We start from the raw sequence: 67,617 nt of genomic DNA on the forward strand, positions 1-67,617 counted from the left end.
AAAAACGGGCGATTTCGAAAAGAATATATAAATTTACAGTAAAAAAATAAATCAACAAATTAATACCACATTAAAAAATATTAATTTAACGCGTTCGTTGCAATTAAAATAAAAAAACGCGTTTTAATCATTTTTTTTCAAATTGAACTGCATTTTGAATTTTTTATATTTACTCGAAAAGAACTTGAAGTTGTCTCGGTTTTTGCTGCTGTTGTTGTTTATACAATAAAAATAAAATTCGTATTAACAGCGCTGCTGATATTTAATACCCCGCAAACAACGAGACTGCTGATTCAACTTTTTAAGAACTTTGACATAAAGACTGGATTTGATTTCAAATCACAAAAAAAGTTTGAAAACATTTTCCCGCCGCTTGCTTTTGACAATATAATAAAAAAATAATATTATTTTAAAAACCCGGTGTAAAACAGTGATTAAAGCATCAATCATAAACAAAAAATGTTTGTGAAAAAGAAATGGAATTTTGAATTGAGAATCCCTGGTGTTGGAAGCTGACAATGAAATAAATTATTAAATTTTTAGATGGATTTAATAAAATTGAGGTAAGATATTCTAAAAAAATAAAAAAAGGGTTTATGAAAAATATTTCCCTAATAATAAACATCTGCGTTATAATGAATAGCCTTTCGGTAACAATTGAAATTAAAAAAAAAAAATTCATGCTCGGGCAGTCTTTAAAAAAATCAGAGTACAAAAAAGAACTTAATGCGGTCTTAATAGGAGCCCATGAAATCTTTATATACCAGCTGAAGCTCGAAAATCTTTCTAGAGGAGGTAAAGCAGGGAGTCTCTACCAGCGAGCTGAGACGAGCTAAAGGGAGCCTCTATAGATTTGTTGGATGACATATTTTTAATATGAAACATTTTTTGTGGAAGGGTTGTAGCTCAGGCGAGCTGAAGAGAGTCTTCATATTGCAGGATATCTCTGTACCAAAAAAAAAAAATCATCAAGAAGAGAACGGATTTTCCTCCGCGGAAATTTCAGAAGCCCCTAGGTCCTGATTTTTTTTTGTATTCATACATAGATCTGAAGCTCAGGGAGCCTTGAGAGGCGACCTGAAGTTTATGAAGTCTTTATAAACGAACTGATGCGCAAGGAGAAAATATGAAATATGAATTTTTTATAGAAGCTATGGGAGTTTATATACGACTTGAGGTGGGAGAGTCCAAGGCGTAGTGAGGAGTTACTAACCTAAAAATATTAGGTTTTGTTTGGCATAATTTCATTCCGATCGACAAATACAAAATTCGGAATTTTTTATTAAAAAAGATAATGTTTGTTTTTAAAACACATTTTTAAATAGTAGAAAAATGCCTGAAAGTATCTGCATAAAATTTCGAAATTTTATTATCGACATGCTATTTTTAAAATTCGCCCTATTTATCAGAGAATCTGGAAATTAAAATTTTATGAAAAATTGTTGACTCAATGATCCGATCTCAAAATCCCTTATCCTAAAACTATAAATTTTTATTAGATCCTAGTTCCCTGGTTCAGGAACGGACCTATTAACACATTTAATTTCATGAATATTTGAATTTTGATATGACAACTTTTTAAGAGACTGGAAGTTTTAAAACAAAAAATATTGAACCAATAGAGATATCTTCAAAGCATTGCACATGGGGAATGTTGAGGTATTATTCAAAAAATATAAATTTTTGTTAGACCCTAGTTGGTCCAGAGAGGGAGACATAACATTAATCGATAACTTAGCTCAAATTTAACAAGGAGGAATATTTTTATTACCACATTTTTTTCAATTTAATTTTATATGTCAGTCCTTGGACACACTAGGGTCTCACAAAAATTTATATTTTTGCGATAAAACATCAGCAGTAATCACTTTAATTTTTGTGATGATATCTCGAAAATTTCGATAATTGTCCCCATATTTTAGAAAGAGGCCTTTTTTATTCTCAAAAAAATGTATTTAATTTTTTTTTGATTTTATATTTTGTATATTTTAGAGACCTGTCCCTGGACCCACAAGGGTCTCACAAAAAATTATATTTTTTGGATAAAACCTCATTAAAAACCTCGTTAAATTTTGTGGAGATATCTCTAAGCTTTCGATTTTTGTGGAGATATCTCTAAGCTTTCGATTAGTTTCCCTATATTTAAATTTGTTTTATTCTCACAAAAACTTTATTGTAATCTTTATCAATTTATATTTTGTTCATTTTATACTGAGACCCAAGATCAGTAAAAGTTTCATAAAAACTTATCTTTTTAAGAAAAAGCCTCAGCAGTAATCACTTTGAATTTTGTGGAGACAACTCTATGCATTCTACCATTTTCCCCATATTTTAAAAAAGCGATTTATTTTTATTCTCACAAAGGTTTTATTTTAATTTTATATTTTGTAGATTTTATAGTACTGTCCCTGGGTCCACTACGGTCTCACAAAAATTTATATTTTTTAGAAAAAGCCTCAGCAGTAATCACCTAAAATTTTGTGGAGATATCTCAAAGTATTCGACAATTTTCCCTATATTTTTTCCAATGGGAAATTTTTCATTCTCACAAACATTTTATTTAGATCTTTATAAATTTATATTTTGGTTATTTTATAGGTCAATCTCTTGGTCAACTAGGGTCTCATAAAAATTTATATTTTTAGGATAAAGCCTCATCAATAACATTGTTAAATTTTTGGCGAGATATCTCCAAGTATTCGACCATTTTCCCTATATTTTATTAAAGAGGAAATTTTTTATTCTCAGAAAAATTTAATTTTAATTTTTATCAATTTGCATTTTGTTAAATTTATAGGTGAGTTCCAATGTCAACTAGGGTCTCAGAAAAATTTATATTTTTGGGAAAAATCCTCAACAGTTATCACTTTAAATTTTGTGGAGATATCTCTAAGTATTTTAACATTTTCCCCATATTTCACAAAGGGGATTATTTTTTTTTCTCACAAAAGTTGTATTTTATTTTTTTGATTTTATATTTTGAGAATTTTATAGGTGAGTTCCAATGTCAACTAGGGTCTCATAAAAATTTATATTTTTAGGATAAAGCCTCATCAATAACCTTGTTAAATATTGTGGAGATATTTCTAAGTATTCGACCATTTTCCCTATATTTTTTCAAAGAGGACATTTTTTATTTTCAAATTTAAATTTTTAAATTGATATTTTATTTATTTTATAGGTGAATCCCTAGGTCAAATAAGGGCTCAGAAAATTTTATATTTTTGGAATAAAACATTAGCAGTAATCACTTTTAATTTTGTCGAGATAACTCAAATAATTCGATCCTATTCCCCGTATTTTTTAAAAAGGGAAATTTGTTTATTCTTACGAATTTGAATATTTTCAATATTTATTATTGTATTACGAAATTGCTATTTTCTCAATATAAAATTGTGAAATTGATATTTCATTTTATTATTCTACAAATTCTGAAGATTTGTAATTTCCCTCCACCTTACCCCTTTCTCCATTGTGTCATTTATATAGCCCAACTGAAAAGGGTTGTAGCTCAGGCGAGCTGAAGAGAGTCTTCATATTGCAGGATATCTCTGTACCAAAAAAAAAAATCATCAAGAAGAGAACGGATTTTCCTCCGCGGAAATTTCAGAAGCCCCTAGGTCCTGATTTTTTTTTTGTATTCATACATAGATCTGAAGCTCAGGGAGCCTTGAGAGGCGACCTGAAGTTTATGAAGTCTTTATAAACGAACTGATGCGCAAGGAGAAAATATGAAATATGAATTTTTTATAGAAGCTATGGGAGTTTATATACGACTTGAGGTGGGAGAGTCCAAGGCGTAGTGAGGAGTTACTAACCTAAAAATATTAGGTTTTGTTTGGCATAATTTCATTCCGATCGACAAATACAAAATTCGGAATTTTTTATTAAAAAAGATAATGTTTGTTTTTAAAACACATTTTTAAATAGTAGAAAAATGCCTGAAAGTATCTGCATAAAATTTCGAAATTTTATTATCGACATGCTATTTTTAAAATTCGCCCTATTTATCAGAGAATCTGGAAATTAAAATTTTATGAAAAATTGTTGACTCAATGATCCGATCTCAAAATCCCTTATCCTAAAACTATAAATTTTTATTAGATCCTAGTTCCCTGGTTCAGGAACGGACCTATTAACACATTTAATTTCATGAATATTTGAATTTTGATATGACAACTTTTTAAGAGACTGGAAGTTTTAAAACAAAAAATATTGAACCAATAGAGATATCTTCAAAGCATTGCACATGGGGAATGTTGAGGTATTATTCAAAAAATATAAATTTTTGTTAGACCCTAGTTGGTCCAGAGAGGGAGACATAACATTAATCGATAACTTAGCTCAAATTTAACAAGGAGGAATATTTTTATTACCACATTTTTTTCAATTTAATTTTATATGTCAGTCCTTGGACACACTAGGGTCTCACAAAAATTTATATTTTTGCGATAAAACATCAGCAGTAATCACTTTAATTTTTGTGATGATATCTCGAAAATTTCGATAATTGTCCCCATATTTTAGAAAGAGGCCTTTTTTATTCTCAAAAAAATGTATTTAATTTTTTTTTGATTTTATATTTTGTATATTTTAGAGACCTGTCCCTGGACCCACAAGGGTCTCACAAAAAATTATATTTTTTGGATAAAACCTCATTAAAAACCTCGTTAAATTTTGTGGAGATATCTCTAAGCTTTCGATTTTTGTGGAGATATCTCTAAGCTTTCGATTAGTTTCCCTATATTTAAATTTGTTTTATTCTCACAAAAACTTTATTGTAATCTTTATCAATTTATATTTTGTTCATTTTATACTGAGACCCAAGATCAGTAAAAGTTTCATAAAAACTTATCTTTTTAAGAAAAAGCCTCAGCAGTAATCACTTTGAATTTTGTGGAGACAACTCTATGCATTCTACCATTTTCCCCATATTTTAAAAAAGCGATTTATTTTTATTCTCACAAAGGTTTTATTTTAATTTTATATTTTGTAGATTTTATAGTACTGTCCCTGGGTCCACTACGGTCTCACAAAAATTTATATTTTTTAGAAAAAGCCTCAGCAGTAATCACCTAAAATTTTGTGGAGATATCTCAAAGTATTCGACAATTTTCCCTATATTTTTTCCAATGGGAAATTTTTCATTCTCACAAACATTTTATTTAGATCTTTATAAATTTATATTTTGGTTATTTTATAGGTCAATCTCTTGGTCAACTAGGGTCTCATAAAAATTTATATTTTTAGGATAAAGCCTCATCAATAACATTGTTAAATTTTTGGCGAGATATCTCCAAGTATTCGACCATTTTCCCTATATTTTATTAAAGAGGAAATTTTTTATTCTCAGAAAAATTTAATTTTAATTTTTATCAATTTGCATTTTGTTAAATTTATAGGTGAGTTCCAATGTCAACTAGGGTCTCAGAAAAATTTATATTTTTGGGAAAAATCCTCAACAGTTATCACTTTAAATTTTGTGGAGATATCTCTAAGTATTTTAACATTTTCCCCATATTTCACAAAGGGGATTATTTTTTTTTCTCACAAAAGTTGTATTTTATTTTTTTGATTTTATATTTTGAGAATTTTATAGGTGAGTTCCAATGTCAACTAGGGTCTCATAAAAATTTATATTTTTAGGATAAAGCCTCATCAATAACCTTGTTAAATATTGTGGAGATATTTCTAAGTATTCGACCATTTTCCCTATATTTTTTCAAAGAGGACATTTTTTATTTTCAAATTTAAATTTTTAAATTGATATTTTATTTATTTTATAGGTGAATCCCTAGGTCAAATAAGGGCTCAGAAAATTTTATATTTTTGGAATAAAACATTAGCAGTAATCACTTTTAATTTTGTCGAGATAACTCAAATAATTCGATCCTATTCCCCGTATTTTTTAAAAAGGGAAATTTGTTTATTCTTACGAATTTGAATATTTTCAATATTTATTATTGTATTACGAAATTGCTATTTTCTCAATATAAAATTGTGAAATTGATATTTCATTTTATTATTCTACAAATTCTGAAGATTTGTAATTTCCCTCCACCTTACCCCTTTCTCCATTGTGTCATTTATATAGCCCAACTGAAAAGGCCAGGCCGAATGACATGCCATTTTATTGAACCTAACAATTTCTAATTATTATGGCTAAATGGAAATTTTAATTTATTAACTGACTGATAGACAGACAAATAAGCCAAATGGCAGGCAGGCATTAGGTTATAATTTTCCTATTAAAAATTGGCGCTTCGAGAAGGAGGGGGATTTTTTTCAATTTTATTATGAAATCTTTTTTTTCAAACAATGTGTATTAAAACTATTTTCAGAAAGAAAGAAAAAAAAATAAATAATTGAATTCATTGTTAAGTGGAAGTAATGTGTATTTTTTGCAAAACGATTAAAATAAATTAATACACTATATAAATAAATAATAAATTATAAAAAAGAGAGACCAGATATTGTTGGGGTGAATCGATTGTTTCCCCCCAACTTTATTACGATTACATGTCATATATTTTCTTGGAAATAAAGTTTTTGGGAATTTTTCAAAGTGAGTTTACCCCTCATATATATTTTAACAAAAAATTCCCCTCCCTAGACACTTTATTTGAACAAGTGCATCATGATGTGTATGAAACGTTCTGTTGTTGTTGTTGTCATTCGGTTTAATTGTTTACTAGCCCGTTTTTTGTTATCGTCATGTTATCTATTCGAACGATAGAAGTAGATATTTGTATAACCAATTTTTATCGCAATAATGTTGGTTGTTGTTGTTGTTGCTGCAGTGTTTGTCTCTGGTTGTTGATTTCCGCTGCTACATTTGTGATCGATTGTTGTTTGTTTTTGCCATTGCTGTCGTTGTTGGCCTGATTCATACTGATACTAAGGTTCGGTATTTCAGTTTTTTTTGCTGTTGCTCTCTCGTTAACTTGATATTCTGACGTTTCTAATATTTTGACACTTAGACGTCCGTTGCCGCCTTTATGGTGTGTTTGAATTAGAAACGTTTATTTATATGAGTAATGAAACAATAACTTAACTATTATCATTTGTTGTTGCTGTTGTTTGGTTTTTCAAATATTGTTAATTAGACAGGTGTTTTATATTCATATTTAATCACATTTTTGGTTTAATATTTTTCTATTTTATTTTTTGTTGAGAAAAAGGGTTGGGGTTAAGACTTTTGGGTAATACCGGTATATCATATAATAATTTTATTGTTTTTTGTTGCTTAGTGTGAATCTCCATTGGAGGCATATATGCTGACTGAGAACTGGGAGGGCAATTATATCATCCTACATGAATTGGAAAAAAAACAAATTATTATTTGAAAAAACGTGAAAAATTTTAATATCGTGAATTACAGTAGCTAAAATAACACTGAAACCAGAAATTATTTAAGGGGACCCCCCATTCTCGGGGCCAAAAAAATTTGTTGATATAATTGGAATCTACACTAATTAAAGAATGTCCCTACAAATTTGCAAATGAAAATCTCAAGAACTCTTGGAGATATAGCCGATTTATTGCGTCAACATCAAGTGACGACTGAAGGGCTTCTCAAGCTTTAAGCGCGCTTTTCTCTAAACATTTTTTTACGAATGGCGGGCACGATAACTCAAAAACTAATAACCCAACCGATTTTAATTTTTTACACGCTTCTCTGTGAGTGTATAGCTATCGTATGAACTAGGATAAAGCCAATCGATGAAGATCTTCCTTATTTTTTAACTTGGGTTTTGGTAAAAAATCGGCGATTTTCCAAAAATATTTTTTCAGAGGTCCACCAAGGGAATTAAATGAATTAATTAAATTTTACAAAGGGGACATTTTTATTTTCACAAAAATTTTATATTTTGTATATTTTATAGTTCTGTCCCTTGACCCACTAGGGTCTCACAAAATATATATATTTTTTAGGATAAAACCTCATCAATAACCTCGTTCAATTTTGTGGAGATATCTCCAAGTATTCGACAATTTTACCCATATTTTTTAAGGAGGACATTTTTTATTCTCGCAAAAAATTTTATTGTAATCTTTAAAATATTATACTTTGTTAAAACTTCAGGTCAGTCCCTGGGTTATCTAGGGCTTCACAAAAATTTATATTTTTGCAAAAAAGCCTTAGCAGTAATCACTTTGAATTTTGTGGGGATATCTCAAAGTATTCAACCATTTTCCCCATATTTTACAAAAGGGATTATTTTTATTCTCACACAAGCTTTGTTTCAATTTTATGTTTTGTATATTTTATAGTCCTGTACACTAGGGTTTCATAAAAAATATATATTTTTGGACTATACAATCAGCAGTAATCCGTTTAAATTTTGTAGTGATACCTCGAATGATTCGACCATTTTCCCTATATTTTGTTTAAAGAGGACATTTTTTATTTACAATTTTTATTTATAAATTTGTATTTTGTTGATTTTATAGGTCAGTCTCTTGTCCAACTAGGGTCTCACAAAAATGTATATTTTTGGAATACTGAAAGGGCAATTATATCACCATACATGAATTGAAAAAAAACTATTATTTGAAAATGTGAAAAATTGCATATAGTAAATTACAGTAGCTAAAATAATACTAAACACAGAAATTATTTAAATACAGGATTTTTTTAAATTAATATTAAATTTAATTAATTAGCATTATTTTTTATTAATTAATTCAATTACTTATTAATTAATTTTTAAATTATCTTTTGTAATATTACACATAGTTAATTTTGATATATTATTCGAAAAATATAAATGTTTGTGAGACCCTAGTTAATGGAGGTACTGAACAAACCTCATTTAAATTTAATATGTTCCTTACTAAATTATTCCATATTTAAATTTATGCAAAAAAGATTAAACAAATGAGATTATCTCCATGATAGTTTGTGGTCCAAGGGCAGACCTGCCTGCCTTAAATTATTAATTTTAATGAAGGAGGTCCTTGCAAAGTTTGAGAGGAATATTACAAAAGCTAAAGATATATCCATAAAATTTCACAAGGACAATGCTGAGATGTTACTCCAACAATATACATTTTTCTGAGACCCTGGCTGGCTCAGAAAAGTTTTAAAAATTATATACTTTTTTCCGTATCAATTTTACCTCTTTCATAAAAATTCTGAAATATTTTTATTTTTAATTAATAAAAAATAATCGAATCGCTTGGGATATATCTTCAAAATTGTACCTGGTCAATGCTGAGGTAATATATAAAAAACCGGAATTTTTCTGAGAGCCTAGTTGGTCCAGTGACTGAGTTTGTGGCATTTCATTTAGACCCCTGAATTTTGTTCACAATATATTTTGCATTTTTTATTTCTGCATTATTTGTCACATCATTGTTATAATTGCAGTTTTGTTTTGACTTTTGTGTTTGCTGCTACTGTTCCAGTCGGCTATGTAATTGCACAAACACACATATGTGCAGTCTGACTGACTGACAAACTCAAATTCTTACTAAAAATGCATTGTTTGTTTTTGACACACGTTTAAGTTTTATTTCAAATATTTAATTTATAATGCAATTAAAAAATTTAAACACTCACACACACAGCCACACATGTGAAAACTTAAACACACTACATGCAGTAGCAGCAATTTCTCACCTGTAATAACAAAAACCACAACAACAACAACGACAACTAAGAATGACAACAATAACAAAGTAATTTTTATTTTCTAAACTTTTAACACTGACCTGAATGATATTTTTTCATGAAGATAAATTCAACAATAACAACTAAATACATTTTTACATACATACATTTTTGTATGTATATATACACATGTATTTTATGTAATTAAAAGAACAACATATTATATTCTTGATATGCGAAATTTTCGTTAAATTCTTCAATATTCTCAAGTGATAATATTTACAAGAAAATTGAAACAACAATTGTAAATTTGTAGCCACTTTTGTTGTTGTTACTTATTATTGTTATTATTATTACATTGTTGCTGTTGTTGCCATTGTCTTGATGACATTAATTATGATCTATGTTGCATTTTGTTGTTGTTAATTTAATTTTTTTTATTAAATTTAGTAGCTATTTTGTGATGGCCTACAACCTGTTGTTAACATTTTGACTCTTTTGATCTGATCTTCCTCTCTCTCTATTGGGTTAATATTCTCTTAGGAATATTTCTCAATTGTTATTTGCAGTTATTTTTTTTCTTCTTTTTATTACAGATCAAAGTTCAAAAGTTCAGCATGTGTTGAATAATAATATTTCTCTCTAGATGTATACATATGTATATTATGACACCTCATATGTCATTTTCTCTTTGTTTTTGTTAATTACTTTGAAGTGCTGCTCTTACTCACCGGCATTGAAATTGAGTAAGAGAACTCAGTGCATAATAGCTGTTAGACAATTTAATTATTTAATTTGCTATTAAATGGAATTATTTTTTTTTTGTTATAAAATAATAAAAATCAATGACAAAATTTGTTATATACGACAAGTGATAATTATCTTATGTATGGGTCAAGGGACCAGTTGTCAGAGGTAAAAAATGAATAGATAAAAAATGAGGTAGTCTAAAGGGTCTAGGTAACTTTTTATATAGATTCTATATACAATTAAAAATATTAACAAAAGTAAATTTTAAGGGTAATAAAATAAAAGATTAAAACGCGTTATTCAAGGGCCTACTCTAGAGCTTAAACATAATTAGAAAGGAATTAAGTGGTATAAAGAGCCTATGTATTTTTTAAAATTCATGTAAAGAGAAAATGTTTAACAATAGAAGTAGGCACATTAATTGAAATATTGATATAAACGGATTCGATATAAAACGTGGATAGTTATAAATATTCCGGGGTCCAGCCTTCTAAATTCAAATACTCATAAGAGAGTGGATTCGGAGTGCGGTTTATTGTCTGTGATAAATTGTATAAAATAAACGAGGGTTGCAATATGTCTTCTATATGTAAGAGTATGTTTATCCATTTTCTAATAAAAATCCCATTTATTTATAGCTGAGATATTTCCCAAAAAGGACGCTAACTAGTCCAGGGACTACTCTATAAATTCTAAAAGTTCTTGTCTTCCTTAATTAAGTATTTTTTTTTTTTGTAATAGAATTTGTCTTGGAAAATATTGAAAGGATATATATATATCTCAACAAAATTTGACAAGGTAGGAATTGAAGGTCTAAACAAAGTGTGTAAATTTTTGTAAGTCTTCAATCGGTTTAGAAACATGCCTATAAATTCTACAACTTATTGACATTCTTGGATTATTTATTTTTTTTTCTGAGACGACTACTTTTCAATACTTTGCCTAAGATAGAGTGGACCGACATAGCTATTTCAACAATATTTCACAGGATTCATTTTCGGATATAAATCAAAAAAATATAATTTTTTGTAACAGCTTAGTTGGTCCAGGAACTGAGGAAATTATCTTTAAGTTGATTGAATATTTTATACTAAAAGTCCGCCTTTAGAATTCAGCAAAAAATATTGAACGAATGAAAATATCTGTACAAAAATTCTCCTAGTTAAAACTGAGATATTATCCTAAAACAGATATTTTTTGTGGGACCCTAATTGGAACAGAGGCTGACCTCTGAAGAGGTTAATTTCAAATAATTTAAATAAAAATAAGTTGAATATTCAATACTTTTACATAGTCAATTCAGGTCAGGTGGACCCGTTTTGAGACCTTAGTTGGACGAGGTACTATGGGAAATCCCCTTCAAATTTAACGAATATTTTAATTTGGAATAATAATGAGTATTCTGCAAATATTATTGCAAGAATGAAACTAACTTCAAAAAAACAATTAATCCCAGTTATAGCTGAGATATTGCCCTAAATATATAAATTTGTGTGGGACCCCAGTTGATCCAGGGAGTGGCCCATAAATGTCTTAAATCTTAGAATAATTAGAATACAAATATGTTGAAGTGTAGAATAAAATATTCAACATTTTTACAGGGTCAATTCAGGTCAGGCGCTGTCTAAAAATAACATTTTTTGAATTGAATAAATATTTTAATTTGGAAAAATTAAAAAAAACTAGCCTTCTTTAAAATTCTGCAAAAATACTGAAATAATGAAAATATCTCCACAAAATTAATCCCAGTTAGAGCTGAGATATTATGCTAAATATATAATTTTTTGTGGGACTTTAATGGGTCATAAATCTCTTGCCTTCTTTTCACTGAAGGGGTAAATTTCGAATAATTTGTATAAAACTAAGTTGAAGGGTAAAATAAAATACTCAAAATATTTACATGGTCAATTCAGGTCAGGTGTTGTCTAAAAATAAAAATTTTTATGTGACCCTAGTTGAACCAGGTACTGTGGGAAATCCCCTTCAAATTGAATAAATATTTTACTTTGGTAAAATTTAAAAAAAAAAAGACAAAAGCAGACCGATCCCAGTTAGAGCTGGGATATTGTCTTAAAAATATTAATATTTGTGGAGTTGTGGAGATACCCAAGTTGATCCAGAGGCTGACCTAGCTGGTCCAGTGGCTTACCTATAAACTCTAAAATTTGTTACCTACTCTCTATTGATAATGTCAATTAAAGCAGAAATTTTGAGATTTAGACAAATTATACAAGATCATTGTTGAGATATTAGCCCAAAAATATACATTTTCGTAGGACCCGATTTTGTCCACAAATTCTGATAACATAGAAAAAATTAATAAGTCCATAGGTCAGATTTTTTCTATAGAAACAATTTGCAAGACTGATTTTTGATTGTACTCAGGATGGAGTTTTTTAACTATAAAATAAAGAAATCATTGGTCATTAGGACTATTTTTTTTTAATTATTGGTCCATCATAGGTCCATATTTTTTTTAACAAATCATCGTTTGCCAGTACCGATTTTTTTCAGGACTAGTATGGCTGATGATCATGACTGATTTTTCTATAGAAAAACGTGTATGTCCTCTGGATTGATTTTTACCTCCTATCTTTGTTGTCTCCTATAAAAAATCGGTGCAGTGGACTAATGACCTCATCCCATTATTTCCTAAAACATTGTCCAGCCTTTAGATTACATTTTTTTCGGGGAAATACCCTACCCACACGTGTTTTTTTAATTCAATGTTATTATTAATATTATTTTTTCGTTTTCAATCAAAACCAAAAATAAATAAATAAAAAACTCAAAACCTCATTGGGATTTTACCATAGATTATTTTATTAGTGAGATTTTCATATGTCAAAAACCGCAATTTATAAATAATGCGATAAATATGTTTATTATGTTTCGGATACAAAAAAACCAAATTTAATTGTGGTTTTTAATAATTGTTGGGTTTTTGACTTGAATATGCTACAACAACAACTAGAATAATAAATAAACAATTAACATAATTAAATTGTGATTTCACAAACAATTGTTGTAGTTCTGGTTTTTTGTTTTGAGAACAATTTCGATGATGATGAATGAATTTAATTTTGCATTTTTTTATTCTGTCAATTTTCATAATTGTGTTTAGGTTTTTTTTTAATTTCTTACATATATGTTTCTGAGTTTTTTAATTTTATTTTATAATTTATAAATATTATTTTTTCATTATACGTTTTCTATGCGTTATTTTTTTATAAATTGTTATTTGCCATATATTTCACTCTGACATTATTCTGCACTATGGCCTATGACGAACTACTTTTTTGTTGTTGTTGCTGATGTTTTGTTTCAATGACCATCCATAAAGTATGGCTTAAATGATGACTGAGCGACTGGTTGGCTGACCAGCATGGTTGGTTGGCTGACCAGCATGCTAGTTTGTCGTCTAAATGCCTCTTGTCGTCTAGGTTATGCGACTGTGTGGTATGGTTGATTAAATTGTTTTTCATGCATTGCAAAAAAATTAAAACTAACAGCGTGAGGTCATTGAATTAGGACGGCTAGATTTGAAAAGTGGCGGAAATGGCGTCACCAAAGGAAAGAGGTTAAATTAAGTATCAGTAGAGGTGTATAAAATCAAGTTATATGATAATTAAATTTATAATTGTGTTCATTGATTTTATGGTTGAATATTTGAAAGAATATTTTCGATTTTTAAAATTGTTGAATTAAAAATTTTTTTTTTTTTAAAAAATTAAAAAAGTATGTTTTAGTTTTTTTTTTATATTCCATTCCTATTGCAATCAAATTAATATTTACAACTTGTTGTATTTGTATTTTTGTCGATTTATATTTTTTTAATTGTTTTCAAATACCCAGTCCCCAATTGACTTCCATTATTATTGGTATCGTTTTAACAATCAAAAATAATTTAATAATTCACTTTCATATGGACTTGAAATAAAAAAATTCTCACAAAACCTGATTTTTGTATCCGAGGAATATTTATTTTGTTCATGTTTTTTTTCTTTTTTTGAAATCCCAAGTTTCGATTACTTTCATGACGTGCAGAACACACCTGGACAATAAATAAATGTCATTTTGAAATTAATTTTGGTGTTATAAAATAACTGTTCATATAACGTGCATTTAGATAAGGAATACAATACAAAAAGTGATTTGGATTTAAGAATAAAAAAATAAATAAATAAAAATAAAAATAATAATTGTAATTATTTTTTTATAAGAAATTAATAATTTATACAAAAATTGTATCACCATAAATATTTTATATAAATTACATTGTTATAAAAATATTTTTTTAATGTCTATATAATTATTTTTACATATATTTATAAAAGATTTTATTTTATTATATTATTTATTTATAATATTTTTTTATATTTATTTATATTATTTTTTTATATTTATTTATACTATTTATATTATTTATTATAAAATATATACTCTTATAAAATAAATATTTTTATTTTTATATTTTTTGTTATATTTTTATATTATTTATATTTATATATTTTTTATATTTATATATTTTTTAAAAAATAAAAAGTTAATATTGGCGAAAAACAAAAATAAAAATAATTGTAATTATTTTTTTATAAGAAATTATAATTTATATTTTTTTTTTATATTATTTATTATATTTATATATTCTTATAAAATAAATGTTTTTATATTTATATTTTTTTTATATTTTTATATTTATATTTATATATTATTTATATTTATATATATTTTTTATATTTATATATTTTTTAATATTTATATATTTTTTTCAAAAATAAAAAATTAATATTGGCGACTTGATTTTATATTTTTTTTAATTTTTTCTGTTCGCACTTTCGCCCACAATATTGAAATAATTAATATTTGTTATTGTGTCCGATATTTTCCGATGATATATTGTATATACCTATTCCTGTTGTTCGGTGACCAAATTAAAATTTGATAAAGAACATTTTTTCCATTGAAAGACTGCCTCTAAAATCAAGTATTGTAAGATATTTCGGCTCATTTCCAAAAGCTTTCCAAAAAATAACACTAAAGGCATGCAACTAATTTTTTTTTATATAAAAATTTTTGTTGTAATTTTTATTATAAATATTATATTTACGAATATAGTTTATACTGAGAAAATTTAGGAAATTTTGTTCAGAATATTTCTTACCCTGACACCTTACATTCACGATGAAAATTCATGTCATTTTCATGTCTCAACATGAAAGAAGTTTGTATTAAAATTATGAATTATTGAACTAATTAATATTTTCAATTGAGTCCGATATTATCCGGTGATATATTAAATATATCGATTCCTGTTGTGTGGTGACCTATACGGAAATTTGGTGAGGAATATTTTTACCTTTGAAATCAAGCCTTTAAAATGTGGTTTTGTTATATTGCCATTTACGACTTAATTTTATTATTTTTTTAATTTTTTCTGTTCGCAATTTTTCCCCACAATACCTCTTGACATTTATTGACCATTCTACACCGCATAGATTCTCTCCACCCCTGTTGCTGCATTTACATTAATAGCCATCTCAACTGCCCATAACTGTAATTTAAAGCGCATGCGTGCAACTGCATATGATTTTGTAGTTAGCTATTTTTTTAGCCTAACAGCGTACGATGATCATATGTCAGAGAAGACAACGACGACGATATCGTTAATGTCGTTCCAATTGCTGATGTGCCTGGTTTGTTGGCTACATCACCACCTGATTGTGGGGCTTTTTTCCAACAACAACAATAACAACTAACCAACAAATAAATACTACCAACATTTAAAAGAACCATTGAAGCATCAAAGCTAATCATTAAAACGATACGTTTAGTAGATGTGGTGGACAACATAAAATGTGTGTGTTTGAAAAAATTTTAAAAAAATCAGAAAAAAACATTTTTAAATATATTTATACAGAGAGTAGTCAGTGTATTGAGAATGAAGAGAAAATAAAAAATAATTTATGCACCAGTTTAAAAAAGGATTTAGATTAAATTCCTAAAAATTCATTGTTCTAATTGCAAGCTATATTTTTCGTTTAAATATTAAAAATATCGCTTTCTTATGTTCGGAGATATATAGTGAAATTTTATGGAGAATATTTTTTTTTCTTTGAAACCTTGGTCCTACAATGAAGTTTTGTTAGAAATTTTGGCTCATTTTCAAAACCTTCCTAAAATAAACATAACAACAAAATTCAAATAGTTTTTTTTTTTATTTTTAAATAGTTTTTCATACATATACATTATATTAAATTTTCAAATATAGTTTATTCTGAGATATATAGTGAAATTTTGTGTAGAATATTTCTTCCATTAACACCTAACTTCTTTGATGAAAATCCATGCCACTTTTATGCCTCAACTTAAGTGAAGCTTGGGTAGAAAATTAAACATAAGAAATAATTGAAAATTTCAATTATAATCGATATTTTTCGGTTATATATTACATATATCAATTTCTTATGTTCAGTAACCTATAGTAAAATTTTATGAGGAATATTTTTTTCTTTGAAACCATTTTCCAAAAAGAAAATTTTGTGAGAGATGTTGGCCCATTTCCAAAATGCTTCCAAAAGTAACATCAAATGCAGACACCTAAAAATTATTTTTTTTTTATAAAATTTGTTGTTGAAATTTTTATTATAAGTGTTGTATTTATAAACATAGTTTATTCTCAAATATATAGTGAAATTTTGTGCAGAATATTTTTTCCACTGACACCATACTCCTACGATGAGAATTCATTGCACTTGCATGCTTTATCTTGAAAGAAGCTTGGGTTACTACTTTTAAATATGAAATGATGAAAATTTTTTTATTGTTTCGAATATTTTCCGGAGATATATTATATGTACCGATTCCTGTTGTTCGGTGACCTATACTGAAATTTGATGGCGAATATTTTTCCCATTGAAATTCTGCCTCTAAAGTGAAGTATTGTAAGAGATTTCGGCTCTTTTTCAAAAGCTTCTAAAAAATACACTAAAGGCATGTAACTAAAATTTTAATTGTGTATATAGAAATTGTTGTTGTAATTTTTATTATAAATATTATATTTACGAATATAGTTTATTCTGAGGAAACTTGGGAAATTTTGTGCAGAATATTTCTTCCTTTGACTCCTTACCCACACGATGAAAATTGATGGCATTTTCATGCCTCATCTTGAAAAAAAAACTTGGATTAAAAATGTGAATTATTGAAATAATTAATTTTTATTGTTTCCGATATTCCCCTGTGATATATTATATATATATATATATATATATATCGATTCCTGTTGTTCGGTGACCTATACTAAAATTTGGTGGAGAATATTTTTTCCATTGAAAGACTGCCTCTAAAATCAAGTATTGTTAGAGATTTAAGGTCATTTCGAAAACCTTCCTTAATTATATCTTTAAATCATTTTTTTGTTCTTATATAGAAATTGTTTTTGTAATTTTCACAATAAATGTTATATTTACAAATTTAATTTGTTCTGAGAAAAGTTGGGAAATTTTGTGTAGAATATTTCCTCCCTTGGCATCATACTCCTACGACGGAAATTCATGGCACTTTCAGGGCACCTATGAAAACTCTCTCTCTGACTGTGATCTTTCTGCAGATGGTGTATGATGTTGTAGGTATTGGATTTCACATGAATACGAGGGAAGTTGGAAAAGTTACAGAATTTTTGACATGCACATCTATAATATATATGAATCGGATTCGATTTATGGCAATTCTTAATCGATATTTGAAAAAAACCAATATTTTATTTATTTTTTTTTTAAATATTTGTTTATTTCCCACAGAATCTTATTCCCCTTTTTTTAGCTATCTCATATCTTATAACCCTTCTGTCAGCTACGTCCCTGTTCCTTTCACATGTGTTTAATTACTTTTTTTCTTAATTACAAAAAATTTAAAAATATTTTCTAAGCATTTTTTTTTTAATTATTTTTTTGTTGACTTATTTAGTGGCACGAAAACAACCCAGCCCGTGTTAATGACAAAACATAAAATCATTACATGTTGGTAAATAATATTATATGATTATTTAAAATAACAACAACAACAACAAAATTTAATGCTTAAACAACAAAAATAAAAATAACCCCAGGCAATAAACCTTTTTTAAATTAACAATAATTCACACTTGACAAAAAAGACCTGACACTGCATTCTCGTTGCATGCGATGATTGCACACCACAAACAATGAAAACTTGGCGTAGACTTTATGACTTCGAAGTCAGCTTTGTTTATGAGATTGTATGTGTGTAGACAAATTTTCATGCCATAAAAATCCTAATTTATGAACAAACATGTTTGAAAAACAATTAAAATTAATTTAATTTTTATTTCTCTTTTTTTCATTTTATAGCCAATCGATAATGCGACAGCAGCAGCCTCTGTCGGAACATTGGAGGATAGTTGGTGCTGGGAACCGGATAATGTTAAAACAACCGATTCTGAAACCTCTTCCGGTAATGGCAATGAAATTGTCAATATTACACTGGAAGAGGTACCACTGGGCGGCTCAGCCAAGGCGGGGGCAAAGACGAAAATTCATCGCCTCGGCAGCAGTGGAGAATTGCAAAAACGCATCCAACAATTGGAGGAGGAAAATAAACAGTTGAATAATTCTCTGGAAGAATTGGACACGCAACATAATTTGGAAATGCAAAATGTTTTGGAACTCAAAACGGAGCTGCAAGAAAAACTGCATCGAGTTTCGCGGGACTATGAAAATCTCAAACAAAAACATGAAGAGAAATTCATACAAACCGAATTGGAAATGGCGAAAATGAAAAAGTTGCAGGAACAATCCGACTCCGAAAAGCTTAAATTCGCCAACGAAAATGAAAAATTAAAACAAAAGCTTGAAGAAAGCTCCAAGGAAATAAAACGGGTCTTTGAGGAAATGTCGGATTTGCAGAGTCTATTGGAAAAGAAGTCTCAGGATAATCAAGAGTTGATACAGCGCATCAAGGAAGTGTCCGAAGAGGCCCAAAAGGATAAGGAAGACTTGCAAGTGAAATTGGAACACCTCACCCAAGAAATTGAAGAGTTGAAGGTTAGCAAAACCAAAAAGACCTCAGAATCATCGAATAGCAGTTCAAATGGCAAACAAAGTGAAGATGAATTTATTGTGGTCAATGAAAAGGATGCCAACTCCTCATCGTCCGGCACCCCACCCTCCAAGGAGGAGTTAAAAGATCGTGTGGTGGCCTTGGAGAATAGGGTCTCAGAATTAACCCTGGAAAATGGTAGCCTTTCGTTGAAATTACAAGACCGTGAAATGGAAAAGGATTTGTCGCTGCAGGTCCTAAAAGATAACTTGAAGTCGATGCAACAAGAAAATGATGAGCTTAATGAAAAGTTACGCATGGCTCTCATCGACTTGGAAGATCAACAATTTAAGATTGCCGATCTCAAGGAAAAAGCTTCAGAGGCCATTATTGCCCAGGAACAGTTGAAAGCTTTGAATGAAGAGAAATTGAAATTTGCCGCGGAAATAAAGGAGATGAGGGAATATATGAACAACTCCCTGGAATTGGAGAAACGTTTGCTGCTGTCCGAACAGGAAAAGGAAGCTTTGCAATTGGAGCTACAAAGCTCCAAGGGGGCAATGGACAGAATTAATGCCCTGGAACAAAAAATACAAAAGCTCACCTATGAAAATCAACAGCTGCAATTGAATGCCGAGGCAGAAACTGAGACCTTGAATAATAGTGCGGAACTTGAGCAAAAGCTCAAGGAGCTTAATGAGGAAAATAACCAATTAAAAACGGAATTGGAACAGAGGAGCGGAAACAACAACAAAAAACAACAATGTGTTACCGATTTAGATGATGAAGAAGGTGCGGGAGATGATGGTGGTGATGATGGCGATGACGACAGCTTTTCTGTGGAGAAACTTAAAACTCTACTCAAAGCTTTCTCTTCTTCCTCGGCGGATTTAGAAAATTTAAATCTCCAGGAATATGAGCTTTTCTATAAAAATCTCAAAGAGAGGCTGAATAAAATCGACACCCTCCAACGGGATCTGAATCACATGTCCGCCGAAGTTATGGATTTGCAGGATAGCAAATTAATGTGGGATCATGAAAAGAAAACTTTGGAAGCTGATATCTCCCAGTATATTCTGCAATGCGATGAGCTAATGAAAAACAACGAAATACTCTTGAACGAATTGGAGAACTACAAACGAAATAAACTCGAAACGATCCATGAAAATAACGAAGAGAATGTTATGCAGTTGGAGACCCAATTGGATGAGTGCACGAAGCTTAATCGTACCCTGGAACAGGAATATATGGAACTGAATGAGAAAATTGAAGAGCTAGAGAAGGAAAATCAAACCCTAAATGAAAAGCTAAGGGACACCCAGCAGCAATATGAGTCCCTTACCACAAGGGAAAAAGATCTGAATCTCCAGGTGGAGACTTTGGAATTGGAGAAATGTAATTTGTTACTCAAGTTCAATGAATTTGATTCCAAGGCCCAGGACAAGGAGGAGGATAATCAGAAACTACAAGAATTCCAAGAAAAATGCCTCAGTTTGGAACAACAATTATCCAGCCTGGCCAAGGATCATGCGGATTTGGTGAATGCCATGCAAAAACAAAAGGAAAGTTTGCAGGAAAATATCCAAGCCAAGGAGGAGGCTGAGAAACAGCTGAGACTTCAGGAAATTGCCCTGGAAAAGCAAAGAGAAAAAGAAAAATCAACCCTAGAAGAATTACAACAAAAACTCTCCACCTCCCAAACGCAGGCCCAAAACTATCAACAAGAACTGATGGCCAAAAATATTGTCTGCGAAAGTCTACAACAGGAAATAAAAGTTCTACAATCGTATGTCAAAAATGCCGAATCCATTGCCAATGAAAAAGCCTTACTCGAGGAACAACTCAACGAAAAACAACAGGCCATTCAGGAGCTGCAAACCGAACTTAAATCACTACAAGAAAAACAGGATGTCTTAATAAAAGATTTGGAGGAACACGAAAAATCTAAGGCAACTGAGGACAAATCCCTTGAAAATATACAAAAAATAGCTGAGCTCGAAACCAAACTCCTGGCCACGGCGGATTTACAAAAATCCCTGGAAACCCTGCAATTTGAAAAACAGGAACTCATTAAAGCTCTACAACAAAAACATGCCGAAAATATGCAATACTACACGGAAATACAAAGGTTAACCCCTCTCGCGCAGCAGCAACAATCGGAAACTGCGGAGCCACCATCCACTGAAAGCAAAAAACCCTGTTATAAATGTCCTGAATTGGAATCAACAATAGCTGAACTGAAAAAACAACAAGAAAAATTCCAGGATCAAATCAATTTCCTTAAAGAAAAATCCGATATTTTAACTACCAACCTGTTGACGGAACAAACCAATCAAAAATTGATTCAAGAAGAAAAGGCCGATGTTTTGGAACAAAATGCCACTCTACGCAAAGATGTTGAACGTTTAAGGGCCCACTTATTGGAAATTGAGGATATGCATACCCAGGAATCCGTGGAAATGCAAAGGGAGCTGGATGAAACTAAGGCTCGCATGCAGCAGCTGGAAATTGAAGTTTCCAAATCCAGTAATGCCTATACATCGGCAAGGTGAGTTAAAGGGGAGAGAGGAATAATTATCATTATTTAATTTAGAAAAAAATCGAGTTTTTTTTAAATAGATCTTCTTCCCACCCTTGTAGGTCTTCATAGATAAATTTGTATGGATATTTTTAGGTGAACTTCTATAGACCTTCTGTTCTTCAAAGGCGGTCTTTTTAGTATAACTATAAAGATTTTCAAGATGCCTTTTCAGGCGAATTCCAAGTTTTTGTCTTCTGAGAAAATCTTCTTTTCTTCAAATTATCTGATAAGACTTTCAGAGGCCTTCATGAAAGACCTGTAGATCAGCTAAATATTTCTAGAGACTTTCTTAGTATATTTGCCTCTTTAGATGCTTCTAGAGGACTTCATAGGCGACCCTTATAATTTTTTTAATCGACTGAAAATACCTCCAAGACTGTCCCGACCCGAGTCTTACTCGGCCAATGTCTGCACCTCAGTCCATTGTGAAATAGTAAGGATTGCTACAATAACAATAACCATGAAAAAATGAAAATATAGAAGCGTTGGTATACGAACTTCAATAGCTCTTCTGGGAATACATTTTACATTTCTCCATCTAGGTGTTGCTAAAAAATGCTATAAATTCTCTGAAATATTTTCATTAGACCCCTCTACAAAATCAGAAAACACATTCCCTGTGCCATTTGGCTCTCGGTGGAAGACATTAACTTCGATGGATTTCTATTTATGGGCTTCTGAAAAAAAAGAAAAAAAGTTAATGGTATTCTATCGCGATTCGACAATATCCAGAGTTTTTTTCAGAAAATCAGGGTCCACGAAGACAGACTTTATTGTGTTTTGAAGTTCTTATCGATTACGAAGCTCTTTCATAGATATATGATAGTTCTATCGATTGGAAAATATCCTGTTTTTTAAGGCAGACTTTATTGCCTCATGAAGTTCCTATTAATTCCGAAGCTCTCTTACATACGGTAGTTCTATGGGGTTTCAAAGGTCATCTTGGAGTTCTCAAGCCTGAAAATCTCTCTTCTAGAGGGTTATTTCCAATTTAAAGTCATTCTATAGACTATATATAGATCTATCACAGGATTTCATAAAATACATATACCTCCTCGAAGTGTTTTTAGAGCTCATCTGAAAAGCCTTTCACTGCTATTTTATATATCCAATATATTCCCTACCTGTTTTTCAAGGAAGTGTGAAATCAGAGGGCTTTCTTTCTGGATAATTCCATAGATTCCAAGGATTTTATTTACGTGTTATGCTTCAGATATCTTTACAGGATAAGAAGACTTTCTAAGGGCTTATTTCAATAAAATCCCTCTAGGTTTTCAGTAGACATAAAAATTTGCTTCTATAGGTTTTCTGATAACGACTTTATTTCTTTCTTTTGGTTTTCATTAGGTAGAAAATAGTCTTTAGGGTCATTTTGGTCTACAAAATTCCGAGAGATTTTGGTCTCCATGGGGAGACAAATTCAAGCCTCTCTTTTAATACAACAAATAATATCGAAATTCAATTTTAGATGTTTTCAGGTTATATGATTCTACTGGTCTAAAAAATGCCTAAATATAGGTCACTTTTATGCGGGTGTCCATGGGGAGACAAATTCAATACCTCTTTATATAAATAATAGGCATGTGTTCTAACTGATTTACACAAGCTAAAAACCCAAATATAACAAAGATGTACTAATTCTTCTACGGAACCCAATTTCATATTCTTTCGCCATTCAAAAGCAAACCTTTTTTTTATAATTTTATTTCTATATATTTTTTTACAAACAGTATTGAAAAAATTTTCATTCTCCACTCAAAGCCAAAACTTTCCTTTCTTCATAATTTTTTTATTTCTATATTTGTTTTTGCCAAAAAAAAACTGTCATTTTTTTATCAAACATTCTGATGACGAGGTCGTTCGGTATATTTACCACCGTCCCAAAAAAAATTATCTAAAAAAAACACAGAACTCTCTTTATCAGAATATAGATAAATAGAATATCTATATAAAAAAACCTCCGAACAGAACGCAACACAATACAAAAATTGTTAATTAACCCTAACAAAGACGAGAGACTAATACCTTTTTTTCAGCATAGCATATATATTTTTTTATTTTATGGCACCACAATGCCAGAAACACGACGACAATACACCTGTGTAAAGTTTGCACAAAATATTATTATTATCATCTAATTATAACAAATAGTCAACGACACACACACGCGGACAGACGAACAAAGGCGAAAAAATATGGCTCAGAAAATTGCCTGGCTGATAGGTAAAACACAAAAAAATTATGAAGGCACAACAATTTTTTGCACAATTATATTGACGACGACAATGCCATAATGGCAGCCATTTTGTGTGTCACAATGCCGGGGAGTAAGATATTCGTGTTTTTGGGATTGGGTGTTTGAAACGTGTGCTTTCAGCAACAAAAAACCATTAACGGTTTTATGCATTAACAAAAAATTGTTTTCTTATCGTTGTTAGTCGAGCAAAATTTTGTATGCAATATTTAGTTTTTAATGACTTGACTTCTCAGTTGAAAATTTATTTTTTTAAACTAATTTTCGTTCTGCTTTTTTAGCATTCGTGCCAATCAACATGCCGAAACTTTGCAGGCCCAATATGCCCTGGTAATACAACAACGTGATGAATTACTACACAAACTATCACTGGCCGAAGATCGGGAATCGAAAAATCAAGCTGCCTTGACAAATTTACAATGTGCCCTGGAACAGTTTCAGAATGGTATACACATATTTTTATATTTTTTTATATTAAAATAATTTAATTTAATTTCCCCGTATCTCTTTAGACAAAGAAAACGACATCAAATCGGCCACCTTGCGTATACGCAAAGAGCTGCAACAGCATTTGGACAAAGAATCCCAATTACAAATGGAAATCCAACAATTGCAGCAACAATTGTCGGATGCCACTCAGGGCTTAAATGCTGCTGCCCGCTTGTCCGATCAATTGGAGTCTTGCCAACAGACCATACAGGCTCTAAGGGAAGAGGGTAAGTTTTGTAGAACATCATCAAGGGATGGTGTTTTGAATACATGAAAGGAACAGATTAAAGGAAATAAAAAAGGTTAAAGTGACTAATAAACGGATCAAAAATGTAGATAATCCCGAAAAATCAAAAATTCAAATTTAAGTGTGTGAACTAACAACAATTTTGAATGGTTACCATTTAAAACTTTCCCACAAAGTGTACTAACTGAGAGAGGATAATTTCGAATTTCTTAGATTCAAATTTATAGAAAGGCATTCAAAGGTGACCCTATAAACGGTTCTAAGGGCGTTGTCATATTCGACCATAAAATCTCTTTTGGAGACGACATTTTTATTGTCTCTTTCGATAGCCGTAAAGTGGTCTTCAAAGACGATCTTCTCTCATTTAGACATGACATTTTTATCGTCTCTTTCGATGGCGGTAAAGTGGTCTTCAAAGACGACCTTCAAGTCGTCTTAAGGTAGTCTTTAGAGACGACATTTACGTAGGTTTTAGAGACAGCATTAAAGTCGTATTTTTGACGACCTTTAATTCTCCTTTTTAGACAACCTTAAACATGACGTTAAACATGAACTTAATGACGCATTTTTAGACGATTTAGAAACGTATTCATTTACCAACTTAAAGTCTGCCTTATAGACGTCCTGTTAATAGTAATTTTCGTGATTCTAATATAGTTTTTAACGATCTTAAAGTCTTACTTTATGCGACCATAAAGTAGCCTTTATAGACAAGTTGAAAATCGTATATATAGACGACTGAAAGTCATCTTTATAGACGACTATAAATGGTCTTTATATATTAAATGGGAGTAATTTTTATATACGACTTAAAACTATTCTAAAAATCGCCTTTATAGACCACCTGAAAGTCATCTTTTTAGACGACCAGAATATCGTCTTTATAGACGAACTCCCTTCAAATGGAGGGAGTCTTTTGTTTAACCTGAAAGCCATATTTATGGCCGACCTGACAGCCTTTTCTATGAACTACCTTAAAGTCGGCTTTTTATTCCATTGATAAAGACCAATTTTAAATAATTTCAGATAAATAAATTCCAAGGTATATCAGACCAATAACCATGAATTTTTAAAGAATATTTTTTCAAGAACCAACAGATCATTTTTTTAAGACCAGCCAATTACACGGATTTTTATATCCTTCACCACACTGTGCTACAGGGTATTATGTCTTTATGCATATGTTTGTGACAAGCAAAAGGAAATAAGATAGACACATGGTTCCTTTTCAGAATATGCATAGAATCACTTTCTCAGTCGATTTATGCATGTCCGTCCGCCCGTCCGTCCATGTTAAATTGTAAACAAAGTACAGGTCGCATTTATGATCCGATTTCGATGAAATTTGACATAGGTCACTTATTTGGCCCAAGGACAAACCCTATTGAAATTGGGAAAAATCGGTTCAGCTTTAGATATAGCTCTCATATATATTTTCGTCCGATTTAAGGTAAATGGCGCACCAAAGTACCTGTATATCTTTCGATTCGATACTGAATTAAGCCTAGAAGGATGTGTGCAAAGTTTCGTGAAAATCGGCTCAGATTTAGATATAGCTCCCATATATGTTTTCGTCCGATTTAAGGTATATTGTGCACCAAAGTACCTATAAATCTTTCAATTTGAATTAAGCCTAGAATGATGTTTTAAAAATATTATTTAAAGACCATCTTCGAAAACCAAATTATCCTTTCCCTAAATGTTCAGATATTACAATTAATGAATACATATTTAAAATATTTAAAAACAAATTGTGATAAGCAAATTTAAAAATATGCACCCAATTGCACCAACCAACACCACAGCATCCTCACCAAACACCAAAGTATCCCTCCATCCCTCACAAAATAAACCACAAAAACGTTTAAAAACAACAAACAAAAAATAAAAAATGTTAAAACAAAAATCATTTTTCCACCACCACCAGAATTCTGAAAAATAAATATCAGCTGGTAATTCTGGGATTTATAATTAAAAAAATACATTGGCATTACCCGGAATTTCAGTTGGTATGGATTTTCTGGAATTCATTTCTTACACCATTTAATAAAAAAAACTAATGCAAAACAAAACAAAAATTAAAAACCTAGATTTTTAATAATAACAAAAAATGTATTGGATATTTTTTTTTCAAAAAGTTGCAAATTTAGATAATTTTTATTTTATTTATTTTTTTTTAATTTTTATAATTAATATTTGTGTGTTTATTTTTATTAAAAATATGTATATATGTAAATGTGTTTATTTTTAATTATTCTTTTTATTAATTGTGTTTTTTTTTAATATAAATTTGTGTTTATAACTTTTTTCAAAATATTTTATGTATAACTTTTTAATATTATTATTTTTTTTAAATCATATTCATTTTTGTGTACATTTTTATCATTTTTTATTAACCTCCTGCTTATTAATTATTTAATTTATTGCCTTTCATATATCCATATTTGGTTAAAAACAATAACTCCTTAACTCTTCTTCGCTTACCTAAAAAGAATTATTAAAAACAAATAATTTATATTCTAAAAAAAATAATAATGTCCGTTTTCAAGCAATCTCATTATGTAATGTGGTGATTTAGATTTGTTTCCAATCACGTTGCATGTGGAGATTACTTGGCCAGGCATTGAAGTCTTCATTTTGTTTTTTTTTATTAATTTACCAATTTCGTTTTTGTATGTTTTTATTAATTTTTATCAAATCAATTTTTAATTTTTTAAAAATCTATTGTGCCGTCCTTTTTTTACAAGCATGTTTAATTTTTTTTAATATTTTCTTATTTAAAATAATAAATGCAACTTTTTTTAAATTATTGTAAGGTTAGGGAAAAGTGCGTGTAATCCCGTAATTAAAATATCATTCGTGTCGTATGCAATCCTGAAACCCCACCGTGATTTTTAAATGAAAATAAATATACTTTTGTCTGTCAGAGTATTACATTAGGTACTGGTGTTGATTTATCTTCAAAATATATTTGTTGTTGTTTGTTTTATTTTTTTCTACAACAATAACAATAATTTTAAACTGACCAGTACTTATGTCATACTTACATACAGATGAAATGTAAATATCAACAAATATGTACTCAACACATCGATCGCATGGAATGTGAATGAATGTTTTGCCAAGTGTTTTCAAACAAATAAATGCCTGACTCCTAGAAATATGCACCAAAAAATAAAAGCATGATAATAAACCTATAATAATAATAAATAATAAAAGTGAAGTGTTTAAAAAATATGAAAAAATAAAAAATATCAAGAAAACAAGTTATTTTTTATATAATTTATTGTGAATGGATGGAATGGGAACTTGGAGAACAATACTCTTTCTTTTTATAAAAATCTGTAGACCAAAAAAATATTTTAAAATAAATCTCCATTTAGCGTTGATTTTTTTAAATACTTTAGAATAATCGACACAACAGTAAACGTGTTATTTTTTTAAAAATACAGTTTAGAAAAATGATAAATTTAACTTTTAATTAAAAAAATTCAAATCTAGAAGCAAGGATTTTTTAGATATTTTTTTGGGTTAATTTTTAAATTAAATAAAATTAAGGATCGAGGATTTTTAAAATATATTGTGGAAAAAAATCTGCAGACGTAGATAATTTTTTTTTTTGAAAACAAAATTAAAAATCTGCAGGCTTTCAAGGTACATGTCTATAATTGTGATTTTTTTAAATATACCTGATAAACATCCTTGAAGATTTTGTGAATCAGTTTTTTATAGCCTTCACCACACTGAGGTACAGGGTATTATGTCTTTGTGCATATGTCTGTAACAGGCAAAAGGAAAAGAGATAGACACATGGTTCTTTTTGAGAATATGCATAGAGAATATGAGAATATGCATATGTCGATTTATGCATGTCCGTCCGTCTGTCTGTCCATGTTAAATTGTAAATATGCATAGAGAATATGAGAATATGCATAAGTCGATTTATGCATGTCCGTCCGTCTGTCTGTCCATGTTAAATTGTAAACAAAGTACAGGTCGCATTTGTTATTCGAATTGGAAGAAATTTGGCACAGTTCATTCATTTGGCCCAAGGACGAACCATATTGAAATTGGGAAAAATCGGTTCAGATTTAGATATAGCTCCCATATATATTTTCGTCCGAATTATGTCTAGAACGATGTGTGTTAAATTTCGTAAAAATCGGTTCATATATATTTCCGTCCGATTAAATGTAAATGGTGCACCAGAGTCCCTATATATATTTCGATTTGCACGAAATTTGGCACAGTGTAATGAATTAGGTCTAGAATGATGTGTGTAAAGTTTCGTGAAAATCGGTTCAGATTTGGATATAGCTCCCATATATATTTTCCTCCGATTTACGGTAAATGGTGTACCAATGTCCCTATATATCTTTCGATTATTACGAAATTTGGCACAGCGTACCGAATTAAGCCTAGAATGATGTGTGTTAAATTTCGTAAAAATCGGTTCAGATTTAAATATAGCTCGCCTATATATTTTCGTCCGATTTTAGGTAAATGGTGCACCAAAGACCCTATATATCCCTCGATTTGCACGAAATTTGGCATAGCGTACTGAATTATGTCTAGAAAGATGTGTATTAAATTTCGTAAAAATCGGTTCAGATTTCGATATATCTCCCATATATATTTTCGTCCGATTTTATGTAAATGGTGGAACAAAGTCCCTATATAACTTTCGATTTGCGCGAAATATGGCATAGCGTACTGAATTAAGTCTAGAAAGATGTGTGTTAAATTTGCTTCAAATTTATATACAAAATGTTGTCCCATTGTAAGAAGCAACTCTATATCTGACCAACATTTAGTATATGTTGCAGAATGACATGTTTAATTTCATGTTAATGGTCCTTCATAAATGTGACGTCTGTTAGGTTTCCATCTGTTGAATATTCCCAAAGTGATGAAGGGTATCATATAGTCGGCCCCGTCATTTTGAAGGCATCTCCCATTATGTTTTAAAAGTAGGCACTGAGTTCCCTTTTCCATCCTACTATCGGTTTTATACCCAATGATATAAATATTTAATTTTTTTATAAAAAGTGATTTAAATTTTTAAAAATATAATTTACAAACCCCATATTTTTATTTTTTTAATTATCATTTTTATTTATTTAATTGTTTCTAATTATGCCCCTTTTTTCCTATTTACAGTCGATTCCCTGAAACAACAAAATACCGGATTGGAAAAGAAACTATCTACGGCCGAAGCTAGTCAATCGGATAAAATTGAAAAGACGCTAATCAAGAGTCTGTTAATTGGCTATGTGGTCAGTACAAATCCAAATGATAAACAGCAAATATTGCGTATGATATCCTCGGTATTGGATTTCAATCAGAGTGAAACCGATAAGGTGGGACTTAATAAGCAACATGGTGGCTGGTTGGGTTCGTTGCTTGGAGGAGGCGGTAGCGGTGGTAGTGCGGCAGGTAAGATAAATGATGAATTTAATAATTAAGTTTTAATATTAATAATCTGTTTTTTCTATTCAAGGTTCCCATTCCAAAGAAAATCTGGTACAGGCCTTTGTACAATTCCTTGAACAGGAATCTCAGCCACAATCACAGCGCCAGCAAATGCCCAATTTGTTAAATATACAACATTCCACAGCGCCCGGCGCCACAGCGTCGACATCAAGACGTTCATCACAAATAACAAATCCAATTGCACCACAACAACCGCAGCAGCAAGTGGCAACAACGGCATCTGCATCACCCAGTTCTAGCACTACAGCAGCAGCACCTCACACCCCCGTGCCCATACAACCTCTATTACTTTCTTCAACGGTTTTAGATGAATTCTCTCCCTCGCGTAATTCAAGTTCCATACTAAAGGATATCTTAAGCGATTCTTGATTATTGTAATAAGAGTTTTATAATTATTTTGTACGTTTTACGTTTTTTCATCATTACTTTTTGTTTCTCTTTGATTTATAATAATGTTTTTGTTTATTATGATTATTATATATTTATAAAAAAATGAAAGGACCTTTTAAATTTTTGCCTATGTGTCTTTGTAACAGAACTTTTTGTTTGAGTAGTGCAATTATGTCCTTTGTCCTTTTTCGAGATTTAATGTAATGGAACCATGTTGTTTTTCTTTTTATAAATTCTTCTAAGGAAATATATTTTTTTTAATTTCATATCCTAATTTCCAAATCTGTTTATATATGCCATTTAAAGGTCCAGGTCCACTTGTATATAATGTTGTCTCAGTGTGATTATGTTTGAAAGACAATTTTTATTTCATTATTTTTTTCTAAATAAAATAAAAAAATAAAACAATAGCTATATAAATATTGTATACAAACAACAACAAGAAATATAAAACTAATTGTAAAACTTCTTTATCTTATGTCTGATATAATCCACAAAACAAAACACTCTTCATAAATAAAAATAAAGCAAAAAAAAAAAAAAAAAACACACAATTAAAGAAAAAAAATCTTTTAATTTTATTTAAATAAAGACACGCAGATAGACGGATGGGTATTTGTAAATTGATTCAAATTGTCTGTGACGGATTTGGTCCAAAGAAACCTAGGGTCTAAAATCAATATTTCAATGACGCACATTTTTCGCCGTAGCAAAGCCATAAGGCTGATGATAGAAAAACTCGACCGATCAAGGAACAAAATACGTCATTCTTGTAAACCGAACAAACACAGTGTCAACTTTGTTAACATTTAAGAAAAAATAATAGATATTTTAATTTTATTAAAATACAGTGACACAGATAGACGGAATACATTTGTAAATCGATTCCAAATTGTCTGAAACGGATATGGTCCCAAGAAACCTAGGTTCTAAAAACAATATTTCAATAAGGCACATTTTCGCCGTGGAAAAACCACAAGGCTCATAGTAGAAAAACTCGACCGATCTCAGGAACAAAATACCTCATTCTAGGCTCAATCCAATACGCTAGGCAAAATTTTTTGTAAGCCGAACAAAGATAGTGTCAACTTTGTTAACATTTCAGAAAAAATAATCAAAACTTTAATTTTATTTAAATACAGAGACACAGATAGACGGAATACATTTGTAAATCGAAATTGTCTGACGCGAATATGGTCCAAAGAAACCTAGGGTCTAAAAACAATATTTCAAAAATGCACATTTTTCGCCGTAGCAAAGCCATAAGGCTGATGGTAGAAAAACTCGACCGATCAGGAACAAAATATCTCATTCTAGGCTCAATCCAATGGGCTAGGCAAAATTTCTTGTAAGCCAAACACAGTGTCAACTTTGGTAATATTTAAGAAAAAATAATCGATATTTTAATTTTATTTAAATACAAACACATAAAATAGATGTAAATTTGTAAATTTACCTAAAATTGCATAAAGTGAATAGGGTCCAAAGAAACCTAGGGTGTAAAAACAATATTTCAATAAGGCACATTTTTCGCCGTAGCAAAGCCATAAGACCGATATCAGGAACAAAATACCTCATTCTAGGCTCAATCCAATACGCTAGGCAAAATTTCTTGTAAGCCGAACAAACACAGTGTCTACTTTGTTAATATTTAAGAAAAAAATAATCGATATTTTAAATATCTTCGAACTTTCACAAAATGCTAATTTGCTCTTATATAACATAAGCGTATATATGTATTGCCAATATGGAATAAAACTTAACATTTCCCTCTAACGATTTGTGTAAAAATTTTGAAAATCGGTTAAGTAGTCGCTGAGTTATTTGCATTTGAAGTCAATCATCTTCCGAAATATACCAACTGTTCGGTGTTGGGCGCCTATTACCTCAAAATGAAAAACAACACACAAAAATCGTACTTCATGCGGGTGATTTTGTCAGTGTTGCCAATCATTGCTCGAAATCTTATGCACATCTAAAGCATATTTTTAGGCGCAACAAAACGCTCAATTATTTGGGAATATGCGGTTGAATTTGTCAGTGTTGCCAATCATTTGGGAAATCTCATGCATATCTAAAGCATATTTTCAGGCGCAACGAAATGCTCAATGCAAACTGGGAACAAAGAAAAATATTTTAAATATGATAAAACGTGAATTCGAAAAAAAATAAATTGTTAACAAATACTATATGAATGGTTTAAAATATTGTGTTTGGAATAAACAAAATAAGCCATATTGCTTTAATAAGCGATATGACGTAGCCGCGCCATAGGGATAAGTTTCTCTTGCAGATATTTTTTTTTGTGATATTGCTAAATTACTTTTTTTAATTTTTACTTACCTTTTAATTCAAATCCACTCAATTAAAAAGTCAAACACATTTTGTTTTTTTGTAATGACATTCAAAATATATTTGATGGATGTTTTCAAATGTTTATATTTTTTCATTTCGTGTCTCTAATATTTTATTTTATTTTTTTATTGTATAATTTTTTTTCGTGTTATTTCCTGTTCTTTTGAAAATGATTTGTTTTCATTTTCTTGATGATTAACAATGTTTGTTTTTTATTTATAAATAAATTTTGTATATATTTTGAAACAGTATTTTTTTGTTCATATATCAATTTTCTGGGTTGTGATTTTTACTATATGTAACATTTTAATGGATCAAATAATAGTTATTTGGGTGTGTGTGTTTTGTTATATTTGGCTAATTACTAACATTTATAGAAATCTGTATATAATATATAGAAATTTATATATATAAATATAAAAATGTAATTTATTAACAATTTGTTTTATTTATTTTTATTAAAACTTAACAAAGTTTTTTAAATTACAAATAAAAATTAGAAGGGAAGTTTTTTTTTTTTTCTATTAAAAAATTGGTAAGAAACTAGCATGGGTTTTTTTGGAAAGGAAAATTTTAATATTTTTTACAATAATTATTATTTTTTCATATTTATATTTATTTACATAAATGACAAGAAATTGCATAGTTATAAAAATTATTCAAATAATTGATTATAATAATAAAAATCATAAAAATTAAAAAAAAAATAGAAAATTAAATAAAATATTTACAAGTATTTTTTTAACATAATTAAATATATACAAAATTGGATTTAACATTTTTTTCAAATTTAAAAAAAATATATAAAAAATAATTTTTAAAATAAAAAAAATTATATATAAAAATATATTTTGTGTATATATATTTTCTGAATTAAAATATAAAAAGTATATTTTTGTACATATTTCTTATAAAAAAATGTCTAATTTATATAACTTGTTTTTTTTTTTTTAATTGAAAAAATATTTTGTATGATTTTAATTAAAAAAAATATTTATTTTTCTGCAAACATTTTTTAAATTTAAAAAAAATATATGTTTTGTCCATATTTTTTTTAATATATGCAAAATCGTATCCCCCTATTCCGTATGTCGTCGTCGTTTCTTTGTCCACATCACTTCGAAATTGATTTGGAATTCCCATGGTCTATAAATAAAGTCTCCCTGGGTGACCAGCTGGTCTTCCTGACATTTGAATTGAGAAAAAACACCTGTTTTCCGATTAAGATTGCTACCTTGGTGACGTTATTAATAGATCTTGGGTATTCCCATGGCCTCTAAATAAGGTCACCCAGGGAGACAAGCTGGAAATCGATACCTCTCAAGTATGCTGTCAAAAATCATTATTGTGAATTCCATTATGAAAACGTAAACAAAGTCGAATTTTTTTGACATTAGACTTGAGAAAAAACGGCTGTTTTCCGATTATGATTGTTACTTGGTGACCTTATTCATAGATCTTGGGTATTCCCATGGCCTATAAATAGGTCACCCAGGGAGACCAGCTGAAAATCGAAACCTCTCAAGTTTGCTGTCAAAAAGCATTATTGTGAATTGACTTCCATTATGAAAACGTAAAGAAAGTCGATTTTTTGTGACATTAGACTTGAGAAAAAACAGCTGTTACGATTGCTACTTTGGTGACCTTATTCATAGATCTTGGGTATTCCGTAACACTCATGCGACGATGTCGACTATTTATCGATAATATCAACAAAACAAAAACCACATCTCTAAAAATTATATTCAGCTGTTTATTTTGTTTGATATTTTGGCTTAAGTTGGTTTTAGGGGTATACCTCAAATTTTTCTGAAATTTTACCACAGGTAGATCTCGTCACCCTGATGACGAAAATATACGACATTCATGGGAGAAGTTCGTACTTCTCGAGATATGGGCCTCTGACGTTGCGGAATTCATATGCTCGCTCATAACAGCGTCATTTATGGACCGATGATGTTAATATTGACGGTTATTAAGAATAGCATGTTTAAAATGTTCAATCGTGTAGCCGAATTTTCCATTTGTCATAGACAGTCGTCCAAGAATGGTTATTGAAAAAAAGAAATAGTTGAAAATAATTGATTTCCGCCTGTCCATAGGAGAATGTCCTAAATCACTGGCCGAAGGCCTGCTATTTTGAATAATTTATAATTAAAACGAATTTATGTATGCGAAAATATAATGTGTACGCTTTGCAACCATACCAATATTACCTTCATAGGTCTATAAATGACGAAATTATGAACGAAGGAATTTCGGAACTTCAAGTGCCTTTATTTCGGGATGTTTGGCTTCTCCCATGAAAATCATAACTTTTCGTTATCAGGGAGACGAGACCTACGTGTGGTAAAAATGTCATCCGAGTTGAGCTTCTAAACTCATATTGTTCCCTTTTTAGTATATATGTTCATAGAATTGCTTTTTGAGTCGATTTATGCACCTTGCTCCGTTCAGCAAGTTACAGGTCACCTTTATGATCCGAATGGAATAAAATTTGGTATACTCCATCCGAAAGAGACGAAACTTTATTTGGCACAAAGACGAGCCCAATTGATATTGGTCAAAATAGGTTCAGATTTATATATAGATCCCATATATTTTTCTTTGTTTATTTACACCTAATTTTGCAATACGCATTGAATAGATTCTATAATGATGTATCCTGTTCTTGTACGGCCATGGTTTCTTTTTAATTTCTTTAAAAAAAATTGTTCCAACACTTGAGTCGTCAACTAAAACAATAACGAAGAAATCTTCGACATCGTCGTCGTCACATTTTGTTACGGAATACCAAAAAATGTTCAATAGTTATCGATAAAAGTCGACAACGACATAGGGAATACCATGATGCAATAATAAGGTGATGTATCACAACAAAAACCTTTGTTTTTATCTCGATTATCTGTCAAATTTTTCCATATAATATTTCAAATGGTTGGCAACACTGCACATCGAATTCAAGTAGAAATTGCCCACTTTGACAGTTAATCAAGACATCAGCTGCGCTAAATGGACTACCCATTCATTGTACCATGGGGAATACCAATTTGCAAAAGACGACTCTCTACGTCGTCGTTTTGTGTCGACGACGACATACGGAATAGGGGTGATTATTTTTTTAATTACATTTTTTTATATATACGTACAAAAATATAACATTTTTGATTTATTCATCATAAAAAAATAATTGTATTAAAAAAATTTACAAATATATATTTTTTTTTAATTTAAAAAAAAAATATGTATATATACACAAGTATATTTTTATATTTTTAATAAAACAAAACATACACACTATATTATTATTAAATATATTTTTTACATTTTTAATTTTATTTGTAACATAGCTTTTATTTTATTTAAATATATATATATATATATATTATTTTAAAAATTACAATAAAAAAAAAACTCATTTTTAATACACATACTTAAAAAATTATATAAAAATTTCCTTAAAAGTATTTTTTTTTAGTTTATATAGATAGGTCACAGAAAATATTACAAAAAAATTAAATCACTTTCTTTATATATATATAGTTCAACACTTGTTTCTAACAATTTACATTTAAAAAATTAAATAATAGATTTTTTTTACAATATATCATAATTAGTAAATATATATATTTATATAAAATTTTTTCAAAGAGTGTAACAGTTTGGGTTTTTTTTCATTTGTGTAGACATAGAATAAATAAAATAGTATTTTTATTTCTTATAATAATATTTCTTTTATATATATATTTTAAAAATATATTCTTGTATAGATATATATAGTTATTTTTAATTTGTTTTATGTATAAATAATTATTATTTTTGTTTGTTTGGTTTTTTAAAACAGTTTTCAACTTGAGTTCGTTTCTTTTTCATGTGTGTGTGTGTGAAATTATGTTGTTGTATATAATTGTTTGAGCTTATTTTTGCTTTGTTGCTTTATTTTTTTATTATTTATTATATATTTTTAATAAATATAAATATATATTTTTGTGTATATGAATGTTAACAGTTTGTAGATTACAAATTTTAAAAATTGTTGTAAGAATTCGAAAAAATGAAACATTTTCATTCATAATTACGTCTGTGATTTCGAATCACAAAAAGTTTGTAGACAGCTGATTGTTCCATCAATTGTTCTACTTCATCTATCTGACAGCTGATTGAACCATCAGCTTAACCTATATTATTGAATCCACTTAACAGCTGATTACAGCATCAGCTGTTCTGCTTGATCTAGTTTTTAGATCTGTTGCATATTTAATTTTCACAATTATTGTTTTTTTTTTTTATAATCCGAAATAAACATTTTCAACATCTTACAACAATTTATAAAATTTTAATCATTCGCATTTTTGGACCTTAAATTGTTATGTTTTTTTATTTTCCATTAAGTCAAACAGAATAATAACTAATGGATCTTGTGCAATAGATTTTGCTTTCATGTAAATGTTTTTCAAATATTTTTTGTATATTTTGTGTTCTATTCATAATAAATATTATTAATAATATTATAATATAATAAAATATTATTAAATATTTCTTATATTTCTTTTATATTTTCTGCTATATGACACTTATATAAAAATAATGCTGTTTTACTTTTAATAAAAAATGTTATTATTTGCTATAAATTTTGTCAGGTTTTCATAATATTTTTTATATTTTTCTCAGGTTTTTAAATTTTAATATTTTAACGGCAAGATGAGTACAAAAATAAAAATGTGTAATAAGTTATGAATATTTGCATTTTATAAACTGTTTGTTCATTTATAACGAATATTTTAATTTAATATTCCAGTGTTTTTCATTTCGTGTTCTATTTCTTGTTTAAAAACTGTTATTTTTATTTATGGGTATTAGGTACGTTTTTAAAAAAAATCCTTGTAATTTGTGGTCCTTTTTTATTGGGTAGATCTGCGTATGGCAATTTGTTAAATCTGTGCAGGATGTTATGTTAATATGACAATATTTAACATATTAAATTCATTTTAAAATGCTAATATTAAGTTCAGTTACTTTATTTTGACGTTGACTGTAATTTTTCATCTTAACAATTCAGTTACTTTCTTTTGATGTTAACTGTAATTTTTCATCATAACAATTGTAGGGATTTATAGATCGATGTCGTGCATAATCAATTAACGACATATCGGAGAGTTAATGAGTTCTTTTTACTCTTTTTAGTTCATTTTGTTTATTTTCAAAATTGGATTTCGAGTGTTAACTGTACGTGCAATTATGAATAAGTTGTCAGCTATTATAAAAATACAGTTTGCCACAACCTGCTTCAATTCCAAGGTATATGACTAGATTAAGACAATCGATACTGATAAAGTTCTAAATCCGTTCAAAACATTTCAATACTGATTGCATTACAAAAATAAAAATGATCTATACATTGTAGAGTCCTTAATCCAGATAGAACTCAAATATGAACACTATAAGAAAACAGCTGATCTTCATGATCGATTTATACTTTTGCTGCGCAAGTTCAAAAAAATGTTATTAAAGATATTCCAATTTATAAACAAGTCCGAATTTATGTTGGACAATTTAAATTGTCTCAATTCTGTAGTTTGTATGTGTGAGAGTGGTTTAATAGTCGAACTAAATCATGCTTTAACTGTGGGGTAACTTGAGAATAGGAAAAATACAACTCTGTTGTCAAGACTTATTGACATCGAAATTTTAATTAATAATTTTAGAAGTAAAACTCAACGATTAATAATGGCGAAATATTAAATGAAATGAGACTCTGTTCCAGAACCTACAAAAAGCTTGTATTAATTGTTAAAATTGTTTTCGATTTCAAAATCAGCACTGGTCGAATTTAAATGTTTGCTCGTGGTTCGGTTAACTATTGCATTACTCTGAGCTTGGTTCTTGTGACTTTTTGGTGTCAAAACTGCGAAGCTACTCTTTGATGATAACATAAATATTTTTCTTTTGTAAAGAGACAATCATTCATCGGCATTATTAGCAAAATAATCCATTCGATGTATTCATTAAAACAATTGAACTGAAACCCTTAGTTCTCGAACAAACTAGTGAAATTAGAGTGGAATGAACTTCGGAATGAACTGTACTAGAAACGGGTTTTTCATTCATCTAGTTTCTTTTGCTAATGTCGTTAGAGTGGAACGAACTAGTTTCAAGGGACTATTTCGAATGAACTGTACTAGGAACAATTCTTTCGTCAAGTTTCTTTTACTAAAATCATTCCTTTTTGCTTTAGAGCTTTTGAACTATAATGAACTATGAAACAAAACTGAATGGCCTAATTCCTTTTGCGAAGCGAATCGCTTTATGAACGAGATTACCCAATTCTGAAAAAATAGAGAAAAAACACTCTACTATTCGTCCACACAAAACCTGATAAAACTATTCAAGTTTTCATAAAAAAATCGAAAATTATTTTAATAAATATGTGATTCTTACAGGTTCTAGACTCCTTTTTTCAACATTCCTGGATTATTTTTCGAATAAAAATAATGCTTGGGCAAAATTTGACTTGTGGATTATTGTTTATAACGATTCGTTTATTCTATTGATTTGTCAAAACTGTTAAAAATTAATTTCCGCCTGTACCGACTAATCTAAACTTAACTGAAGACCGATTTCGAGATTGACAACATTGCACTTCGAATTTAAGTGACAGCTAATCTGATAATCAGCTGCGCTTTATGGAGTATTAGTATTTATTGTGCCAACTATTATGTAATAATAAGGTGGATGCATCAAAACAAAATCATCTGTTTTTTATTCGACCATCTGTCAAAATTTATGTAGTAATATTTATCATGGTTGCCAACACTGCACGTCGAATTCATGCAGAAAGTATGCACATTGACAGTTAATCGGATAGTCAGTTCCGCTATATGCAAATTTAAGGAGATGTATCAAAACAAAAACTTTTGTTGTTTACCCGACCATCTGTCAAATTTTATCTAGTAATATTTCTCATGGTTGGCAATTCAAGTTGACTTACGCACATTGACAGTTAATCGAATCGTCAGCTGTGCTAAATGAATTACATATTTATTGTATCATGGTTGGGATAGTACATGATGCTATAATAAGGTGATGCATTAAAACAAAATCGTTTGCTTTTGTCTCGACCATCTGTCAAATTTTTCCATATAATATTTCACATGGTTGGCAACACTGCATATCGAATTCATGTAGAAAATACACACTTTGACAGTTAATAAAGTCATCAGCTGCACTAAATAGACTACCATGCATGACGCAATAATAAGGTGATGTATCACAACAACAACCTTTGTTTTTGTCTCGATTATCTGTCAAAATTTTCCATATAATATTTCAAATGGTTGGCAACACCGCATAACGCATTCAAGTAGAAATTACCCACTTTGACAGTTAATCAAGACATCAGCTGCGCTAAATGGACTACCTATTCATTATGCCATGCTACCATGGTTACGATAGTATATGCTAATTAACCGATTAGTCGCAATTCAACCTACGTATCCCTATTCATAATATAAAGTATACACACGTCCAGTTTGCCGGGCGTATTTACACTGAAGTGTTTTATGACAAATTGTGGCTTATGTTGTCATTTCCTTGGTATATATGTCTAATTTCGTAAGAAAAGTTTGGTGTAAATGTACGCTTAGGTTTTTGGTCCTGTGCTAGTTTTTGTCTGCCATTGATTAAGAATTCATGAATTCACTGTTGTTGGAAAGTCAGTAGCCGATAAAAAATTTGACAGTTCAAACACATAGTGCTTACAACTTTTTTGAGAATCGAATAGCAAATTGCATGAAAATATCTGAAATATATGTTAATTATCAAAAATATAAAAATGTTACTTAAAGAAATGCATCTTGTATTATTCAAAATAAAATGTTTAAAATTGTGATTTAAAATATTTAAAACTGTAACTTGTAGTATGCTGGTCATTGAATCAGCTGACGAAAAGAACAGCTGTCCGTATTTCACATTTTAACTGGAAAAATGTCTCTAGTGACAGCTTCTAAGATGTCAATGTGACATTCTCAATTCGCTTCTATGTATCTGAAATTTTCTTTCTAACGAACGATCAATTGCAAGGCCTAATAATAAGTTCATCCAGGGAGACCTGCTGGATATAAGCTACCTCTAAAATTTGCTTTCAAAAACCGAATTGACTTCCAGTGTACATTTTTTAGACTTGAGATAAAACAGTTGACTTTCGCTTATTATTTTTAATAGATCTTGATCAATTCCAATATTTAGCTTCTTCAGCATTTATTTACTCTCTCTCCCTCTCTTTTATGCACATTTTTCCATCAATGTCTTTCTCAATTTTAGCTCAGAGAATTTTAAATGTCTCTCTTAATTTTCCATCGCTTACCTGCCTTAACTACCATTTGCATTTTTGATCTCACCCAATAATGAGGCACCACCATGATGATCCGTATCCACTTCATCCAGATCATCATCGTCACCGACCAAATCCGGTTTACGTTGTGTGAACAGAAACACTTCCATATTATCTTTACCCTTCACATAAACACTACCTCGCGGCTCAAATTCATATTTTGCTTCCAAAAATTGTAGACAATCTTTACCCACCTGGATACGATTCGAAACGCCGGTAGAGTCCATGCGTGATGCCACATTGACGGCATCACCCCAGATGTCGTAATGGAGTTTACTGGTGCCAATGACACCGGCGGTAACATCTCCCACATTAAAGCCAATACGCAAAATTAAATTAAATTCCAACAGATCTTTGTTGAAGGCGTCGACCACACCTTGCATGGCTATGGAGAATTCCATAAGGGCGTGAATGTGTTCATTGCCATCACCACGATGTTTGGGATCTAGGCCACTGGCGGCCATAAAAGTGGAACCAATTGTCTTGATTTTTTCCACACATTTAAATTCGGGCCTCGAGAGTAGCTCATCAAAATCGCCAATGAGTTCGTTGAGTACCCGCAGATATTCCTTGCCACCCAAATAACTTTCATCATACATTTCATTAAAATTTACAATGGAGGCGAAAATAATGCCCACATTGTGATGATTTTCCGAATATTTGGCGGTATTTTTTAAATGTTCCGCCACATGTTTGGGTATAATGTTGTGTAGCAACATATCGGCTTGATTTTTCATATTTTGTACGCGGATTTTATCCTGATTGGCCACAGCATTGCCATAGAATGTCAAACGATAGCCAATTTCAAATTCACGATTTAGAAACCAGACGAGTACCAAGATAAGGAAGAGATCCAAATAGATCTCCACATGATAGTCTTGGAACCATTTTATTTCTTCTATAATGTAATTCAAAGCAGCCTTGGAATTAATAGGGATGTGGGTTACATTCAGTAAGGCTTCAGAGGCTTCATGGGCATCGGTGCGATTCGAGTAGACCAGTAGCTGGGATACGGCAATGCCGATAAAACACATGGCTGCCATAAAGGCTAAAATATTCCGCATCCAACAGTTCAGTTGGGTGAAATTACAAAAATGCACGATGCAAACGAATATCAGGAACCCATAATGATATTCAAAAGCCTCCAATTCATTTAGATCCAATAGCAGGAAATTGGCTATAATCAGAATCACCGGCATGGCCATGAGAACGGCCAGGCAGATATGCCAAGGATACCAGCTGGAAATGGCCTCGAATATACGATCCGCACACGATTCGGAATTTGTTATTTTCGAACGAGTATGTGACGATTGCCGCCGACACATTTGCCGGGTAAAAAGAAACAAGGCAAAGACCTGTATTGCCGTAAAGCACGTGAACAAGGAGACCCATAATCGGAAACTTGGAGTCATGGTGTTGGGGGTAATCAAAAACAGCGATATCGAGATACACAAATATACCGCCAGACCCACAAAGATGTCAATGTAGGTGTTATACCGTGGTGTGGCCAACGTCGGAGGTCCTTCCGTTTCATTTTCATTGCCAAACCGATGGGCCTTCGAACGAAAATCTCGCTCCATCTGCCGTGACTTAAAATACAAACTAAATCTCCTCAGCGGAGGCTTGACTAGATAACTCCTTTGGGATTTGGCATTATCGCGAACACAGCGTATCAGCTGAAGATCCGATTGTTTGCGTAATTGTTGTAAACAAGCGGCCAGCGGATCAGCAATCTGACCCGTTGAGCCGGGATGTGAAGATGGCAAGGGAGGTAGTGGCACATGAGGTAAAGTTTGTGCATCGCCCAGATTGGAGATGCTGGAAGTGGAGCTTGTAAAATAGCCCGATACCCTGTGGGTACTAATGGCGGTCTGGTTGAGGGCATAGATCTGTTGCTGTATGGAAGATCTGCGGGAATTACTTTTGATGCCGGAATCTTTGCGGGAGGTGGCCGAGGGACATATGCTCAAGCCATCGGGCCAAATGCTGGAGTTACGTGAGTGTGTGGGTGGGGCGGCAGGTGTGGAGATTCCCGGTACAATGAGCGGCTGGCAGGGATTATTTCCCGCACCTCCTCCGCCACCAGATGGCGTTAAAGCCACTCCTGCTGATGCCAAGGCAGCTGCTGCTCCCTCCGCCTTATTTGTCGTCAAGGTGGCTGCCCTGGGTCTCGGCAAAGGAGAAGTTTCTGATTGTCCACTACGGCCACACTGCGAACGATAACTGCCCGAGCGGCCAAACGGCGAAATATCACTTCTCGACTGGCTAATATACGAACGTATATCAATGATGTCATCGAACATGGAATATTGGCCGGGTGAACAACAGCTGGCATCTGGCGAACGATTAACACTTGAGCAGATCGCCGTTGAGGTGGCCACATGATGCAGCATGGGTTTTTGTGGTATCTCCAACATGTTCGGATTCGATTTGGTATTTTCAATTACCACCGGTAGTTGTTGATAGCCATTTGGTTCGATAAAGGCCACCGATTCTTCATTCGATCCCGTCGCCGTTGCCGTTGTCGGCGTCTTTGGTCCATTACTCATTAAACTAATACTAACATCGGTACTGGTAGACTTGTCCTGCATTTTCGTTTTCTCCTCGAATTTCTTTAAAAATCTCGGCACCTTCCATACCTTCAGGCGTATCTTCGGTCGTGCCGCAGCTGCCGAGGAACCATTTGCCAAATGCCTTGATTTTCCATTGGCCGTGGGCAAAATCTCCTCATTACCCACCTCATTTGGATCGTTTTCCGAATCTAAACTACCCGGTAGACTTTTGGTTGTAATTATAATCTTTGGTCTTTCACGGCACACTATGACGGGTGGTATACCCGCTGCAGCGGGATGGATGATACCACGTTCGATATCACATTCGCGTGATTGTGATTTTTTACGCAGCTTCATACTCAACGATGTCAGTCTTGGTCGTATCGAAAGGACTGGTGAAGGATTGAGGGAGGATGACAGCTGACCCACCGGAGATGCAGGGGGTACATTTGGATGTATTACCGATATATTGGTAGCACTGTGTGATAGAGATCCGGTTTGTCCCTGTATGCCGGGTAACATGAGATGGCTGCCGTTCGAGTTGACATGAATGCTGGGGCAGATGCTATTCGTTCGGGAGATATCTTTTCTGCGGCCCACCACAAAGTAGGTTCGATGGCCTGGAAGAGAAGAGAGGCATGAGAATGGTTAATTTTAAGGTTTCTGAAAATATTATTCGGCTTTTTGAACCGGTTAATCGGTTCAGCATATTGAATTACAGAAGAAAATATAAAAAATAAATTCGGAATAGGATTCGGTTATTTTATAACCGGTTATTCGATTTCTTGTAATCGGTTACTCGGGTTTCGGATTAATAATCTTAAAAATAAGAATGTTATATGTTAATATTTAATTTATTTGATTTTTTGGCCGGCATTCGGTTATTTTATAACCAGTTATTCGGTTTTCTGTAACCGGTTAATCTTTTTTCGACTAAAAATTTTAAAAATAGGAATGTTATATGGTAATATTTAATTTATTGGATTTTCTGACCGACATTCGGTTATTTGATAACCGGTTATTTGGCATTCTGTAACCGGTTACTCGGTTTTCGGACTAAAATATGTAAATATAAAAATGCTATATTTTAAGATTTAATTTATTGGATTTTCGGATATTTTATAACAAGTTATTCGGTTTTCTGTAAGCGGTTACTCGTTTCTCGGACTAAAACCTCTAAAAATAAGAATGTTATAAGTTGGAATTTAATTTATTGGATTTTCTGACCATCATTCGGTTATTTTATAACCGGTTATTCGGTTTTTTATAACCGATTACCCGGTTTTCGGAGTAATAATTTAAAAAATATTAATTTTATATGATGGTATTTAATTTATTTGATTTTCTGACCAGCATTAGGTTATTTTATAACCGGTTATTCGGTTTTCTGCAACCGGTTATTCAGTTTTCTGTAACCGGTTACTCGGTTTCGGACTAAACATTTTAAAAATATGTATGTTACTTACCAAAAACCTCTTCCCCCTCATCCAGATAGTAAGCTTCCCCCAGAAAACTGGCCGTTACCTCGGATATATGGACTTGTTCGGGTTTACCTGTTGATTCCATTCTGCAATAAAAAAAATATTTATATTGGAGTCAAATAAAAAATGTTTCATATTCCAAACCCGGTTACTTACTTATTTGCCAATGATACATCATTACTCCAAACATCGAATTTAACCCGGCGCGTTCCGACAATACCACACAAAACGGTGCCGGTGTGGACACCAACTCGCATCTTAACACCTTCATGGCGTTGAGCATCAAATGTTCGCATCGCATCAATCATACCTAAACCCATCTCCACACAACATATCGCATGATCCGGTCGGGGTTCTGGGCACCCCGATACACAATAATAACAATCACCCAATGTGGAGATTTTTTCGCAACCATTAAAGGTACACAGGCTATCGAAACGTTCAAAGAGATCATTAAGAATTTCCACCAACTGCTCGGCGGTTTTTGTCGAAGACATCCGAGTGAAACCGACAATATCAGCGAAGAGGATACTGACATTATCCATGCTATGCATATGGAAGGGACGAAATAACGATTTGACATCATTGGAGGGTCTTGGTCGCATATAGTGGGATTCCGGCTTTATACTACCATCGTTGTTACCATCAATGCCACCTTCGTTGAGCAGCATATCCGCCACCTTGGGTGGCATAACGGAATGTATCATTTTCTCCTTCAATTGCTTCTCCATTTCCAACTGCCGTCTGACTAGGAGATTCTGACCGACCTTCATAAATGTACCACGCATACGAACTAAATTCATTACCAATACATGTAAGCCCACCAGGTGGACACAAAAATGGCATAGAATTCGTAGGACGAGAATTTTATAACTAAAATCTTCTTGAGCTCCATGTACAGCATTTCCGGCCACCACAATGTGGGTAACCACTTCGAAGAGTACGGTGTAGGTTATGGCTATTAGGGCGCTAAGCCACAGTGTCATTGGCAAGGCGGTATAGATGAGCAGGACAATTTCCAGACATATGGCAAAATGTCCCAGGGGACTAAAAGCCCTTCCCGTATAGGTAAGAAATGCTAGGGAGGTGGCACACAGGAGTGCGGCGGTTAGGGCTGATGTGACAACATGATTTGCCCTATACATATCCCAGTGGGTAAAACACATGGCCATGATTGTTATTAGCGATAGCAGTGAAAAGGAACTTGATATAGGACGCCAAAAATCTTCGGAACCACCATCGACAAGGAAATACAGGAACCATGCCAGCGAACAGAGTAGAATGTAGGAGAGGGCAAATCTGGAAAGAGAGGGAGAACGAAAGAGAACAAATATTAAAATTAATTTTTCAAATTTTTATCAAGGCCTAACACAAGTCGTTGATTTTTAAAAAAAAAAATGTTAGGTGTGCATTTTTAAAAATATTTTTATTGGCCTACCATAAAGGGTGACGAGGGGATGATAGATACAGTAGAACTTCGATAATTCGTACCTCGATAATTCGTAATCTTCGATAATTCGTAACAAACTATCGGTCCCTTGAAAAAATCTCGATATTTCGTAAAATTTACACGCATTTTGGTCCCCTCGAAAAACCTCGATATTCGTATTTTTTATTTTAACCTCGTTAATTCGTAAACTCGATCATTCGTAATCTTCGATAATTCGTAAAAATTTGCTGATCCCTTGAATTACGAATTATCGAAGTTCTACTGTACCAAGAAACGGCTCTGATTGGCTTTAACATCTCAATTGTGGACACTGACCTCCCCGCGGTGTCACCTGGAGTAGCTATTTTCATCACCCGTTGAAATAGTGAGCTAATATGTGCCGCAAGTTCAACCATAAGAACTATAAACAAATGGGTTGAGGCGCCGGGTTAGTTGCCCACACTCGGAAAACCCCTCCTACTATGAAAAAGGAAAGAAAATGAAAACAAAACCCCCCTAATGTTGACGACCCCCGCAAACGTATAAAGGACAACGATCTGCGAACCTGCACTTGGAATGTGCGCACGTTGTACAGAACAGGCGCAGTTTTCGCTTTGGCGGAAACTGCGATATTATTGCCTTACAGGAAATGCGATGGAAAGGGACTGGCGTAAGTAAATCAGATGATTACGCCCTATATTATAGCTGCCCTGTATATTTGCGCCCATGCTTCGACCGAAGATAAAGATGAACAGACTAACGACATATTTTACGAGCGCCTAGAAACAGCATATGACCATTGCCCTTGCCATGACATTAAAATTCTGCTAGGAGATTTTAATGCAAAAATCGGAAGGGAAAATATCTGTGGCGCCACCGTCGGAAAATTCAGCCTCAATGAAGAAACATCAGACAACGGCATGAGGTTGATTGACTTCGCGGCAACAAAAAATACGGCAGCACCAGATTCAAGAATCTCGATATACACAAGGCCACTTGGATTTCTCCCGATCGAACAACGAGAAATCAAATCGATCATGTTGTGATAGACGGAAGGCATTCATCCAGTATTTTAGACGTATGATCTATCCGAGGAGCGAATATCGATTCGGACTATTACCTTTTGGCAGCCAAGGTACGCACCCGTCTTAATGTAGCAGCAAAGGTGCGATCTAATGTAGCACGGAAATTTGACGTCGAAAAGCTGGAAACACAACCGATAGCAAAAGCCTACTCAACTTACCCAACTGCTTGACGAAAGCACCCCTTGCCCCGATAATAATATAGAAACACAGTGGCAGAGAATTGCCCACGCCCTACAAACTGCAGCAAAAGCAACAAAGACCACCATCAAGAAATCCGTTGTACGATCAGAAGTGTCGTAATGCTACTGATGTGAAAAACGCAGCGTATAGGGCAGCCCTGCGAATAGTAATACGATGGAGAACTATCGGGAGAGAGGAGAACCGTGTTTTCAGAAAAAAGAAGAAAGAACAAGAAAAAAGTGAGCGTGAGCAAATCGAGATGTGCAGGAGTCAGAATGAAGTACAGAAATGTAACAACTAGTAAAATACCAAACCGAAGGTTTTGATGCAGGCACATCCTCCTAGAGATAAAGAAGGAAACCTAGTGACAGATACAGACAGCGTGTTTAGGATCTGGAAGGAGCATTTTGAAAAGCTTCTGGTGTCAAATAGTGGCGGTGAAGAAGATACCCCAGAACCAATAAGAGATTATGGTATAGAGTGTATACCACCTAGCCAAGATGAAGTCAGAATAGCAATCAATCGGCTGAAGAATAAGCAGCAGGTGCCGATGGCTTACAAGCCGAACTATTCAAGACTGGTGGTCAGATGCTGGTAAGGAGAATGTACCAGCTGATTAGTACAATTTGGCTAGAAAAATGCATGCCCAATGATTGGAACCTCAGCATCCTGGGTCCCGTGCACAAAAAAGGAGACAAGACGATATGTGCCAACTATAGAGGAATTAGCCTTCTTCGCATCGCATATAAAGTGCATTCCAGTGTGCTGTGTGAACGATTGAAGCCAATGACATTATTGGACCATACCAATGCGGCTTCAGACCTGGCAAATCCACCATTGACCAGATTTTCACTCTGTGCAAAATCCTGGAAAACACTCACCAAAAACACATCAACACATACCACCTATTCGTCGTCTATAAAGCCGCATTCGACTGCCCTATCCTTTCAGACGTCTTTAAAGCCACGTCTACGTACGCCATTCCTGCAAAATTAATACGGCTATGCAGGACAACTTTAAGTGGCACAAGGTCAGAAGTTAACGTCGGAAAGGACATATCGGAGCCCTTCAATACTGAACGAGGATTCAGACAAGGTGACAGTTTGTCGTGTGATCTTTTTAACATCCTGCTAGAAAAGGTCATATGAGACGCAAAGGTGAACAGAAATGGCACTCTGTACACCAAACAACACATGTTACTCGCCTACGCCGATGACATCGATATAATGGGTCGAACATTGCGAGCGGTAACAGCCACCTTTGAACAAATTCGGTAGGAGTCTGCCGAATTGGGTCTGGCAGTAAACGACGAGAAGACCAAGCTGATGTTATCAACGCGCAAGACGTCCAGTAGAATCGGACCAACTGTGGAACTTGAGAACTACTGCTTCGAGGTAGTTAAATATTTTATATACCTTGGTGACATCAGTCTTGAAATTCGGAGAAGGATTGTGATGGCCAACAGATGAAGCACGGGTACTTGCGCAAGCAGATGAGGAAGCTCCTGGGGTGTTTGAAAGAAAAATTCTCCGAAAGATCTACGGGCCTATCTGCGTCGACGGTGAATATCGGCGTCGAATGAACCACGAGCTTTACAATTTATACGCGGACATCGACATAGTCAGTCGTATTGTAAGTACCATAAGGCGTAGATTTAAAAAAATATATTTTTTCTTGGCCTACCATAAGGCGTGGATTTTTAAAGATTTTTTTCTTGGCCTACAATAAGGCGTGGATTTTTAAAGAATATTTTTTCTTGGCCTACCATAAGGCGTGGATTTTTAAAGAATAGTTTTTCTTGACCTACCATAAGGCGTGGATTTTTAAAGAATAGTTTTTCTTGACCTACCATAAGGCGTGGATTTTTAAAGAATAGTTTTTCTTGACCTACCATAAGGCGTGGATTTTTAAAGAATAGTTTTTCTTGACCTACCATAAGGCGTGGATTTTTAAAGAATAGTTTTTCTTGACCTACCATAAGTCGTGGATTTTTAAAGAATAGTTTTTCTTGACCTACCATAAGTCGTGGATTTTTAAAGAATAGTTTTTCTTGACCTACCATAAGGCGTGGATTTTTAAAGAATAGTTTTTCTTGACCTATTAAATTGATTTTAAATGTTTCATTTTAATATTATTAAACTTAAGTATCATCATAACCTATTTAATGAGAAAACCAGTAACTCAAATGGTGTCTAAAGAAATAATCCTCCATAATGAGCGATTCGGAGACGTGACAGAAGTTGAAATTATAAAATATTAAAAAAAGTTAACTGTCACCATAAAAATGTCTACTCGTGTCGATCATTAGTTATTTGCAGTAATCTAAACTAATTTCCTCCGCCTCACCACCAGCACCATCACCACAGAAACTTATTATTGCTAATTAGCAGCAATTAAAAGTTTTCCACAGAGTATCAGAGAATTTAATAAGAAAAAAAAATAAATGCTGTAAAATAAGTTGAAGGGGGGGGGGAAGAATAAGAAAAACATTTTTTTTAAGATTTTCTTAAGATTAAATGTTAATAAGGAAAAACGAGTAACTAAGGGAGTATTAACTGTTCAGGTTGGTGTTGGTGACACCATTAACTAAGTGGTAAACCTATTTACCAACTAACCATCATTATTGGCACACAAGATGTGGGGGGAGAAGTAATGTGGTAAATTAATGCTTGACCATCATACCACAATGTTGCTAATTATCGGAAGTTGCAAGGTAAGGCAGGTAGTATAAGAAACCCCTCAAAGAGAACTGGAAGCAGGAATGGCAGAGGGAAACGCCATGAGGACAAAGCCATCACTACGTAGAAGCTCGGTTAAGGGGAGGGCGAATAAGTTTGGCCTTCAGAACACAAAGAAAATATTTCTCAATGAGAAATATTGTCTTCCTGGAAGGTGGCAAAAATCTGGGGGTCAAACTAATCGAATTCCAAAGTAAATATCCCTATACCTTATTTCAAATTTTTAACGCGTCTTAAATAATTTGTAAAGCTTTAATCCAAACAATATGAACTAATTACTGTTCATTCGCCATGAGTCGATGTGTAATTACATTCACCATTTATTTGCCACCTCTGATTAATTTCCCATGATACGTTTTTTGCTGCTGCTGTTGTTGTTGTCTGAAGTCTGGAAATGGCGACACATTTTTTCCAGAGCCTATTTGCCAATTGCTAACCTGGGGGATATTTTCTGTCTGTATGTTAAGCTTTAATTGTAAATACATGTTGGGTAATTAACTTAAAATGCTATTGTCTGTGTGTGTGCGGATACTATGAGGAACAGTGGGAGATAGTTCTAAAGGGGAAAATATTAATTCCCACAACAAATTTTTTTCAAGGTCTTATAATAGGCGTGGAATTTTTCAAGGCGTGTATTTTTAAAGAATATTTTTTCAAGACCTACCACAAGGCGTGGATTTTTTAAAGAATATTTTTTCAAGGCCTACCACAAGGCGTGGATTTTTTAAAGAATATTTTTTCAAGGCCTACCACAAGGCGTGGATTTTTAAAGATTAGTTTTTCAAGGCCTACCACAAGGCGTGGATTTTTAAAGATTAGTTTTTCAAGGCCTACCACAAGGCGTGGATTTTTTAAAGAATATTTTTTCAAGGCCTACCACAAGGCGTGGATTTTTTAAAGAATATTTTTTCAAGGCCTACCACAAGGCGTGGATTTTTTAAAGAATATTTTTTCAAGGCCTACCACAAGGAGTGGATTTTTTAAAGAATATTTTTTCAAGGCCTACCACAAGGCGTGGATTTTTTAAAGAATATTTTTTCAAGGCCTACCACAAGGCGTGGATTTTTTAAAGAATATTTTTTCAAGGCCTACCACAAGGCGTGGATTTTTTAAAGAATATTTTTTCAAGGCCTACCACAAGGCGTGGATTTTTTAAAGAATATTTTTTCAAGGCCTACCACAAGGCGTGGATTTTTTAAAGAATATTTTTTCAAGGCCTACCACAAGGCGTGGATTTTTTAAAGAATATTTTTTCAAGGCCTACCACAAGGCGTGTATATTTAAAGAATATTTTTTTCAAGGTCTACCACAGGGTGCGGATTTTTAAAGAATATTTTTTTTAAGGCCTACCACAGGGCGCGGATTTTTAAAGGCCTACCACAGGGCGCGGATTTTTAAAGATTAGTTTTTCAAGGCCTACCACAGGGCGTGGATAAGTTCCATTTTTTCCATTTGCTCTAAACATAAAACTTGTACAATATTCCTGGCATATGTTTAACTCCCCAGGCGGCCAAAAACCAAACAACTATAAACATGACTATATAGACACACATTTACAACACATTCCTAACATATGTCTATATGTATGTGTGTATTTATTCCCTATATGTATTTGTGCTCTGTACACAGTACTTTAATAAGTAATGTTTTTTCTCTCTCTCTCTCGTTTGGTTCCTGTTAACTTTATGACTTAACTTTTTGCATTATAATGCATATTGTTGTGCCATTGTCGTCGTCCTAGTGATAGTTAGAGGTGTTTACCGTAGGATAGTTAGATCGTTATTTTACGTGAACATTGTACTTAAACATGTTGGTAATATGGACATGTCTACTTGGGGCTGGTTTATGCTTTAAATTCTTAATAGGTTAACACAGAAAGTACCATAAAATACTCGTACTATTTTGTTGAGGTAGTGTTGCAATGTTAACCATTAAAGAAATGGGTTGATTTTGTTGTTTCAGTTTTCTACCTTTCCAATGTTGGTTGGTGTGAATTGGTGGCAACGACCTCCCGGGTGGTTTGCGAAATAAAGGAAAATTACAAAAGGAAATGAAGGCAAACAAGAAAAACTGTATTGTTGTTGCAGTAAGTACGGTTAGTGGGATATTAAAGTTTGTTAATTTAAATTTAATGGATCGTTGGCAGTGTTTTTTAAACTAAAATTGTATAGAGATCATGATAAAAATATCTAAGAAACATACTTTCTGAGTATTCTATTCTATAGAATTATTTTGACTCTATAATTTAATATAACTTTCTATTCCTTACCTTAATTCTAATTATTTATTTGCAATATTTTGCATTAAAAATCCAAAGATTCTCCTATTGCGTATACAGTTTGTCAATACGTATACGCATACATGACCCCAATATGGTGTGAATTAGTTTTCTCTCAATATGTGACTATTTAGAGGGTTCCTATAGAGACTTCTTATATATTGAAGGACTTCTAGAATCATTCTAAAAAAGAATGAATAATATGAAATGGTTTTTAATGTATTAAAGACATGTAAATATAAAATAACACAGGCAAACCTTCTATAGATATTTCTCTCTAAATAGAAAAAAATTCAGATATGAAATTTTTAAGAATATATCTGCAAGGTATTCCACAAGTTGTACATTTTTAAAGATTATTTTTTCAAGGGATACTAAAGCGGTGAATTTTTAAACAGCATTTTTCCGTTGTGGATTTTTTAGAACATTTGTTCGATGTATATAAAATGGGATTTTTTTTAATATGTGTTGAAGATCTATTTGGGATATTTGGTTCGATTTTTAATAATATTTGATTAAGGCATACTACAAGCATGGATTATTAAAGAATACGTTAGCTAAAATGCAAAAAGGCGTAACTAACAAAAGCATAATTGTGTAGGAGAAGCATAAACTGTTTTGAATGAAAACTATAAACATGTCATGTGAAATGAAAAAGTATGCCCGGCAGGGTGATATTGCATATGACGAATAATAGACTATAAGTTTTTTTTTAACAAATTTAGTTATTTAGTTTAATGGCAGTCATCATTAATGGCAGCCTTTTTGCGTTTATCAAATAAACCCACTTGTAGTTGGATAATTATACACTCAGATTTATGGCTAAGTATAATTATCCATTAAAAATTTCTGAAATTTGTATTATGGTTTACATAATCCGTTTTTAGAAATGTCGGTATAGGTCCCCTTTTTTGTATGTTCCCTATATTTTCATTTCTAGTACCTGTCAGTATATCTATGGTGGAGGGTATCCAAAGTTCGCCCCGACCGAACATACCGCTTTCTCACTTGTTTTTTTATTATATTTATTATCAACATATTTCATGATTGTGTACACTACTTGTCAATACTTATACGCCCCAATGTCTTTACTATGATTTGAAATGTACGTCTCTTAATACAAAACGATGTGGAGGTCTCCTATAGGAAAAAACTAATAGAAGTTTTCTATATAATGAAGAGTTTCTTATGGCATTCTTATACTAGGTATATCATTGTCAATACTTATACGCAACAATGTCCCAAATAGGGTTTGAAATTTATTCGTCTTAACAGATGAGAAGGTTCCCATAGAAAAAAAATAGAGGCCTTCCTATAAATAATCTAGAATTTGAAAATGCTTTGAAAAAATTTAAAGAAAAAATATGACAATTAAATCTTCTATAGGTATTACTCTCTGAATGGAATAGTTTTCAGAGTACTCCTAAGATTTGATATATATATATATATAAGGAAAATGTTGAGAAAAATTTTGTAAGACCCGAAATTTTCAATTTGGCACATCGTAATGAATTAGGTATATAATGATGTGTGTTAAGTTTCCTGAAAATCGGTTCAGATTTAGATATTGCTCCAATATATGTTTTATTATATATTTTTTCTTCCGATATTATGTAAATTGTGCACTAAAGACCCAAATATTGTCCGATTGCTACACAATTTTGTACTGTACTGTAGTTAATATAAGTTAATCTCTGGCAAGTCTCGTTGAAATCGGTTTATATTTAGATATAGCTTCTATATCTGACCAAATGAAAAAATTAGTATAGGTTGCAGAATGACATTTTACTGTTGAATATACCCAAAGTGGTGAAGGGTATCATATAGTCGGCCCCGTCCGACTTTACTACTTTCCTTACTGGTTAAGCATATCAAGGGCTATCAAAGGAGTGGATTTTCAAAAGTCTACTGAAGTTGGGATTCCTTAAGTATATTTTTTAGGTCTGTCAGAAGGCGTGGCTTTGTTAAGAATAGGTCTGCCATAAGGCGTGCTGTGATTTGCATTGATAATTAAAACCAAAACCCAAATTGCGTATACTTGTTGTCAATACTTATACGCACCAGTGCCCTTAGTAATGTTTGAAACTATCTTCTTTATATAAAAGATAATATAGAGACTTAGAAAATAAAGTAGAAAAAATATAGGACAAATGAGACTTTCTATATACTGACGGGTTTCTATAGTACCTCTTGTTTAGATCGAAGCTGTTGTAAATTCTTCAATGTATTAAAAACTTGTACACATAAAATAGAAAAATTAATCTTCTACAGATATTCTTCTTTAAGTCGAAATTTTTTAGAGAACTTATATAAATATAATATACCATTAAGGTCGCGATATATATAATATATCATTTTAAGGTCGCGATATTGAACATATGTGTTATAGGTAAACAAATCTTTTAGAAGCGTTCTACAGATTCACGAATTTTTGGTGCTTTATAGGCAGCAAAAATTGTCTACATCTTTAAAGCAAAGATGGTATTCAATAAAAAGGCTTCCCAAGTTTTCTATTGAAATCAAAGATCAATCGTCACAATGAAAACGTCTCAGCAACGCATCTTTGCTATTCATTCAAAATTATTGGAATTTGCAAAAAATAATGCGGACATTTTTGGGTGACTATTTTTTCCCTGACAAGTTCCGGTATTGGAATGTAAATAAATAAAATCTTCCATTTTATTTCGTACTCACCGATATCTCATTCGTATATGTGAAAATACACTGGTCTGGAATTGTCCCTCAAGCACGGCCGAATCGAATTTCGGATCTAGCCATGAATTAGAGGCGGCACGTTCAAATGCAACGGGTAACATGACGCTGCAACAGGAATGACGACGACCCGTTTGACTTAAATAGGTTTGTATGTGGGGTGCTAAAACGATTTGTATGTCATCGGTGGAATTGTTACGACTGTCATTGGCTAAAACGCCGGGTGGCATGGCGGTGAAGCTGACTGATTGTCGACGCGACTGTAACGAACAAAGAGAGAGAATAAGTTAGAAATAATTTATAAGATGTTAAGAATTAAATAAAACACTGAAAATATTGCGGGACATTTAGAGACTATCAGGATAGTTAGGTATGCGATGATTCAGGGACAAGGATTAATTTTTTAATTACAGAAATCAATATTGAAAATTATTTCTTTAAACGAATTTTGAATTTTGGGTGGAATATTTATTAGTGATTTTTTATTTATTCTCTCTTATTTATTATTAATTAAAATTTAATTATCTAATTCTGAAATGTTCTTGCATTTCCTTCTTGAATATCTTTTCCACAATAAAAATCAATCAAATCCCTCCTAAAAGTATACTATATTGTATGTATTTCTATTTCTCCACTGATGCGTATACTTTACGCCAGCACTGATACGCTAGCCATTGCAATTGTATATCCGCTTTCATTGAATGGTTTCAATATCCAACACGTTAAATACATCCGACAATGGCTATTTAAAAGAATTTCCTGCACAGAATACGAAATTTAGCTTTAAGTGATTTTTCTAATTTCCTTTTTGAATGCGAGGGGAATTTTTTAATTTTGCTTTGACCTCATCATTCGGTCTGCATTCCTTTTCGCAAAACGAAAAAAAATCCCCATTCATTTATTGTAGTAGCATTCAATTAATTGCACTTAGCACCACTTGTAGTGTGCACTCTCACTCGTTTGCATCTTCAACATCCCTTCTTTCGCTCACTTTCGCTTCCTCTCTCCCCCTCGCCCTTCATCACTATTGTCCCATTCATCTCATTTCACATGCTCGAAGAACAACCAAAGCAATTAAAAGCCATTGCCTTTCACAATGGCTTCCTAATTTGTGTTCATGTTTTTTGTTGTTGTTGCTATTCCGTCAAAACCCTCTCCTACATCACTTCCTGAGTTCGGAAGTAGATGCTGTGTGAAGTGGAAACTAGACAGCTTCAGTTTATTGCTGCCGCTGATGCTACTGAAGTATCGAGTAAGCGTAATATTTCAAATTAGTGAAAGGATATTTAATATGAATGGGAAAAGTTGAAATGGATATTTTAGTTTTTTTTTTTTGGGAAGGCTAAGGAAAATTGGGAGAATTTTTAACACAATTATAACGAGTAATGTTTTGGAAAATTATATTAGAAAAGTTGAGAAAGATTGGGGGATATTATTTCATCATCATGTGATGAGGAATTATGGGTAACGGGAATTGAATGGATGTTGTTGGCGCAAAAGGGGGGAATATGGTGTGGATAGAGTGTCCGGATATTATGGACAAATATCTAATGCTTAGGAAATCCTAAAATTATATTTTTAAAAAAATGTTCGCCTATGGTAGGCCCTATAAAAATATTAAAAAAGACGCCTTATGGTAGACCTTATGAAAATATGTTTAAAAAAATCACCACCTTAGGTAGGTCTTGAAAATATTTTTGGAAATTCCACGCCTTGAAAAAAATCTGTGGCAGGCAATGAAAAAATATTTTTAAAAATCCACCTCTTACAGATATTATTTTTCTCTTCCCTTTCATCGAAATATTTCCCCTCGCCATCTCCCCCTTAGTCTATTGGCCAGCACTTTAGCTATTAAATCAAAATTTGTTTGGAATTTCCGAACAAATGATGCGGAAAACGTTGGTGTCTATTTACCCCCTTACTTAGTTCCGGTGTTGGTTTACATTTTTCGGTTTCTCCCCGAACGAACAGAAAAAAAGTTAAGCTGTTGTAACGGAATACCAACATTTCTCGGAAAGGAAATGGCGACAACGAACTAACACAACTTACTGCTATTAAGTTAACACAAAACCATTTCCGTTGAAATAAAAATACAAGAAGCAGGGAAGGGAATATACACAGACATACATTTGGATATAATATATTTTGTTGCAGATTTCTGACATACTTTATTTTTTCCAAGAACAACTAATTCTGCAGTAAGTGGCATAATTATCTCAAGAGGGTTGAGTGGTATATGCCAGACCAAATAGACGGAAATAAAACAAAGGATATATACAGGACCATGAAAAAAATTAGCTCGATTTTCTAAAGAATATTTTATCAAGGAGATTTTTTTAATTGAAAAAAATAAACGTTTGATTTTTTAAAGGACCTCACATGGGCGTGCATTTTTTTTAAATATTTTTAAAGAACCTCATCGACGTGAAGGTATTATAATAGGCGTGGATTTTTTAAAGAATATTTTTTTCAAGGCCTACCACAAGGCGTGCATTTTTTAAAGAATATTTTTTTCAAGGCCTACCACAAGGCGTGCATTTTTTAAAGAATATTTTTTCAAGGCCTACCACAAGACGTGGATTTTTAAAGACTATTTTTTCAAGGCCTACCACAAGGCGTGGATTTTTTAAAGAATATTTTTTTCAAGGCCTACCACAAGGCTTAGATTTGTTTAAATATATTTTCAAGGCCTACCACAAGGCTTGTTTTTGTTTTAATATGTTTTCAAGCCCTTTCGCAAGGTGTAGATTTTATACCCTACACAACTATGTTGTCCGGGTATTATAGATTTGAACCCCAAAATATTGGTCCTAGACCCACCTTTAAGTATACCGATCGTCATATCTCGACTAGTTGAGTCGATCTAGACATGTGTGTCCATCCGTCTGTCCATTATAATTTGTAAACACGATACGGGCCACAGTTACGACCAATCTTCATGAAATGTTGCATGTAGGATGGGTTCTGGTCAATGAAGACCCCTATTGATTTTGGTAAAGATTGAGTTATATTTAGGGGATGAAATGGACCAAAAACTTTATTTTTGTCTGATTTTCTGGTCACTCCAGAGGCCATAATTATAATCCAACCATCGCGAATTTTTACATGGAAAAGGGTATCGGGCCAAAGAATAAACATGCATTTTTTCATAAAGATCGGTCAATATTTAGTGGGTCAAATGGACCCCGACTTTTGTGTGAAAAATTGTGAAAAACTCGAGAAGTTGAACGCACATCCAAGGCACGTGGTTGACAATCAGATTTTTTTACGCACGATTTTTTTAAAAATATTTTACCATAATGGGTGGATTTTTTAAAAATATGTTTATTACCGGCCAGTTTTTTTAAAAATATTAAAAATATTGTTCCTCAACAATTGTAGATTAACCAAAAATCTACTTGACCAAGTAGCGATGACAACATTCTTGCAGAAAAAAATAATGGGTTTTATTGTTGAATTGTCCCCAAACTCCTCAAACTATAACTTGTCTGTGTGTTTTGTGGTTTTTTCCCATCCATAAAATAGAAAGCAGCACACATACACACACACACACACAATGATATTCGCTTAATCAAACATCAACCAACCACCCTCTTTCGAGTGACGCCTATCTACGATATGGCTTCATTTTGCCAACCTGCTTCGCAATTCATAATTGCAGTATGTGAAACATTTTTTTTACTGCAATCCTATTTTTTGTTTGTTTTGCGTTTAGAGGCTATAGAGGCCAGGATATCATGTGAATATGTGTGTGTTGTCCTGTCCAGGCTGGCACTTCAAACAACACGAGTCACCACTAACCTAGCCAGTAAAGCATTCAACCGAACAATGGCAGAAGGCAGCTATCAAAGCTCTAAAGACCAAAGCTACCAGTCGGACCACCGCCATAACAAGGGCAACAGTGTGTTTTTTTCTTTTGTTGTTGATGAGATTGGTTTTGGCTATTTATGTACAGCCATCCATGTGTGTGTGAGTGTTTGTGTGTGAGCTACTAACCGTTTTGGCGAACGCGTGTTTGCATTACAGGCGAATAACTTTGTCCTGGTGCAACAAAACAGCTCTATTTTAATGTCCACTAACATTTGGACCGCAAACCCATGCAATGACGACGACCAACAACAACAGCAATAACAACACATACACACACAAACAAAAACACATTGTGTCCATCGAAAAAGTTAGGTCACAACTGGCTGTTGTTTTGTGTAATATTTATCCACTTGTTTATGTGTGTGTGTGTATGTATGTGTTTGTACAGATGAATTATTTATATACTTGTCTCTGAAAAATATTCTTTAAGAAATCCGCGCCTAAAGGTAGTCTCTGAAAAATATTCTTTAAGAAATCCGCGCCTAAAGGTAGTCTCTGAAAAATATTCTTTAAGAAATCTACGCTTCTTATAGGATCTGAAAAATATTCTTTAAGAAATCTTTAAGAAATCAACGCCTAAAGGTAGTCTCTGAAAAATATTCTTTAAGAAATCCACACCTAAAGGTAGTATCTGAAAAATATTCTTTAAGAAATCTTTAAGAAATCAACGCCTAAAGGTAGCCTCTGAAAAATATTCTTTAAGAAATCCACGCCTAAATGTAGTCTCTGAAAAATATTCTTTAAGAAATCAACGCCTAAAGGTAGCTTCTGAAAAATATTCTTTAAGAAATCCACGCCTAAAGGTAGCCTCTGAAAAATATTCTTTAAGAAATATTTAAGACATCAACGCCTAAAGGTAGCCTCTGAAAAATATTCTTTAAGAAAAAAATATTCTTTAAGAAATCTTTAAGAAATCCACGCCTAAAGGTAGTCTCTGAAAAATATTCTTTAAGAAATCCACGCCTAAAGTTAGTCTCTTTAAAAATATTCTTTAAGAAATCCACGCCTTGTATTGGTCCTCTTTAAAAATATTCTTTAAGAAATCCACGCCTTAAAGTAGTCTCTGAAAAATATTCTTTAAGAAATCCACGCCTTAAAGTAGTCTCTGAAAAATATTCTTTAAGAAATCCACGCCTTAAAGTAGTCTCTGAAAAATATTCTTTAAGAAATCCACGCCTTAAAGTAGTCTCTGAAAAATATTCTTTAAGAAATCCACGCCTTAAAGTAGTCTCTGAAAAATATTCTTTAAGAAATCCACGCCTTAAAGTAGTCTCTGAAAAATATTCTTTAAGAAATCCACGCCTTAAAGTAGTCTCTGAAAAATATTCTTTAAGAAATCCACACCTAAAGGTAGTCTCTGAAAAATATTCTTTAAGAAATCCACGCCTTAAAGTAGTCTCTGAAAAATATTCTTTAAGAAATCCACGCCTCAGTTGGCCCTTGAAAAATATTCTTTAAGAAATCCACGCCTCAGTTGGCCCTTGAAAAATATTCTTTAATAAATCCACGCCACAGTTGGCCCTTGAAAAATATTCTTTAAGAAATCCACGCCTCAGTTGGCCCTTGAAAAATATTCTTTAAGAAATCCACGCCTTAAAGTAGTCTCTGAAAAATATTCTTTAAGAAATCCACGCCTTAAAGTAGTCTCTGAAAAATATTCTTTAGGAAATCCACGCCTTAAAGTAGTCTCTGAAAAATATTCTTTAAGAAATCCACGCCTTAAAGTAGTCTCTGAAAAATATTCTTTAAGAAATCCACGCCTTAAAGTAGTCTCTGAAAAATATTCTTTAAGAAATCCACGCCTTAAAGTAGTCTCTGAAAAATATTCTTTAAGAAATCCACGCTAAAGGTATGCTCTGAAAAATGTTCTTTAAGAAATCCACGCCTAAAGGTAGTCTCTGAAAAATATTCTTTAAGAAATCCACGCCTAAAGTATTTTATTGTGCTGAGCCAGTGCTATAAGTTACCATATTTTTTCACGTTGACCCAGTTTGTGGCCCAGAGCCAACAACATCTGAAAGCATTTGAATGAACTCTTTTTTTCCCAGTTACATCTTCAAAACATACAACATTTTGTAGCAGTACTTAAAACCAAGAACAGTGGAACCTTTAAAAAATAAAAAAATCTTCAGATCGAGAGAAAATTTCTAATAAATGAAAGATCGGTTATTAATTTTTTTTCTAACATTCATTGGGGATACATCGGGTTAAAGGGGTCCCACTGTCTATATTGAATGTATGATTGTTGACTAGATTGCTTTAGTTCTGTTTTTTTTGCATTTGAGTTGATTGTCATCGACAGCGAGTAGAGATGTTGTCGCAGGGCCGCATACAACTGGGTGGCAGTGTTGCTGATGGTCGGTCTCTTTGACTTCTGGCTGTGTTTGGAGAGCGACTATCATATTCTCCAGTTGCCCTTACAACACAAGCCAACAATAAATACATTTTTGCTAGTGGAATCAAATTTCCAAACATTTGTGCCGCTCGACGACGACGATGTGTAATAACCTTTTTGTGAAAATGGAGTCGAAGCTAGGATATTAGATGATGAGGTTAGACGATGACGATGGCGAGGGAAGTGGTGGTGGTAATGGTGTCTACCACCAGTTAAAGTTTTTTCTACTTTGCCTGGTGGTTGGTCATTATTAGATGTCGTTGAATGTGTCATTATGTCACTCATTTTTATTGTTGTTCAGTTGAAGGTTATTGCCTGTCACAAAGTTCTGCAGCAAAAGAAAAAAAGAAAATTGTGGAAAACGTTAACAATGTCCACAACAGCACTCCACAATGTTCGTTGTTGATATAGCTCTGAAAATGGATGGCCGGCACGCACATTACAGCCTTAGAGTAGGGCCAGTTGTTTGAGTGTGTGTGTGTGTGTGTCAATTGTCCATGTTTATTTTAAAGTGGAAAATATTGTTGTTGGTGGGGGGAAAATGCGTAAAAACTATGTGCGAACATGAAAAATATTGTAATGATAAATATTTAAGTGACCTATAAAACAGCAATACATTTTTTGGTAAATTCATAGAAAATAAAACATTTTTTTTAATTTTTGTAGAGAAGTCTAAATATAGGCGTGGATTTTTTTTAAAAATATTTTAAGGGTGGATTGGCTTTAACATGGCGAAGTCCAGGCTTATCTTGGTCCCCCTTTCATCTCAAATGTGGACACTGACCTCCCCGCGGTGTTACCTGGGGTAGCTATTTTCATCACCCGTTGAAATAGTGAGCTCATATGTGCCGCGAGTTCACCCATAGGAACTTTAAAAAATCGGTTGAGGGGTCGGGTTAGTTGCCCACACTCGGAAAACCCCTCCTACTATGAAAAAGCAAATAAAAAGAAAACCAAACCCCCTAATGTTGACGACCCCCGCAAACGTATAAAGGACCACAATCTGCGAATATGCACTTGGAATGTGAGCACCTTGTACAGAACAGGCGCAGTTCTCGCTTTGGCGGATGTACTCAAGAAGTATAAAGCCGATATTATTGCCTTACAGAAAATGCGATGGAAAGGGACAGGCGTAAGTAAATCAGACGATTATGTCCTGTATTATAGCTACCATGAAACGAGACATGAATTTGGCTGCGGATTTATGGTTGACAGATTCACTCCAGTAGATGAGCGAATTGCTATAATCCGCATTAAAGCGAAGTTCTTCTACATCAGTCTTATTTGCACCCATTCTCCGACCGAAGACAAAGATTAGCAGACCAAAGACATATTTTACGAGCGCCTAGAAACTGTCCTGGCCATGACATACAAATTCTGCTAGGAGATTTTAATGCAACAATCGGAAGGGAAAATATCTGTGGCCCACCGTCGGAAAATTCAGCCTTCACGAAGAAACATCCGACAACGGCATGAGGTTGATTGATTTCGCGGCAGCAAAAAACATGGCAGTTAGCAGCACCAGATTCAAACATCTCGATATACACAAGGCCACCTGGATTTCTCCTGATCAAGCAACGAGAAATCAAATTGATCATGTTGTGATAGACGAAAGGCATTCATCCAGTGTATTAGATTTTCGATCAATCCGAGGAGCGAATATCGATTCGGACCACTACCCTGTAGCAGCCAAGGTTCGTACTCGTCTTAATGTTGCAGCAAAGGGGCGATCTAATACAACACGGATACTCGACGTCGAAAAGCTGTAAACACAAAAGGTAGACGAGGCCAAATTCGCTCAACTTACTCACTTGCTTGACGAAAGCACTTCTTGTCCCGATAAAAGTATAGAAGCACAAACTGCAGCAAAAGCAACACTTGGGTACTAAAAACCACCATCAAGAAACCCATGGTACGATCGTAATGCTACGTAGAGTATGGGGCAACCCTGCAGACAGTAGCAACACGTAATGTGATGGAGAATTATCGGGAGAAAAGGAGAGAGGAGAAACGTGTTTGCAGAAAAAAGAAGAAAGAACAAGAAAAACGTGAGCGTAAGCAAATCGAGATGTACAGGAGTCAGAATGAAGTCCGGAAATTTTACCAAGGATTGCATGCCCAATAATTGGAACCTCAGCATCCTGGGTCCCGTGCACAAAAAAAGGAGACAAGACGATATGTGCGAACTAAAGAGGAATTAGTCTTCTTCCCATTGCTATCCAGTGTGTTGTGTGTACGATTGAAGCCTATGGTCAATGACATTATTGGACCATACAAATGCGGCCACAGACCTGGCAAATCCACCATTGACCTGATTTTCACTCTGCGCCAAATCCTGGAAAAGTCCCACGAAAAACACACCGTCTCACTTTACGAGACGGTGATACTACCCGTGCTGTTATATGGATCTGAAGCATGGGTACTTGTGCAAGCAGATCAGGTGTTTGAAAGAAAAATTATCCGAAAGATATACGGGCCGATCTGCGTCGAAGATGAATATCGGCGTCGAATGAACCACGAGCTTCACAATCTATACGCGAACATCGACATAGTCAGTCGTATTAAGCTGCAGCGACTACGGTGGCTAGGCCATGTTGTGCGAATGAATGAGAATGCCCCAGCTCAAAAGGCATATAAAAGCGAACCTACTGATGGTTCCCGTAGAAGGGGAAGGCCAGGAAATAGTTGGAAAGACTAAGTAGAAAACCACATCTTGGAACGTGGTCTTTCAAATTGGAGGAGGTGCAAACAAGACCAACGTGCTTGGAAATTTTTTTAAGTTTATGGAACAACCGTTCTGTAACAAACCAGCTACGTAAGAATGTAAGTAAATAAAGACGTGGATTTTTTTAAAATATTTTTAAGTCGAATGAACCACGAGCTCTATAATTTATACGCGGACATCGACATAGTCAGACGTATTGAGCTGCAGCGACAACGGAGGCTAGGCTATGGTGTGCGAATGAATGAGAATGCCCCAGCTGAAAAGGCATATAAAAGCGAGCCTACTGATGGTTCCCGTAGAAGGGGAAGGCCACGAATTAGATGGATAGACTAAGTGGAAAACAACATCTTGGAAAGTGGTCTTTTAAATTGGAGGAGATGCACACAAGATCGACGCGCTTGGAAATTTTTTTAAGCTTATGGAACAACCGTTCTGTAACAAGCCAGCTAAGTAAGAAAGTAAGTAAATTTAGGCCTGCATTTTTTTTAAATATTTTTAAGGGTCTAAATTTAGACCTGGATTTTTCACAAATATTTTTAAGCGTCCAACTATTTTTATAGCTCATAAAAATTATTTTAATTTCTGATTTTCGCTTCTGTATTTTTTAGATATGTATTTTGAAAATATTATTGAATATTTTCACTGAAATTTGATATCTATATTGAAATTAGTTAATAGTTATATCGTTTTACCATTTTTATTATAAAACCCTAACGTTAAAATAAATTATAGGTGGAAAATATCTGACCTCATTATTTACACTTGGTGTTAATCCTATTTAGCCGAGAACTAACATTAAATCTTTATTAACCCAGCAATTAGTGTGAATGTGTGTGTGTTTGTTTGTTTTCAAAACAAATTACAAGTTATCGAATGTTATGTTTGTTTAACATTCAAATGAGTATGTGTGGTTGTGTTGTTCCAAATTTCATGTAATTAACGCGGAATAGAATCTCATTAGTTACAACCTCCGCTTCATATCGGGGGGACATTTCATGTAAATGAGTTCAGCCGCAACAACTGTTCCACTTAAATATGAACAACAACAACAACGACACAATAAAACCTCAACAAATTTTGTAGCATGAATTCGAATTCATTTTCTCTACTTTCTCTCTTCGTCCTGCTTCCTGTTGCTGGTTATTAACTTTCAATACAGTCTGTATGGTATATGTGTCCCTGGCGTAATGCGACATACATAAATGATATTGGTAAAATAAGCCAGCAAAACAAATTATTATTTCAACGACACACACACACAGGTGTCCTTCATAGGCCGTGTATATTTTTAGCTATAATGTGAGGTATGTTCGTACGACGATTCCATGTTATCCTGTGGTTGTATTCCATTACAAAATCATTGTATAACAACAAATTGCTGTTGTTGTAATTCTAATTCGGAAGTTGGACAGGATTTGTGTGTGTGAATTGAATAACAACAGTAATGTCAGAGCGATAATTTGTAACCTCCCCCATTTTATCGGATGTAGTGGAATTCCGTTCATTATGTATTTACAATAATGGTTAACCAATAGCATGTTATCATTTCTGTATAGGGATATGCAGAATTTGTGGTTATTTTTAGTAACATTAAATTTTATATTTTTCAATAATCGAGGATTTTTTTTAAACAATTATTTAATGAATATCAGGGCACGGATTTGAAATTTGGCACTGCCGTGGAGTTTTCCTATAGACGTGATTTTGTATACACTACATAACTATGTTGTCAGGGTATTATAGCTTTGTGTAGCCTCAAGAGTTTGTAACGCCGCAAAATATTGGTCCTAGACCCACCTTTAAGTATACCGATAATCATATCTCGACTAGCCGAGTCGGTCTAGACATGTGTGTCCGTCCGTCCGTCTGTCCATTATAATTTGTAAACACGATAAAGGCCACGGTTTTGTACCAATCTTCACACAATTTTGCATGTAGAATGGGTTCTGCTCAATGAAGACCCCTATTGTTTTTTGGTAAAGATTTCATCCCCTAAATCTTGGACCAAAAAGTTTATTTTTGTCTGATTTTCTGATCGCTCTAGAGGCCACAATTATTGGCCCAACATCGTGAACTTTTACATGCAGAAGGGGATCGTGCCAAAGAACAAGCTGTGTTGAAAAAGATCGTTAATATTTAGTGGGTCAAATGGGCCCAGACTTTTGTGTGAAAAATTATAAAATTTTTATTATAGAGCGTATATATTTACCTCTGAAGGACATAGACCCAAGTAGTTGATAATATATCCAAGAGGAGTGGTTGACGTTTAAATTGATACCAATTCTATTGTCATATGTACTCGGATGTGGGAGTTACACTTAAATATGGATATGAGGATCCAGGTATGGTCAAAGACAAAGCCTATAATTTTCGATGATGATGAGATAATAATAATGGGATGAAGTGGACCGAAAACTTAATTTTTTGTGTGTTTCGAGTCGATCTATAGGCCACAAGAGAAAGCCGAACATCTCAACACAACCCACGGAGAAGGGAATATTACTGAATATTAGTAATATTTGTTGACCTCTAGAGGGTGCAAATATTG

The 67,617-nt window shown here is 32.7% G+C and overlaps 2 protein-coding genes across 2 annotated transcripts; one reads left to right on the plus strand and one right to left on the minus strand.

Moving 5' to 3' along the window:
* Nucleotides 1-19,035: 19,035 nt before the first annotated feature.
* On the plus strand, nt 19,036-30,869 carry LOC133332099 (thyroid receptor-interacting protein 11). The gene is made up of 5 exons (XM_061540483.1): nt 19,036-21,974; nt 24,543-24,706; nt 24,774-24,977; nt 30,158-30,433; nt 30,498-30,869. The coding sequence occupies exons 1-5, from the start codon at nt 19,036-19,038 to the stop codon at nt 30,857-30,859; spliced, it is 3,945 nt and encodes a 1,314-aa protein (XP_061396467.1). The 3' UTR covers nt 30,860-30,869.
* Nucleotides 30,870-41,602: 10,733 nt separating this feature from the next.
* LOC133332109 (adenylate cyclase type 9) lies at nt 41,603-56,336 on the minus strand. Its single transcript, XM_061540493.1, has 4 exons — nt 56,062-56,336; nt 45,814-46,956; nt 45,643-45,743; nt 41,603-44,796 (listed from the first exon to the last, which is right to left on the minus strand). The coding sequence occupies exons 1-4, from the start codon at nt 56,307-56,309 to the stop codon at nt 41,603-41,605; spliced, it is 4,686 nt and encodes a 1,561-aa protein (XP_061396477.1). The 5' UTR covers nt 56,310-56,336.
* Nucleotides 56,337-67,617: the final 11,281 nt, after the last annotated feature.

This window comes from Musca vetustissima, unplaced genomic scaffold (assembly GCF_032173495.1).
Source record: "Musca vetustissima isolate MV318-11 ecotype Yass unplaced genomic scaffold, APGP_CSIRO_Mvet_v1 utg9719, whole genome shotgun sequence".
Lineage (NCBI taxonomy): Eukaryota > Metazoa > Arthropoda > Insecta > Diptera > Muscidae > Musca > Musca vetustissima.

Excerpts from the sequence above, each read along its gene's own strand:
- LOC133332109 (XM_061540493.1), bottom strand. The coding sequence starts at position 56,309 with ATGCCACCCGGCGTTTTAGCCAATGACAGTCGTAACAATTCCACCGAT. Across the intron at positions 45,744-45,813 it reads GATGTATCATTGGCAAATAA|AATGGAATCAACAGGTAAAC; the intron begins GTAAGTAACCGG and ends TTTTTATTGCAG. Across the intron at positions 44,797-45,642 it reads TGAGGGGGAAGAGGTTTTTG|GCCATCGAACCTACTTTGTG; the intron begins GTAAGTAACATA and ends CTTCTCTTCCAG.
- LOC133332099 (XM_061540483.1), top strand. The coding sequence starts at position 19,036 with ATGCAAAATGTTTTGGAACTCAAAACGGAGCTGCAAGAAAAACTGCAT. Across the intron at positions 21,975-24,542 it reads AATGCCTATACATCGGCAAG|CATTCGTGCCAATCAACATG; the intron begins GTGAGTTAAAGG and ends CTGCTTTTTTAG. Across the intron at positions 24,707-24,773 it reads CCTGGAACAGTTTCAGAATG|ACAAAGAAAACGACATCAAA; the intron begins GTATACACATAT and ends GTATCTCTTTAG.